The 60948-nt window shown below is 41.8% G+C and overlaps 1 protein-coding gene across 1 annotated transcript; it reads left to right on the forward strand.

Annotated features, from left to right (window-relative positions):
- The first annotated feature begins 51098 nt into the window (after positions 1-51098).
- On the forward strand, positions 51099-53119 carry LOC110898014 (aquaporin TIP1-1). Its single transcript, XM_022144753.2, has 2 exons — positions 51099-51612; positions 52608-53119. The coding sequence occupies exons 1-2, from the start codon at positions 51208-51210 to the stop codon at positions 52977-52979; spliced, it is 777 nt and encodes a 258-aa protein (XP_022000445.1). The 5' UTR covers positions 51099-51207; the 3' UTR covers positions 52980-53119.
- Positions 53120-60948: the final 7829 nt, after the last annotated feature.

Genomic DNA, 60948 nt, shown 5'->3' on the forward strand with positions numbered 1-60948 from the left:
TTTAATAAGAATCTTAGTAAGGTATAACCTAGCTTGAATGCCTTATTAACAGGCCTGGCCATGATGGTAAAACCTGGTTGAAAAGATTCAACTCCCTGTTAACATCTGAAAACATGTTAACATTCCTGGCCAACCGTGATCTGTAGAATCACACAAGCCACCCTTTTTAATAAATTATCTACAGATTATATCTGTATACAAGTCTATTAATGACTTGATACCTACGGGTTATGACTATGTCATATAGTGGCAGTTGTGGTTTATGACTCCCTGCCTAGTAAAGGATTATTTGTTTAATTATACAATTTATAATCCTATAAAAATCTAAATTTATAATTTAGTAACTGTCCATGTGACTAGGCCTATGGTGCCAATATATATATTTTCATTCCTTGATTGCTAATAAGAGCTTGAATGAAATTTATTAAATTAACTGCTAAGGTTCTTGATACCATGGTTAATAAATCGTCTAGAACGATAATACTGTTAGGTTCTAAATAGACCTTGTCCTTTATTGTAGCTTAAAGCTACAATGGCCAAATCGGAGGAGACCAACAGTCATTCTGGGGAACACTCAGATAATGCAAAGATTCACGTCACCGGTGCAGAGTTGCAAACACTGATAGATAACGCTGTTGCCAAAGCGATGGATAGGCAATTCAGGGAATCTAGTGGTACTCGGAGTAGGACCCGAACAGTAACGCACGTAAAGCCCAAGACTCATTCTGAGGCTCATAGTAAGCCGCCTTCTAAAAAGGATGAGCCGAAGAAGGATGAGGATGATAATCACTCCTCCAACCACAGCAGCATCCCAAAGCAAGAAGTTAAGATAAAGCATGATACGCACAGCAGGTCCTGTACGTACAAGTATTTCGTATCTTGCAAGCCCAGAGATTTCACTGGGGAAAAGGGGGCCGTCGATTGTATGACATGGATTGATGAGATGGATACTGTGGTTGATATCAGCGGGTGTGCTGATAGGGATGTTGTGAAGTACGCGTCCCAGTCGTTCAAGGGTGACGCGTTAGCATGGTGGAAGTCGCTTCTACAAGCTACTGGAAAGACCGCTCTGTATAGCATGTCATGGGAACAGTTTGTGGCCCTGATCAAGGAGAACTTCTGCCCGCAGCATGAGGTTGAAAGAATTGAATCGGACTTTGTATCTCTGGTTATGAAGAATCTCGATTGTCAAGCGTATCTTACTACGTTCAACACCTTATCCCGGTTAGTGCCTTATCTGGTGACCCCGGAGCCGCGTAGGATTGCTCGATTTATTGGGGGTCTGGCACCGGAGATAAAGGCAAGCGTCAAGGCTTCAAGGCCTACTACATTTAGATCAGTAGCTGATCTATCCCTCTCCCTCACTCAAGATGTCGTCAGACTTAGAGCTATGAAGAGCTCAGAGGAAAACAAAAGGAAACGTGAGGATGACACCTCACGAAGATCTGAGAAACGACACAAGGGAAACAACGACCATAGGAAAGGGTCGGGGTTCAAGAAAGGGGATCAGTCGGGTGAGAAACCCAAATGCAAGGTTTGTAAGAGGCATCATTTTGGGAGATGCAGGCAGGAGTCTAAGTCCCAGTCTTTCGAGAAACGTTGTGGGATCTGCAAGTCCACAGATCATAAAGCTGTGGATTGCAAGAAAATGAAGGATGCAACTGTTTTGGTTGCAACGAGAAAGGGCACATTCGGCCAAACTGCCCAAAGAATGCGAAGAAAGCTGATGATGGGAAGAAGACTAATGCGAGAGTCTTCAGAATGGACGCCAAGGAGGCAGTTCTTGACGACAACGTCATTACGGGTACGTTTCTTGTAAATGATGTTTTTGCTAGAGTCTTGTTTGATTCAGGAGCTGATAAGTCGTTTGTAGATGATAAGTTTTGTAAATTGTTGAACCTTCCTGTTAAAACCTTAAGTGTGAAATATGAGGTGGAATTAGCCGATGGAACCATAGAAACCGCCTCGACTGTTCTAGATGGATGTGTTATATCCATTAGGAATCATTCTTTCCCGTTATCCTTGCTTCCCTTTAAGCTAGCTGGATTCGACATAGTGATAGGCATGGATTGGTTGTCGAGTAACCAAGCCCAGATTCTGTGCAACAAAAAGCAAGTAGTAGTTAAGACTCCGTCTGGTGAGTCACTTACTATTCAAGGAGATACCCAGCATGGATTGCCTGAGCAAGTATCCATGCTCAAGGCATCCAGGTGCATGCAGAAAGGATGTGTCATTTATATGGCACAAGTTACCATTGATGAGCCGAAGCCGAAGATTGAGGATATCCCTGTTATCTCGGAATATCCTGAAGTGTTTCCTGAAGAACTACCCGGTTTGCCACCGGATAGGCAAGTAGAGTTTCGGATAGATATCATTCCAGGCGCAGCACCTGTAGCAAGAGCACCATACAGATTGGCACCAACGGAGATGAAGGAGTTGAGGACGCAGTTGGATGACTTGTTAGCTAAAGGTTTTATTAGACCTAGCTCATCTCCTTGGGGAGCGCCAATCTTGTTCGTTAAAAGAAGGATGGGTCGATGCGTCTGTGCATCGATTATCGTGAGCTTAACAAGGTCACTATCAAGAATAGATACCCGTTACCCAGGATCGACGATCTGTTCGATCAGTTGCAGGGAGCAAGCTATTTCTCCAAGATCGACCTGAGGTCAGGTTATCATCAGTTAAAGGTCAAGGATGAAGACGTACACAAGACCGCGTTTAGGACTCGTTATGGACATTACGAGTTCCTAGTGATGCCGTTTGGGCTCACTAACGCACCAGCCGCGTTCATGGATCTCATGAATCGCGTCTGCAAGCCTTATTTAGATAAGTTCGTCATCGTCTTTATTGATGACATCCTTATCTACTCGAAGAGCCAAGCTGACCATGAGAAACACCTTCGTTGTATTCTCAAACTTCTGCATCAAGAGAAGCTTTATGCCAAATTTTCGAAGTGTGAATTTTGGCTTCGAGAAGTCCAATTCCTTGGACATGTAGTAAGCGAGCGTGGTATCCAAGTAGATCCCGCTAAAGTAGAAGCAGTCATGAACTGGCAGGAGCCGAAGACTCCTACCGAGATTCGCAGTTTCCTCGGATTGGCAGGATATTATAGGCGATTTATTGAAAACTTTTCTAGGATTGCTGCGCCCCTAACATCGCTGACTCGTAAGAAGATTAAGTTTGATTGGGGCCCTAAGCAGCAGGAATCCTTCGACATCCTGAAGAAGAAGTTGAGCAATGCGCCAGTGTTGACATTGCCCGATGGTATTGAAGAATTTGTGGTGTATTGTGATGCATCACACACTGGCATGGGCTGTGTACTCATGCAGAAAGGCAAAGTCATTGCCTACGCTTCTCGACAGCTCAAGGTGCATGAGAAGAACTACACCACCCACGATTTGGAATTGGGTGCAGTTGTATTTGCTTTGAAGCTATGGAGACATTACTTGTATGGAACCAAGTGTATAATATATTCAGATCACAAGAGTCTTCAACACTTGTTCAATCAGAAGGAATTGAACATGCGTCAAAGGCGTTGGATGGAAACTCTCAATGATTATGACTGCGAGATAAGATACCATCCAGGCAAGGCAAATGTAGTTGCCGACGCCTTAAGCAGAAAGGAAAGGGTGAAACCGATCAGATCAATGCCAAGCGCATTGAAATAAGAAATAATTTGAATGAAAGGGTGTTAGCTGCACAGAAGGAAGCTGTGCTGGAAGCTAACTATCCTGCAGAAAAGTTAGGAGTAACTGAGGAGCAGTTATCCTACGACAAAGATGGAATGCTACGACTAAACGGACGAATATGGGTTCCAGTTTATGGAGGACTTCGGGATGTTATCCTCCAGGAAGCCCACAGCTCTAAATATTCCGTTCATCCTGGAGCTGATAAGATGTACCAGGATTTGAAAGCAAACTACTGGTGGATTGGTTTGAAAAAGTCAGTAGCTGAGCATGTAGCTAAATGTTTGACTTGTGCGCAAGTCAAGGCTGAGCATCAGAAGCCGTCAGGTTTGCTTCAACAACCTGAAATTCCCAAGTGGAAATGGGAAATGGTGACAATGGATTTCATCACCAAGTTGCCGAAGACGAAAAAGGGAAATGATACCATATGGGTCATAGTAGATAGACTGACTAAGTCAGCTCATTTTCTACCCATCAAGGAGACGTATAGCTCCGATATGTTAGCACAATTATACGTCGATAAGATTGTAGCGCTACATGGTATACCTATATCTATTATCTCCGATAGAGATACCAGATATACGTCGCATTTTTGGAAGAGTTTCCAGCAATCGTTGGGCACTCGTTTGAATTTTAGTACGGCTTATCATCCTCAGACCGATGGTCAGAGTGAGCGTACTATTCAAACTTTGGAAGACATGCTTCGTGCATGTGCGATCGACTTGGGTGGTAGTTGGGATAAGAACCTACCACTGATTGAATTCTCCTACAACAATAGCTACCATTCCAGCATAAAGGCTGCGCCTTTTGAGGCCCTATACGGTAGAAAATGTAGATCGCCCATTTGTTGGGCCGAAGTTGGAGAAGTCCAACTGTCAGGACCAGATATCGTCTTTGAGACGACAGACAAGATCGTTCAGATTCGCGATCGTCTGAAAGCTGCCAGGGATAGGCAGAAAAGTTATGCGGATCCTAAGCGCAAAGATTTTCACTTTGATGTAGGTGAAAAAGTATTGCTTAAAGTATCACCCTGGAAGGGTGTGATGCGATTTGGAAAGAAAGGCAAGCTGAGCCCGAGATACATAGGACCTTTCGAGATTATCGAACGTGTCGGGTCAGTCGCTTATAAGTTAAACTTGCCTGAAGAGCTTAGCGCCATTCATAATGTGTTTCACATCTGTAATTTGAAGAAGTGTTTCGCTGACGAATCACTGGTTATACCGCATACAGATATACACATAGACGGAAGTTTGAAGTTCGTAGAAAAACCTTTGTCGATTGAGGATCGACAGGTAAAGAAGCTTCGAAGGAAGCACGTGCCTATTGTTAAGGTCAAATGGGATGCCCGTAGAGGTCCCGAATACACGTGGGAAGTGGAATCCACGATGCAAGAGAAATACCCTCATTTGTTTCAGTAAATCTCGAGGTCGAGATTTCTTTTAAGGGGGTGAGGATGTAACACCTCGAAAAATTTCGTCCAATAATGTCTTGACACGTGTCATAAGGTTCCGGTATGTGAAAATGAACTTTAGAGGGACTAAAAGTGACAAACAGTGAAAACTATGGAACGTAAGGGTCCAAAGTGTCAACAATGGATAAATAGACTCTATGATAACCCTACATAATCTTTATAACCTTAAACGGATGGTTCATGGATCGTACGACGCGGAAATTGCACAAAAGTGAGGAATTGCAAACTATAGGGGCCAAAAGTGTCAACATGTTTAATTTATACCTCTGAGTGAACTTTTGGCAGACCCGAAGCTTTGAGAAGCTAAAATATACTCACTAGAATATGTGGTTAAAACTTCGTGAAGTTTCGTCAACGTATGAGAAAGTTATGGCCAAAACCGTACTTGAAGGGACTAAAAGCGTCAACGTCGAATTTCAGGCTTTTCGGTTGAGCGCAAAGTTATCCGAGGACATTACCATGTAGGTAAATGTCCTAAGGTTCTTAAAAACCAAGATTTAGGGTTTACGAGTCAAGATGTGCCGAAACATCGCAACAAGTACAGGGACCAAACTGCCAAAATGGAAACTTTGGACTGCAGACAGGCGCCCGCCTGAGGCCTACGCGGGCCGCGACCCAGCGCCCAGCTCCGAATTCGCGAACAGCAGCGATTTGGGTCCGAATTTGAGTGGTAACCAGCTGTTTTCACCTCCTTGCTCCAATAATGCCATGCATGCCTAGGCACAGTAACCTCTCAAACATCATTCAGCTTTAAATCAGATTCATCCATTTCTTGGACATTTTCATAGTAACAAGAAGCTCTCATTGCAAGAACTCTCACAAGCATTCTGGAGCATTCTGGACATCAAGGCCGATCCTAGTGTTACTAAGCATCATAGGACCTTTGTAAGCTTCTAATTCGTCTCTAATTCGTTCTTATTATTAGTAAAAGTCAAACTGATTTGTTCATAACTTTGACTTTCTGATTAAACGAATTTCTCTCAGTCATTTCTCGAATTGAAACCAGATATATATTGGTATTTATGTGGGAAACAAACCCTCTAAAGGGCATTATCTGAATCCCACTATATGCATGCTAATTGTCGAGTCAAACGTATTTCTAAAAAGTCAACAGAAGTGATTTTTGAGAAAAATAGCTTAAATGGTAATATAAATGACATGCAATCTGTTTGATCATCATAGATAGCTTTATAATGAATATAAGAATGTGTTTTACTATGATCAACTCGACAATCTTTAGTATAGATACGAATCGGAACCGAAAGTCTTGTAAAACGACTATTTCGTAGACTATCGATTCGGATTCGTACATGCATGTTTGAAATCTGTATTGGAAAGTATTTTTGACCATTTTTATTTTGGTAAAACTTTCTGGAATTTTTGTTGTTTAAGTCTATACTTAGCCGATTCATTTGCATGTTTCCGATTATGCTTAAAAGTTGACTATTTTGCCCTTTTTGATATAAAACGTGATTTTTGGAAAAGTGAAAGGATAGAAATCTTTATTTCTAATATATAAACTTGCACCGAAAATTTCGGATCAGTTGGTGGTCCAGATTTTGAGTTATGGCCATTAGCGTAAAACTATATTCTAAAGTTACATAAACGGCCCTTTTCGCATATAACCCATTTCAGGCCACGTTTTGATACGAAACTTTTTACCAACTGATGATATATATTATTTTGGGATTTTAGATGATTTTTAATTAATTTTTGGCTGATCGTATCTTAGATCGCTTAGTTAATTCGGCTTATGTCGGTTTTGACCGTTTAAGCCATAAAATGAGTTTTACACATTCTTTGACCCGAAACCTTTTTCCTACTGATTTTATAAGTTAAATAAATTATTTTGAGCCTTCTGGAAATATAAAAATCTCAGCTTTCATATATAAACCCGGAAACGGCTCTAAATCGCATTTTTAGCGTTTTAAGCGCATAGTAAGCGTTATACTCGTTTTAAACATATAAGACTTATACCCACTGATGTGTTTAGCATATTTTCATATAATAACAGTAAGTATAAGTATATGAACTCAGGTTTCCAGTTTTGGCAGTTTTAGCCCTTGTGAAATTACTTAAATACCCCTACGGTGCATAGTTTGGTTTTAAATGATAGATTTGATATATGGGTCATACCCTACTGTTATAACATGTTAAATTAAGTATATTTTCTGTATGAACCAGACCCGAACCTCAGATTTCTAATTTGACTCTTTCATAATCTTTTAATGACCAAAATGCCCTTCTAAGGCATAAATTGAGTTTAAAATTATTCCGGGCAATATAGAACATAACTTACTGATGTTATATCATATTTAAAGCATATTATCTCAGGAAACTTGCATTTGACTCTTTTGGCTACCCGTAACGCCCTTTTTCGCGTTCGGTTCGGTTTACGTAACTAGTTTACGTAAATTGACCGAAACGGGTCAAACGTTGTCATTTTTATCTCAAAATCCAGAATGTATTTAGTATACCCATATTATACAAGTATTCAAACTTGTCGGGTCTAAATCACATTCTATCCGGTCTTTCGCTTAATCGTGCGCTTGAAACCGTATCATTCTTAAAACTAACCGGTCAAAGCTTAGGCTTAAATAAAAGACCCGTTAGGAATCTAATAGGTTAATTATAAACCTTTGTTCCAGATTAGGAGGCCCAGTAAAAGCTACCACACTTACCGTTTGTGTTACATACTTGCTCAGGTAAATACATTTTGACTTATTTTCCCTATACGGGCTTGGGGTACGGTATTTAAAATACCGCTTGATCGGGCGCACAAGTCCTGCGCCTTATGGGTGTACAGTCTTGAATAGCTTGTGCGACTTCGTTTAAACAGTCTTGTCTTACTTTAGGCTTTGGGGGGTTATTGACCGTGTCCCGGATATCCTTGGCATTATCTTACGAGATGGCCACGACCAGAGCACGGGGTGTAGGCGTACACTCGGCGTGTATAACTCTTTAATGTGGTGTGTCATTTAATTCTTAGCCCGGACAGCAGATCCCGGGCCACCAAAGATACGAGTGCATGTAAATCGTTCACAAGTTTATACTGTATAATTATCCCAAGTTAATAAAAATATTTATGCCTTGTGCATTTAAATCAATTTTTAATCATCTTCAAAATGAGTCAGTCGATTTGTATTTACCAGTGTAAACTGACGTATTTTTCCCAAAAGGTTAAGTGCAGGTACTATACGAAAATAGGCTGGCTGTTTTCCTAAGAGCGTCCACTATAGTCTCGCAAGCTCGGACGACAAATATCTGTTGAACTATTTTATCTTATTTGTATTTGATCCGCCTGTGGATCCGTTTCAACTACTGTGATATTTATTATTGCAATTTATTTAAAAGTTGAAATGTATCTATTCTGCTTCCGCTGTGCATTATTATATTGTGTTGATTGTCTATGACGATGCCAACTACGTCACTGTACCCCACACCGGGCCCACCGGTGACACGTGGAAACGGGGGGTGTGACAGGTTGGTATCAGAGCCAACGCTGAGTGAATTAAACACTATCCTAATGTGTTTAATCTCAGTTACACAATTGCACATTCCTCGATTTTCGAGTCTAGACAAAGAACTTAGGAAATGTTCAACATTTCGTTTATTTTATTTTATTTTTATTGTTAGCTTTGTCTTATATATTTTGTTGTACAACTTGTTTAAATTTTGACAGGATCATTATGCCGCCACGGATGAGAGGTCGAGGAGGATTCGCTACATCTCACGACCATGAGGCAGGACCCTCACACAGGCGAGCCCCGTCAGCTATCCACAACACTGCAGCCAATGATCTTCGGGGATCATTCGCCGAGCCGGCTAGACACTCGGTGTCTATGAGCACTTCGCCATCACTACCCCAATCATTTGGGCCCCACTCGGAGAATGGGCCCCATGGTTCTCATGGGTCTTATATACCGCTCCATCAGTCGCCTCACCAATACCCAGCACCAGTTTACCAGGGTCTGTATAACCCTGATGCTTTTGTGGATGAGCCAGTGGGTCATAACCCACTAGGACCGGAGGACCACTTTCCTGGTGATCACGAGATGGAAGTTGATGAAGACACGGACCCTTCACTACCACCGTCAGGTACGCCCAACCATCCCATCGAGATATCGGATGGGTCACCATTTAGGGGATCACCCTACAATGGTGTTGACAGCTTTCAGGAGAGGTTTCGGCAGCACGATTGGTATTACACCCCCAGCCGCCACAACTCTCCGATGCTCCAGTCTCACCATGGATCGCCGGTGCACTCGCAGCACCACTCTCAGCAGCAGCAGCTTCAGCAGCAGCCGCCTCTACAGCAGGACCTATCTGAGGCCCTATGGCGCGACGTGATCACTCCGTCGCCACCGCCACCACCAGTTTTACCTCCTCCGCCTCAGAGGCCAAGGAGGAATGCGCGTATGTCTACGCGCGGAGGGATTCGCATAGGCACCCCTCCACATGTTGGTAGCAGCCGCTACACGCCTCTTCACGAGGAGTCCGAGACGGGAGAGTCTCCGCATCCCGTATCGGAGGTCACTTCAGTACCGATCCCGCCTCTGCCGCCGCAGAACTACGGAGAGCCGATTCCGGCTTACGCGAGCGCAGCCCAGTTTAACCCGTTCGAGCAGGTTTTCCCCCAGGGTTACGATTACACAGGAGACCCTTATTGGCAAGCTGTAAACTACAGCTCGCTCCCACATAGTGGTCCATTTGGAGACACTTGGACTGCTGGGCAGTCTACTTTTGGTACCCTCCGGGTTACCAGCAGCCACAGCCACCGCAGCCGCAGCAGTACCAGCCACCGCCACCGGCGCCTATGATGTCGCCGCCGCAGGTTCAAGAAATCCTGCATGGGATTAACAGCATGCGACGTGAGTTGCAACACGAGATGCGAGCTGATCGCCGATGCAACAGTGGCATGTTCAAGAAGGTGTTTGACTTACTCAAGGGTAAGAGTAAGAAGTATCATTGAATCCTTTGATTGTTAGCTCTTTTACTCATGTCCCTGCGTGGACATTTATTCCTGTATTCTACCCCTGCGTGGGTATATTTCTCTTATTCTACCCCTGCGAGGGTATGTTGTTCTGTTAACCCCTGCGTGGGTTTGTTTTATTTTATTTTAATTGTTGTTGTTAGTTGTTTAGCCCCTGCGCGGGCATGTTATTCATGTTATTGGAATTAAAGTCCCGTTTAGGGCAAAGATGTACTAGTTACCTTATTTGAAATTTGAAATGGTTAATTGGAATTTCTCATTTTATTTATGTGCATGAATTTAATATTTAAATAATGGAAAATATCAATTTTTATTTGATTTGCCATTTATAAGAATCTTAGTAAGGTATAACCTAGCTTGAATGCCTTATTAACAGGCCTGGCCATGATGGTAAAACCTGGTTGAAAGGATTCAACTCCCTGTTAACATCTGAAAACATGTTAACATTCCTGGCTAAGCGTGATCTGAAAAATCACACAAGCCACCCTTTTTAATAAATTATCTACAGATTTTATCTGTATACAAGTCTATTAATGACTTGATACCTACGGGTTATGACTATGTCATATAGTGACAGTTGTGATTTATGACTCTCTGTCTAGTAAAGGATTATTTGTTTAATTATACAATTTATAATCCTATAAAAATCTAAATTTATAATTTAGTAATTGTCCATGTGACTAGGCCTATGGTGCCAATATATATATTTTCATTCCTTGATTGCTAATAAGAGCCTGAATGAAATTTATCAAATTAACTGTTAAGGTTCTTGATACCATGGTTAATAAATCGTCTAGAACGATAATACTGTTAGGTTCTAAATAGACCTTGTCCTTTATTGTAGCTTAAAGCTACAATGGCCAAATCGGAGGAGACCAACAGTCATTCTGGGGAACACTCAGATAATGCAAAAATTCACGTCACCGGTGCTGAGTTGCAAGCACTGATAGATAACGCTGTTGCCAAAGCTATGGATAGGCAATTCAGGGAATCTAGTGGTACTCGGAGTAGGACCCGAACAGTAACGCACGTAAAGCCCAAGACTCATTCGGAGGCTCATAGTAAGCCGCCTTCTAAAAAGGATGAGCCGAAGAAGGATGAGGATGATAATCACTCCTCCAACCACAGCAGCGTCCCAAAGCAAGAGATTAAGCTGAAGCATGATACGTACAGCAAGTCTGTACGTACAAGTACTTCGTATCTTGCAAGCCCAGAGATTTCACTGGGGAAAAGGGAGCCGTCGATTGTATGACGTGGATTGATGAGATGGATACTGTGGTTGATATCAGCGGGTGTGCTGATAGGGATGTTGTGAAGTACGCGTCCCAGTCGTTCAAGGGTGACGCGTTAGCATGGTGGAAGTCGCTTCTACAAGCTACTGGAAAGACCGCTCTGTATAGCATGACATGGGATCAGTTTGTAGCACTGATCAAGGAGAATTTCTGTCCGCAGCATGAGGTCGAAAGAATTGAATCGGATTTTGTGTCTCTAGTTATGAAGAATCTCGATTGTCAAGCGTATCTTACGACGTTCAACACCTTATCCCGGTTAGTGCCTTATCTGGTGACCCCGGAGCCGCGTAGGATTGCTCGATTTATTGGGGGTCTGGCACCGGAGATAAAGGCAAGCGTCAAGGCTTCAAGGCCTACTACATTTAGATCAGTAGCTGATCTATCCCTCTCCCTCACTCAAGATGTTGTCAGATTGAGAGCTTTGAAGAGCTCAGAAGAAAACAAAAGGAAACGTGAGGATGACACCACACGAAGGTCTGAGAAACGACACAGAGGGAGCAACGACCATAGGAAAGGGTCGGGGTTCAAGAAAGGAGATCAGTCGGGTGAAAAACCCAAATGCAAGGTTTGTAGGAGGCATCACTTTGGGAGATGCAGGCAGGAGTCTAAGTCCCAGTCTTTCGAGAAACGTTGTGGGATCTGCAAGTCCACAGATCATAAAGCTGTGGATTGCAAGAAAATGAAGGATGCAACTTGTTTTGGTTGCAACGAGAAAGGGCACATTCGGCCCAAACTGTCCAAAGAATGCGAAGAAGATTGATGATGGAAAGAAGACTAACGCGAGAGTCTTCAGAATGGACGCCAAGGAGGCAGTTCTTGACGACAACGTCATTACAGGTACGTTTCTTGTAAATGATGTTTTTGCTAGAGTCTTGTTTGATTCAGGAGCTGATAAGTCGTTTGTAGATGATAAGTTTTGTAAATTGTTGAACCTTCCTGTTAAAACCTTAAGTGTGAAATATGAGGTGGAATTAGCCGATGGAACCATAGAAACCGCCTCGACTGTTCTAGATGGTATGTTATATCCATTAGGAATCACTCTTTCCCGTTATCCTTGCTTCCCTTTAAGCTAGCTGGATTCGACATAGTGATAGGCATGGATTGGTTGTCGAGTAACCAAGCCCAGATTCTGTGCAACAGAAAGCAGGTGATAGTGAAGACTCCGTCTGGTGAGTCACTTACTATTCAAGGAGATACCCATCATGGATTGCCGGAGCAAGTGTCCATGCTCAAGGCATCCAGGTGCATGCAGAAAGGATGTGTCATTTATATGGCACAAGTTACCATTGATGAGCCGAAGCCGAAGATTGAAGATATCCTGTTATCTCAGAATATCCTGAAGTATTCCCTGAAGAGCTACCTGGTTTGCCACCAGATAGACAAGTAGAGTTTCGGATAGATATCATACCAGGCGCAGCACCTGTAGCAAGAGCACCATACAGATTGGCACCAACGGAGATGAAGGAGTTGAGGACGCAGTTGGATGATTTGTTAGCTAAAGGTTTTATTAGACCTAGCTCGTCTCCTTGGGGAGCGCCAATCTTGTTCGTTAAGAAGAAGGATGGGTCGATGCGTCTGTGCATCGATTACCGTGAGCTTAACAAGGTCACTATCAAGAATAGATATCCGTTACCCAGGATCGACGATCTGTTCGATCAGTTGCAAGGAGCAAGCTATTTCTCCAAGATTGACCTGAGGTCAGGTTATCATCAGTTAAAGGTCAAGGATGAAGACGTGCACAAGACCGCGTTTAGGACTCGTTATGGACATTACGAGTTCCTAGTGATGCCGTTTGGGCTCACTAACGCACCAGCCGCGTTCATGGATCTCATGAATCGCGTCTGCAAGCCTTATTTAGATAAGTTCGTCATCGTCTTTATTGATGACATCCTTATCTACTCGAAGAGCCAAGCTGACCATGAGAAACACCTTCGTGTATTCTCAAACTTCTGTATCAAGAGAAGCTTTATGCCAAATTTTCGAAGTGTGAATTTTGGCTTCGAGAAGTCCAGTTCCTTGGACATGTAGTAAGCGAGCGTGGTATCCAAGTAGATCCCGCTAAAGTAGAAGCAGTCATGAACTGGCAGGAGCCGAAGACTCCTACCGAGATTCGCAGTTTCCTTGGATTGGCAGGATATTATAGGCGATTTATTGAAAACTTTTCTAGGATTGCTGCGCCCCTAACATCGCTGACTCGTAAGAAGATTAAGTTTGATTGGGGCCCTAAGCAGCAGGAATCCTTCGACATCCTGAAGAAGAAGTTGAGCAATGCGCCAGTGTTGACATTGCCCGATGGTATTGAAGAATTTGTGGTGTATTGTGATGCATCACACACTGGCATGGGCTGTGTACTCATGCAGAAAGGCAAAGTCATTGCCTACGCTTCTCGACAGCTCAAGGTGCACGAGAAGAACTACACCACCCACGATTTGGAATTGGGTGCAGTTGTATTTGCTTTGAAGCTATGGAGACATTACTTGTATGGAACCAAGTGTATAATATATTCAGATCACAAGAGTCTTCAACACTTGTTCAATCAGAAGGAATTGAACATGCGTCAAAGGCGTTGGATGGAAACTCTCAATGATTATGACTGCGAGATAAGATACCATCCAGGCAAGGCAAATGTAGTTGCCGACGCCTTAAGCAGAAAGGAAAGGGTGAAACCGATCAGGAATCAATGCCAAGCGCATTGAAATAAGAAATAATTTGAATGAAAGGGTGTTAGCTGCACAGAAGGAAGCTGTGCTGGAAGCTAACTATCCTGCAGAAAAGTTAGGAGTAACTGAGGAGCAGTTATCCTACGACAAAGATGGAATGCTACGACTAAACGGACGAATATGGGTTCCAGTTTATGGAGGACTTCGGGATGTTATCCTCCAGGAAGCCCACAGCTCTAAATATTCCGTTCATCCTGGAGCTGATAAGATGTACCAGGATTTGAAAGCAAACTACTGGTGGATTGGTTTGAAAAAGTCAGTAGCTGAGCATGTAGCTAAATGTTTGACTTGTGCGCAAGTCAAGGCTGAGCATCAGAAGCCGTCAGGTTTGCTTCAACAACCTGAAATTCCCAAGTGGAAATGGGAAATGGTGACAATGGATTTCATCACCAAGTTGCCGAAGACGAAAAAGGGAAATGATACCATATGGGTCATAGTAGATAGACTGACTAAGTCAGCTCATTTTCTACCCATCAAGGAGACGTATAGCTCCGATATGTTAGCACAATTATACGTCGATAAGATTGTAGCGCTACATGGTATACCTATATCTATTATCTCCGATAGAGATACCAGATATACGTCGCATTTTTGGAAGAGTTTCCAGCAATCGTTGGGCACTCGTTTGAATTTTAGTACGGCTTATCATCCTCAGACTGATGGTCAGAGTGAGCGTACTATTCAAACTTTGGAAGACATGCTTCGTGCATGTGCGATCGACTTGGGTGGTAGTTGGGATAAGAACCTACCACTGATTGAATTCTCCTACAACAATAGCTACCATTCCAGCATAAAGGCTGCGCCTTTTGAGGCCCTATACGGTAGAAAATGTAGATCGCCCATTTGTTGGGCCGAAGTTGGAGAAGTCCAACTGTCAGGACCAGATATCGTCTTGAGACGACAGACAAGATCGTTCAGATTCGCGATCGTCTGAAAGCTGCCAGAGATAGGCAGAAAAGTTATGCGGATCCTAAGCGCAAAGATTTTCACTTTGATGTAGGTGAAAAAGTATTGCTTAAAGTATCACCCTGGAAGGGTGTGATGCGATTTGGAAAGAAAGGCAAGCTGAGCCCGAGATACATAGGACCTTTCGAGATTATCGAACGTGTCGGGTCAGTCGCTTATAAGTTAAACTTGCCTGAAGAGCTTAGCGCCATTCATAATGTGTTTCACATCTGTAATTTGAAAAAGTGTTTCGCTGACGAATCACTGGTTATACCGCATACAGATATACACATAGACGAAAGTTTGAAGTTCGTAGAAAAACCTTTGTCGATTGAGGATCGACAGGTAAAGAAGCTTCGAAGGAAGCACGTGCCTATTGTTAAGGTCAAATGGGATGCCCGTAGAGGTCCCGAATACACGTGGGAAGTGGAATCCACGATGCAAGAGAAATACCCTCATTTGTTTCAGTAAATCTCGAGGTCGAGATTTCTTTTAAGGGGGTGAGGATGTAACACCTCGAAAAATTTCGTCCAATAATGTCTTGACACGTGTCATAAGGTTCCGGTATGTGAAAATGAACTTTAGAGGGACTAAAAGTGACAAACAGTGAAAAACTATGGAACGTAAGGGTCCAAAGTGTCAACAATGGATAAATAGACTCTATGATAACCCTACATAATGTTTATAACCTTAAACGGATGGTTCATGGATCATACGACGCGGAAATTGCACAAAAGTGAGGAATTACAAACTATAGGGGCCAAAAGTGTCAACATGTTGAATTTATACCTCTGAGTGAACTTTTGGAAGACCCGAAGCTTTGAGAAGCTAAAATATACTCACTAGAATATGTGGTTAAAATTTCGTGAAGTTTCGTCAACATATGAGAAAGTTATGGCCAAAACCGTACTTGAAGGACTAAAGCGTCAACGTCGAATTTCGTGGCTTTTCGGTTGAGCGCAAAGTTATCCGAGGACATTACCATGTTGGTAAAGTCCTAAGGTTCCTTAAAACCAAGATTCGAGGGTTTACGAGTCAAGATTCGTGGCCAAATCATCGCAACTAAAGTACAGGGACCGAAACTGCACAAATGGGCAAACTTTGGGACTGCAGACCCCAGGCGCCCGCCTGAGGTCCTACGCGGGCCGCGACCCAGCGCCCAGCTCCGGATTTCGCGAACAGCAGCGATTTGGGTCCGATTTTGAATGGTAACCAGCTGTTTTTCACCTCCTTAAGCTCCAATGAGATGCCATGCATGCCTAGGCCACAGTAACCTCCTTACAACATCAAATTCAGCTTTAAATCAGATTGTTCATCCATTTCTTGGACATTTTCATTGTAACAAGAAGCTCATTTGCAAGAACCTCTCAAGCATTTCTGGAGCATTCTGGACATCAAGGCCGATTTACTAGTGTCACTAACATCCATAGGACCTTTGGTAAGCTTCTAATTCGATCTCTAGATCCGTTCTTGCATTTATTATTGCTAAAAGTCAAACTGATTTGTTCATAAACTTTGACTTTCTGATTAAACGAATTTTACTCAGTCATTTCTCGAATTGAAACCAGATATAGTTTGGTATTATGTGGGAAACAAACCCTCTAAAGGGTATTATCTGAATCCCACTATATGCATGCTAATTGTCGAGTCAAACGTGATTCTAAAAAGTCAACAGAAGTGATTTTTGAGAAAAATAGCTTAAATGGTAATATAAATGACATGCAATCTGTTTGATCATCATAGATAGCTTTATAATGAATATAAGAATGTGTTTTACCACGATCAACTCGACAATCTTTAGTATAGATACGAATCGGAACCGAAAGTCTTGTAAAACGACTATTTCGTAGACTATCGATTCGGATTCGTACATGCATGTTTGAAATCTGTATTGGAAAGTATTTTTGACCATTTTTATTTTGGTAAAACTTTCTGGAATTTTTGTTGTTTAAGTCTATACTTAGCCGATTCATTGCATGTTTCCGATTATGCTTAAAAGTTGACTATTTTGCCCTTTTTTGATATAAAACGTGATTTTTGGAAAAGTGAAAGGATAGAAATCTTTATTTCTAATATATAAACTTGCACCGAAAATTTCGGATCAGTTGGTGGTCCAGATTTTGAGTTATGGCCATTAGCGTAAAACTATATTCTAAAGTTACATAAACGGCCCTTTTCGCGTATAACCCATTTCTGGCCACGTTTTGATACGAAACTTTTTACCAACTGATGATATATAATATTTTGGGATTTTAGATGATTTTTAATTAATTTTTGGCTGATCGGATCTTAGATCGCTTAGTTATTTCGGCTTATGTCGGTTTTGACCGTTTAAGCCATAAAATGAGTTTTATACATCCTTTGGACCCGAAACCTTTTCCTACTGATTTTATATGTTAAATAAATTATTTTGAGCCTTCTGGAAATATAAAAATCTCAGCTTTCATATATAAACCCGGAAACGGCTCTAAATCGCATTTTTAGCGTTTTAAGCGCATAGTAAGCGTTATACTCGTTTTTAAACATATAAGACTTATACCTACTGATGTGTTTAGCATATTTTCATATAATAACAGTAAGTATAAGTATATGAACTCAGGTTTCCAGTTTTGGCAGTTTTAGCCCTTGTGAAATTACTAAAATACCCCTACGGTGCATAGTTTGGTTTTAAATGATAGATTTGATATATGGGTCATACCCTACTGTTATAACATGTTAAATTAAGTATATTTCTGTATGAACCAGACCCGAACCTCAGACTTTCTAATTTTACTCTTTTATAATCTTTTAATGACCAAAATGCCCTTCTAAGGCATAAATTGAGTTTAAACTTATTCCGGGCAATATAGAACATAACTTACTGATGTTATATCATATTTAAAGCATATTATCTCAGGAAACTTGCATTTGATTCTTTTGGCTACCCGTAACGCCCTTTTTGCGTTCGGTTCGGTTTACGTAACTAGTTTGCGTAAATTGACCGAAACGGGTCAAACGTTGTCATTTTTATCTCAAAATCCAGAATGTATTTAGTATACCCATATTATACAAGTATTCAAACTTGTCGGGTCTAAATCACATTCTATCCGGTCTTTCGCTTAATCGTGCGCTTGAACCGTATCATTCTTAAAACTAACCGGTCAAAGCTTAGGCTTAAATAAAAGACCCGTTAGGAATCTAATAGGTTAATTATAAACCTTTGTTCCAGATTAGGAGGCCCAGTAAAAGCTACCACTCTTACCGTTTGTGTTACATACTTGCTCAGGTAAATACATTTTGACTTATTTTCCCTATACGGGCTTGGGGTACGGTATTTAAAATACCGCTTGATCGGGCGCACAAGTCCTGCACCTTATAGGTGTACAGTCTTGAATAGCTTGTGCGACTCGTTTAAACAGTCTTGTCTTACTTTAGGCTTTGGGGGGTTATTGACCGTGTCCCGGATATCCTTGGCATTATCTTACGAGATGGCCACGACCAGAGCACGGGGTGTAGGCGTACACTCGGCGTGTATAACTCTTTAATGTGGTGTGTCATTTAATCTTTAGCCCGGACAGCAGATCCCGGGCCACCAAAGATACGAGTGCATGTAAATCGTTCACAAGTTTATATTGTATAATTATCCCAAGTTAATAAAAATATTTATGCCTTGTGCATTTAAATCAATTTTCAATCATTTTCAAAATGAGTCAGTCGATTTGTATTTACCAGTGTAAACTGACGTATTTTTCCCAAAAGGTTAAGTGCAGGTACTATACGAAATAGGCTGGCTGTTTTCCTAAGAGCGTCCACTATAGTCTCGCAAGCTCGGACGACAAAATATCTGTTGAACAATTTTATCTTATTTTATTGATCCGCCTGTGGATCCGTTTCAACTACTGTGATATTTATTATTGCACTTTTTTAAAAGTTGAAATGTATCTATTCTGCTTCCGCTGTGCATTATTATATTGTGTTGATTGTCTATGACGATGCCAACTACGTCACTGTACCCCACACCGGGCCCACCGGTGACACGTGGAAATCGGGGGTGTGACAGGTTGGTATCAGAGCCAACGCTGAGTGAATTAAACACTAGCCTTTTGTGTTTGATCTCAGTTACACAATTGCACATTCCTCGATTTTCGAGTCTAGTCAAAGAACTTAGGAAATGTTCAACATTTCGTTTATTTAACTTTATTTTTTTTTTTGCTTTGTCTTATATTTTGTTGTGCAACTTGTTTAATTTTTGACAGGTTCATCATGCCGCCACGTATGCGAGGACGAGGAGGATTCGCCACATCGCACGATCATGAGGCAGGACCCTCACACAGGCGAGCTCCATCAGCTTCACACAACACCGCAGCCAACGATCTTTGGAGATCATTTGCCGAGCAGCCAGGCACTCGGTATCTGCGAGCACTTCGCCATCACTACCCCAATCATTTGGGCCCCACTCGGAAAATGGGCCCCATGGTTCCCATGGATCTTATATACCTCTTCATCAGTCACCTCACCACTACCCAGCACCAGCTTATCAGGGCCTATACAACCCTAACGCTTTCTTGGATGAGCCAGTGGGTCATAACCCACTAGGACCGGAGGACCACTTTCCTGGTGATCACGAGATGGAAGTTGATGGAGACACGGACCCTTCACTGGCACCGTCAGGTACGCCCAACCATCCCATCGAGATATCGGATGGGTCACCATTTAGGGGATCACCCTATAATGGTGTTGATAGCTTTCAGGAGAGGTTTCGGCAGCACGATTGGTATTACACCCCAGCCGCCACAACTCTCCGATGCTCCAGTCTCACCATGGATCGCCGGTGCACTCGCAGCACCACTCTCAGCAGCAGCAGCTTCAGCAGCAGCCGCCTCTACAGCAGGACCTATTTGAGGCCCTCTGGCGCGACGTGATCACTCCGTCGCCACCGCCGCCACCAGTTTTACCTCCTCCGCCTCAGAGGCCAAGGAGGAATGCGCGTATGTCTACGCGCGGAGGGATTCGCATAGGCACCCCTCCACACGTTGGTAGCAGCCGCTACACGCCTCTTCACGAGGAGTCCGAGACGGGAGAGTCTCCGCATCCCGTATCGGAGGTCACTTCAGTACCGATCCCGCCTCTGCCGCCGCAGAACTATGGAGAGCCGATTCCGGCTTACGCGAGCGCAGCCCAGTTTAACCCGTTCGAGCAGGTTTTCCCCCAGGGTTACGATTACACAGGAGACCCTTATTGGCAAGCTGTAAACTACAGCTCGCTCCCACCTAGTGGTCCATTTGGAGACACTTGGACTGCTGGGCAGTCTACTTTTGGTTACCCTCCGGGTTACCAGCAGCCACAGCCACCACAGCCGCAGCAGTACCAGCCACCGCCACCGGCGCCTATGATGTCGCCGCCGCAGGTTCAAGAAATCCTGCATGGGATTAACAGCATGCGACGTGAGTTGCAACACGAGATGCGAGCTGATCGCCGACGCAACAGTGGTATGTTCAAGAAGGTGTTTGACTTGCTCAAGGGTAAGAGTAAGAAGGATCATTGAATCCTTTGATTGTTATCTCATTACTCATGTCCCTGCGTGGACATCTATTTCCTTATTCTACCCCTGTGTGGGTATGTTGTTCTGTTAACCCCTGCGTGGGTTTGTTTTATTTTAATTATTGTTGTTAGTTGTTTAGCCCCTGCGCGGGCATGTTATTCATGTTATTTGAATTAAAGTCCCGTTTAGGGCAAAGATGTACTAGTACCTTATTTAAAATTTGAAATGGTTAATTTGAATTTCTCATTTTATTTATGTGCATGAATTTAATAATTAAAATAATGGAAAATATCAATTTTATTTGATTTACCATTTTAATAAGAATCTTAGTAAGGTATAACCTAGCTTGAATGCCTTATTAACAGGCCTGGCCATGATGGTAAAACCTGGTTGAAAAGATTCAACTCCCTGTTAACATCTGAAAACATGTTAACATTCCTGGCCAACCGTGATCTGTAGAATCACACAAGCCACCCTTTTAATAAATTATCTACAGATTATATCTGTATACAAGTCTATTAATGACTTGATACCTACGGGTTATGACTATGTCATATAGTGGCAGTTGTGGTTTATGACTCCCTGCCTAGTAAAGGATTATTTGTTTAATTATACAATTTATAATCCTATAAAAATCTAAATTTATAATTTAGTAACTGTCCATGTGACTAGGCCTATGGTGCCAATATATATATTTTCATTCCTTGATTGCTAATAAGAGCTTGAATGAAATTTATTAAATTAACTGCTAAGGTTCTTGATACCATGGTTAATAAATCGTCTAGAACGATAATACTGTTAGGTTCTAAATAGACCTTGTCCTTTATTGTAGCTTAAAGCTACAATGGCCAAATCGGAGGAGACCAACAGTCATTCTGGGGAACACTCAGATAATGCAAAGATTCACGTCACCGGTGCAGAGTTGCAAACACTGATAGATAACGCTGTTGCCAAAGCGATGGATAGGCAATTCAGGGAATCTAGTGGTACTCGGAGTAGGACCCGAACAGTAACGCACGTAAAGCCCAAGACTCATTCTGAGGCTCATAGTAAGCCGCCTTCTAAAAAGGATGAGCCGAAGAAGGATGAGGATGATAATCACTCCTCCAACCACAGCAGCATCCCAAAGCAAGAAGTTAAGATAAAGCATGATACGCACAGCAGGTCCTGTACGTACAAGTATTTCGTATCTTGCAAGCCCAGAGATTTCACTGGGGAAAAGGGGGCCGTCGATTGTATGACATGGATTGATGAGATGGATACTGTGGTTGATATCAGCGGGTGTGCTGATAGGGATGTTGTGAAGTACGCGTCCCAGTCGTTCAAGGGTGACGCGTTAGCATGGTGGAAGTCGCTTCTACAAGCTACTGGAAAGACCGCTCTGTATAGCATGTCATGGGAACAGTTTGTGGCCCTGATCAAGGAGAACTTCTGCCCGCAGCATGAGGTTGAAAGAATTGAATCGGACTTTGTATCTCTGGTTATGAAGAATCTCGATTGTCAAGCGTATCTTACTACGTTCAACACCTTATCCCGGTTAGTGCCTTATCTGGTGACCCCGGAGCCGCGTAGGATTGCTCGATTTATTGGGGGTCTGGCACCGGAGATAAAGGCAAGCGTCAAGGCTTCAAGGCCTACTACATTTAGATCAGTAGCTGATCTATCCCTCTCCCTCACTCAAGATGTCGTCAGACTTAGAGCTATGAAGAGCTCGGAGGAAAACAAAAGGAAACGTGAGGATGACACCTCACGAAGATCTGAGAAACGACACAAGGGAAACAACGACCATAGGAAAGGGTCGGGGTTCAAGAAAGGGGATCAGTCGGGTGAGAAACCCAAATGCAAGGTTTGTAAGAGGCATCATTTTGGGAGATGCAGGCAGGAGTCTAAGTCCCAGTCTTTCGAGAAACGTTGTGGGATCTGCAAGTCCACAGATCATAAAGCTGTGGATTGCAAGAAAATGAAGGATGCAACCTGTTTTGGTTGCAACGAGAAAGGGCACATTCGGCCAAACTGCCCAAAGAATGCGAAGAAAGCTGATGATGGGAAGAAGACTAATGCGAGAGTCTTCCGAATGGACGCCAAGGAGGCAGTTCTTGACGACAACGCCATTACGGGTACGTTTCTTGTAAATGATGTTTTTGCTAGAGTCTTGTTTGATTCAGGAGCTGATAAGTCGTTTGTAGATGATAAGTTTTGTAAATTGTTGAACCTTCCTGTTAAAACCTTAAGTGTGAAATATGAGGTGGAATTAGCCGATGGAACTATAGAAACCGCCTCGACTGTTCTAGATGGATGTGTTATATCCATTAGGAATCATTCTTTCCCGTTATCCTTGCTTCCCTTTAAGCTAGCCGGATTCGACATAGTGATAGGCATGGATTGGTTGTCGAGTAACCAAGCCCAGATTCTGTGCAACAAAAAGCAAGTAGTAGTTAAGACTCCGTCTGGTGAGTCACTTACTATTCAAGGAGATACCCAGCATGGATTGCCTGAGCAAGTATCCATGCTCAAGGCATCCAGGTGCATGCAGAAAGGATGTGTCATTTATATGGCACAAGTTACCATTGATGAGCCGAAGCCGAAGATTGAGGATATCCCTGTTATCTCGGAATATCCTGAAGTGTTTCCTGAAGAACTACCCGGTTTGCCACCGGATAGGCAAGTAGAGTTTCGGATAGATATCATTCCAGGCGCAGCACCTGTAGCAAGAGCACCATACAGATTGGCACCAACGGAGATGAAGGAGTTGAGGACACAGTTGGATGACTTGTTAGCTAAAGGTTTTATTAGACCTAGCTCATCTCCTTGGGGAGCACCAATCTTGTTCGTTAAAAAGAAGGATGGGTCGATGCGTCTGTGCATCGATTATCGTGAGCTTAACAAGGTCACTATCAAGAATAGATACCCGTTACCCAGGATCGACGATCTGTTCGATCAGTTGCAGGGAGCAAGCTATTTCTCCAAGATCGACCTGAGGTCAGGTTATCATCAGTTGAAGGTCAAGGATGAAGACGTACACAAGACCGCGTTTAGGACTCGTTATGGACATTACGAGTTCCTAGTGATGCCGTTTGGGCTCACTAACGCACCAGCCGCGTTCATGGATCTCATGAATCGCGTCTGCAAGCCTTATTTAGATAAGTTCGTCATCGTCTTTATTGATGACATTCTTATCTACTCGAAGAGCCAAGCTGACCATGAGAAACACCTTCGCTGTATTCTCAAACTTCTGTATCAAGAAAAGCTTTATGCCAAATTTTCGAAGTGTGAATTTTGGCTTCGAGAAGTCCAATTCCTTGGACATGTAGTAAGCGAGCGTGGTATCCAAGTAGATCCCGCTAAAGTAGAAGCAGTCATGAACTGGCAGGAGCCGAAGACTCCCACCGAGATTCGCAGTTTCCTTGGATTGGCAGGATATTATAGGCGATTTATTGAAAACTTTTCTAGGATTGCTGCGCCCCTAACTTCATTGACCCGTAAGAAGATTAAGTTTGATTGGGGCCCTAAGCAGCAGGAATCCTTCGATATCTTGAAGAAGAAGTTGAGCAATGCGCCAGTGTTGACATTGCCTGATGGAATAGAGGAATTTGTGGTGTATTGTGACGCATCACATACGGGCATGGGTTGCGTACTCATGCAGAAAGGCAAAGTCATTGCCTACGCTTCTCGACAGCTAAAGGTGCACGAGAAGAACTACACCACCCACGATTTGGAATTGGGTGCAGTTGTATTTGCTTTAAAGCTATGGAGACATTACTTGTACGGAACCAAGTGCATAATATATTCGGATCACAAGAGTCTTCAACACTTGTTCAATCAGAAGGAATTGAACATGCGTCAAAGACGTTGGATGGAAACTCTAAATGATTATGACTGCGAGATAAGATACCATCCAGGTAAGGCAAATGTAGTTGCCGACGCCTTAAGCAGAAAGGAAAGGGTGAAACCAATCAGGATCAATGCCAAGCGCATTGAAATAAGAAATAATTTGAATGAAAGGGTGTTAGCTGCACAGAAGGAAGCTGTGCTGGAAGCTAACTATCCTGCAGAAAAGTTGGGAGTAACTGAGGAGCAGTTATCCTACGACAAAGATGGAATGCTACGACTAAACGGACGAATATGGGTTCCAGTTTATGGAGGACTTCGGGATGTTATCCTCCAGGAAGCCCACAGCTCTAAATATTCCGTTCATCCTGGAGCTGATAAGATGTACCAGGATTTGAAAGCAAACTACTGGTGGATTGGTTTCAAAAAGTCAGTAGCTGAGCATGTAGCTAAATGCTTGACTTGTGCGCAAGTCAAGGCTGAGCATCAGAAGCCGTCAGGTTTGCTGCAACAACCTGAAATTCCCAAGTGGAAATGGGAAATGGTGACAATGGATTTCATCACCAAGTTGCCGAAGACGAAAAAGGGAAATGATACCATATGGGTCATAGTAGATAGACTGACTAAGTCAGCTCATTTTCTACCCATCAAGGAGACGTATAGCTCCGATATGTTAGCTCAATTATACGTCGATAAGATTGTAGCGCTACATGGTATACCTATATCTATTATCTCCGATAGAGATACCAGATATACGTCGCATTTTTGGAAGAGTTTCTAGCAATCGTTGGGCACTCGTTTGAATTTTAGTACGGCTTATCATCCTCAGACTGATGGTCAGAGTGAGCGTACTATTCAGACTTTGGAAGACATGCTTCGTGCATGTGCGATCGACTTGGGTGGTAGTTGGGATAAGAACCTACCACTGATTGAATTCTCCTACAACAATAGCTACCATTCCAGCATCAAGGCTGCGCCTTTTGAGGCCCTATACGGTAGAAAATGTAGATCGCCCATTTGTTGGGCCGAAGTTGGAGAAGTCCAACTGTCAGGACCAGATATCGTCTTTGAGACGACAGACAAGATCGTTCAGATTCGCGATCGTCTGAAAGCTGCCAGAGATAGGCAGAAAAGTTATGCGGATCCTAAGCGCAAAGATTTTCACTTTGATGTAGGTGAAAAAGTATTGCTTAAAGTGTCACCCTGGAAGGGTGTGATGCGATTTGGAAATAAAGGCAAGCTGAGCCCGAGATACATGGGACCTTTCGAGATTATCGAACGTGTCGGGTCAGTCGCTTATAAGTTAAACTTGCCTGAAGAGCTTAGCGCCATTCATAATGTGTTTCACATCTGTAATTTGAAAAAGTGTTTCTCTGACGAATCACTGGTTATACCGCATACAGATATACACATAGACGAAAGTTTGAAGTTCGTAGAAAAACCTTTGTTGATTGAGGATCGACAGGTAAAGAAGCTTCGAAGGAAGCACGTGCCTATTGTTAAGGTCAAATGGGATGCCCGTAGAGGTCCCGAATACACGTGGGAAGTGGAATCCACGATGCAAGAGAAATACCCTCATTTGTTTCAGTAAATCTCGAGGTCGAGATTTCTTTTAAGGGGGTGAGGATGTAACACCTCGAAAAATTTCGTCCAATAATGTCTTGACACGTGTCATAAGGTTCCGGTATGTGAAAATGAACTTTAGAGGGACTAAAAGTGACAAACAATGAAAACTATGGAACGTAAGGGTCCAAAGTGTCAACAATGGATAAATAGACTCTATGATAACCCTACATAATGTTTATAACCTTAAACGGATGGTTCATGGATCATACGACGCGGAAATTGCACAAAAGTGAGGAATTACAAACTATAGGGGCCAAAAGTGTCAACATGTTGAATTTATACCTCTGAGTGAACTTTTGGAAGACCCGAAGCTTTGAGAAGCTAAAATATACTCACTAGAATATGTGGTTAAAATTTCGTGAAGTTTCGTCAACATATGAGAAAGTTATGGCCAAAACCGTACTTGAAGGACTAAAAGCGTCAACGTCGAATTTCGTGGCTTTTCGGTTGAGCGCAAAGTTATCCGAGGACATTACCATGTTGGTAAAAGTCCTAAGGTTCCTAAAAACCAGATTCGAGAGTTTACGAGTCAAGATTCGTGGCCAAATCATCGCAACTAAAGTACAGGGACCGAAACTGCCACAAATGGGCAAACTTTGGGACTGCAGACCCCAGGCGCCCGCCTGAGGTCCTACGCGGGCCGCGACCCAGCGCCCAGCTCCGGATTTCGCGAACAGCAGCGATTTGGGTCCGATTTTGAATGGTAACCAGCTGTTTTTCACCTCCTTAAGCTCCAATGAGATGCCATGCATGCCTAGGCCACAGTAACCTCCTTACAAACATCAAAATTCAGCTTTAAATCAGATTGTTCATCCATTTCTTGGACATTTTCATAGTAACCAAGAAGCTCATTTGCAAGAACTCTCTCTCAAGCATTTCTGGAGCATTCCTGGACATCAAGGCCGATTACTAGTGTCATCTAAGCTTCCATAGGACCTTTGTAAGCTTCTAATTCGATCTCTAGTTCGTTCTTACATCAAATATTAGTAAAAGTCAAACTATTTGTTCATAAACTTTGACTTTCTGATTAAACGAATTTCTCTCAGTCATTTCTCGAATTGAAACCAGATATAGGTTGGTAATTACGTGGGAAACAAACCCTCAAAAGGGTATTATCTGAATCCCACTATATGCATGCTAATTGTCGAGTCAAACGTGATTCTAAAAAGTCAACAGAAGTGATTTTTGAGAAAAATAGCTTAAATGGTAATATAAATGACATGCAATCTGTTTGATCATCATAGATAGCTTTATAATGAAAATAAGAATGTGTTTTACCACGATCAACTCGACAATCTTTAGTATAAATACGAATCGGAACCGAAAGTCCTATAAAACGACTATTTCGTAGACTATCGATTCGGATTCGTACATGCATGTTTGAAATCTGTATTGGAAAGCATTTTTGACCATTTTTATTTTGGTAAAACTTTCTGGAATTTTTGTTGCTTAAGTCTATACATAGCCGATTCATTAGCATGTTTCCGATTATGCTTAAAAGTTGACTATTTTGCCCTTTTTTTGATATAAAACGTGATTTTTGGAAAAGTGAAAGAGTAGAAATCTTTATTTTTAATATATAAACTTGCACCGAAAATTTCGGATCAGTTGGTGGTCCAGATTTTTAGTTATGGCCATTAGCGTAAAACTATATTATAAAGTTACATAAACGGTCCTTTTCGCGTAGAACCCATTTCTGGCCACGTTTTGATACAAAACTTTTTACCAACTGATGATATATAATATTTTGAGATTTTAGATGATTTTTAATTAATTTTTGGCTGAACGGATCTTAGATCGCTTAGTTATTTCGGTTTATGTCGGTTTTGACCGTTTAAGCCATAAAACGAGTTTTATACATCCTTTTGACCCGAAACCTTTTCCTACTGATTTTATATGTTAAATAAATTATTTTGAGCCTTCTGGAAATATAAAAATCTCAGCTTTCATATATAAACCCGGAAACGGCTCTAAATCGCATTTTTAGCGTTTTAAGCGCATAGTAAGCGTTATACTCGTTTTAAACATATAAGACTTATACCTACTGATGTGTTTAGCATATTTTCATGTAATAACAGTAAATATAAGTATATGAACTCAGATTTCCAGTTTTGGCAGTTTTAGCCCTTGTGAAATTACTAAAATACCCCTACGGTGCATAGTTTGGTTTTAAATGATAGATTTGATATATGGGTAATACCCTACTGTTATAACATGTTAAATTAAGTATATTTACTGTATGAACCAGACCCGAAACTCAGACTTTTAATTTTACTCTTTTATGATCTTTTAAATGACCAAAATGCCCTTCTAAGGCATAAATTGAGTTTAAACTTATTCCGGGCAATATGGAACATAACTTACTGATGTTGTATCATATTTAAAGCATATTATCTCAGGAAACTTGCATTTGATTCTTTTGGCTACCCGTAACGCCCTTTTTGCGTTCGGTTCGGTTTACGGAACTAGTTTGCGTAAATTGACCGAAACGGGTCAAACGGTATCATTTTTATTTCAAAATCCAGAATGTATTTAGTATACCCATATTATACAAGTATACAAACTTGTCGGGTCTAAATCACATTCTATCCGGTCTTTCGCTTAATCGTGCGCTTGAACCGTATCATTCTTAAAACTAACCGGTCAAAGCTTAGGCTTAAATAAAAGACCCGTTAGGAATCTAATAGGTTAATTATAAACCTTTGTTCCAGATTAGGAGGCCCAGTAAAAGCTACCACTCTTACCGTTTGTGTTACATACTTGCTCAGGTAAATACATTTTGACTTATTTTCCCTATACGGGCTTGGGGTACGGTATTTAAAATACCGCTTGATCGGGCGCACAAGTCCTGCACCTTATAGGTGTACAGTCTTGAATAGCTTGTGCGACTCGTTTAAACAGTCTTGTCTTACTTTAGGCTTTGGGGGGTTATTGACCGTGTCCCGGATATCTTTGGCATTATCTTACGAGATGGCCACGACCAGAGCACGGGGTGTAGGCGTACACTCGGCGTGTATAACTCTTTAATGTGGTGTGTCATTTAATCTTTAGCCCGGACAGCAGATCCCGGGCCACCAAAGATACGAGTGCATGTAAATCGTTCACAAGTTTATATTGTATAATTATCCCAAGTTAATAAAAATATTTATGCCTTGTGCATTTAAATCAATTTTCAATCATTTTCAAAATGAGTCAGTCGATTTGTATTTACCAGTGTAAACTGACGTATTTTTCCCAAAAGGTTAAGTGCAGGTACTATACGAAATAGGCTGGCTGTTTTCCTAAGATTGTCCACTATAGTCTCGCAAGCTCGGACGACAAAATATCTGTTGAACAATTTTTATCTTATTTTATTGATCCGCCTGTGGATCCGTTTCAACTACTGTGATATTTATTATTGCACTTTATTTAAAAGTTGAAATGTATCTATTCTACTTCCGCTGTGCATTATTATATTGTGTTGATTGTCTATGACGATGCCAACTACGTCACTGTACCCCACACCGGGCCCACCGGTGACACGTGGAAATCGGGGTGTGACAGTTTTATAGATGATGAGGAAGATCAAGTGTCTTCGCTTCCCTCATCTTGGTTCGGACCTGAGTTGATGTCCTTTTTTCGATATGCAGATTTGTTTTCGGATGATATGGAAATTGACCCAGCAATTGCCGAAGAGAAATTTATTCCTGATTGGGACATCCGGAACAAAGACTCGGTGATGGATACTTTGGTGGCCAGAACTATGCTTTTTAACATAAATACTCCGATTGATCATGCCAGGAGTCGGAAGATGAAGAATCCGGACCTAGGAGCTGCGGTTTTGACTAACCAAGCTCAGTCAAACATCTTTGTGACCGAGCTTTACCGTCGGTGGGTAGAAGCGGAATCAGTCCGGGAGAATCTAGAGAAGGAAGTTCGCTCACTGAAGCGCAAAGCTCAGAGGAGCCCGGAGATGGAAAAGAAAATAACTCGGTTGACCCAAGATCTTCAGACTCAGCAGGAGAAGGTTAATTCTTTGATCGCTCAGAACCAATCGTCTCAAGCAGCCGCTGCTGCCGCTGCGGAAGACAGAGATAAAATTTCTTCGGAGTTTAAGGTGTTCTCTGAATCGATGAAACAAAAGGATGACGAGCATAAGATAGTTTTGGCGAAGATGGAGGAATCTCTTAATAAGGCTCGTCTTGCTTATGAGAGCATGATGGCTGGTACGTCCTCTTTCTGGTTTTGATTGTTTTTTATTTCTCCTATTTTTCTAACACTTTTTCTAGAGCGGGATGCGCTTAAATCAGGGGAAGCTGATTTAAAGGACCGCATTGAGGAGATGGGAGCGGAGAATGTTTCTTTAAAAGCTGAAGTGGACGATCTTCGTGAGACTAAAATCTGGATGCTTTCGGAGGGGGCCAAGCTTCTGGCAAAAAATATTCACAAGGGTAAGGAGATGACTGCCGCAGTGGCTGGAGTTAATAACGCGATGAGTGCGGTGGGCCTTAACTCGGGTCTACACGTTGGTTATGTCCACGCTCTGCAGAAGAAGACCCCTTATAAAGAGGTTCCGTTATTGAATCGCAATGCTACGGAGGAGCTTAAAACGGCGATTGCTTGCTTTGACACTCTTACATTCCCGGTGATAGAGGATATTCCGAAGCTTGGCGATGCACCCCTTTCTGAGATCAAGAAAGTTCTTCGTTTCGCAAGTGATGATTCTCCGAACGAGTAAGGTGGACATGCCCGGCTCCTTGGGGTATGCACCTTGGAAATTTTATATTTTGCTCTGGATGAATGTAATGATGTTTTTACTGATGTTTGAACAATTATCCTTTGTAAATGTTTTTATGACTTCCGGTTTATGCAAATCCGGTAATTTTTGATGTAATCACTTGTTTATACATGCGTCCATGTTTTGTGTTTTACATTTTTCTTTTTTCTTGAACGTTCATTAATAAGGTACAGATCCGATTTGTTTTATTTTGTTAGGATAATTTTTAAGTGAAGGAAAAGTACGAACGAGTCCAGTTCGTCCTCCCCTTTTTAGGGTTAGCATCCCTAGTTCGGCCGAAAACTATGCTCGTTGCAACGTTGTAAAAAATAGAAAATTTTATTATTCTACTTTCTTGTTCGGAGTTATACCTCTCCGATTTGACATAGTAAAAACATCTTATGCAATCCGTGGGTAAAAACCTTCCACGGCTTTTTTGGAATTCATAATTCGTTCGGTGCGGGCATAACCATCCGCATTACATGGAAATAGAAAAAGTGACGGAGGCCGTAGCTTCCGTATTACAATCTTATTTTAAAGTAAAAAAATTTTTCAAAGAAAACACTTCTTTAGGTGAGCTCCGTTCCATGTGCGCGGGACTAGAGTCCCATCCATTTTCTTGAGCGTATATGCACCGTCCTTTCCTGCGGTGTTGATCAGGTAAGGACCTTCCTACTTTGGGGCCATTTTTCCAGTGCCTTCAACTAAACTTGCTTCGTTGCTCCGCATGACGTAGTCTCCGACTTTAAACCGGATCTCCTTCACTTTTGAGTTGTAATGTTTTTCCAACTCTTTTTTATATTTCGCTTCTCGGATTGCCGCAAGTTATCTCCTTTCTTCGGCTAGATCCAGGTTTAAAAGGAGCTCTTGTTCGTTTTCTTCTTGACTTAGTTGCATGCGGGGAGTAGGTATCCCTACTTCAGCGGGAATGACAGCTTCGGTGCCGTATGTTAAGCTGAAAGGAGTTTCTCTATTGCTCATCTTGGGCATTGTTCGGTGAGCCCATAGGACGTGTGGGAGTTCATCCGCCCATGAGACGCCTTCCTTCCCCAAGCGTTTTTTGATGCCTTCCACAATGCTGCGGTTGGCCCTCTCTACTTGGCCGTTGGCCTGGGGATGGGAGACCGAAGCAAAATTTTGCTCAATACGCATTTTTTCGCACCATGCCTTGAACGGTTTCTCTGCAAACTGTTTGCCATTGTCACTGACTATGCATAGCGACATTCCGTATCTGCACACTATATTTTCCCAGACAAATCTCAACACTTGGTCTCCTGTGATCGTCCGGAGGGGTTTGGCTTCGACTCATTTCGTGAAGTAGTCAATAACAACCAACAGGAACCTTGCTCCTTCGGTGGAGACAGGGAAAAGACCCACGATGTCAATTCCCCATTTCTGGAACGGCCAAGCCGATGTTACAGGAACGAGTTTGTTTTTGGCTCGATGACTAGTGGGAGCGTGTCGCTGGCAGTCTTCACATGATTGGAGCTCATTAACCGCGCTTTGATGCATACCCGGCCAGAAATATCCGGCATTCATGACTTTAGCTATGACCATCCTCGGTCCGGCGTGGATGCCGCATATTCCCCAGTGGATTTCTCTTATGACGTAACTAGCTTCCTCCGGTGTTAAGCATTTCAGGAGCGGACCTAAGAAGGTCTTACAGTAAAGTTGCCCATCGTGAATCTGATACTGCAACGCTTTTACCTTTAGCTTCCGGGCCTGGGCTTTGTCTTCTGGGAGCGTCCCTTTTTTCAAATAATCCACGTTCGGAGTCATCCAAGAGTTTTCGAGCGTGGAGACTGACATGATAGACTCCGTTAGCTGGATGGCCGGTGTTTGCAGGGTTTCGACTAGAACTTCTTTTGACAAATGACAAAATGCTACGGACGCAAGCTGTAACAACCCGCACTTTCGTGCGTTGTTACTACTCGATACACTCGTTACGCCTAGCACCGGAGATTCGGATCATAATGTAATCATACCAATTTTATCGCTAAATCGAAGTATAATCGAATAAATACGCATATTCTATCATTAGTACAAACCTATTTTGCATAACACTCACGATGATGTCGAGTAAAGGCCTAAACTACCCTTCTCGATGAGCGTGAGGTGTCAAAATGTGAGTAATCAACGCTAACGAGGGTTATCGGGTGAGTACTATGACTCTAACCGTCATGACGATGATGGCAATATGAGTAAGTGGTGCCCCGATAATCATTGTGGCACATCACATCGAAGAACGCACTCGAAGGCACGCGTAACTCGATCACCGCACTGAGAATCGGATACATAAATACGTATATACGGCCCTTTTGTGATTAATTATAATAAATAAATTAATAATTATATAAATATATAAAAATATGGCTTAAACCGTCGAGATCGCACCAAAAACGGGATCAAAAGGCTTCCGAACGGATCAATTCGATCAGACTAGTCCAATTGGTCAGACCGGCCCAATCAGATAGGCCAGTCCGATCGGATGGGCCAGTCCGATCGACTGGGCCAGCCGATCGACTGGGCCAGCCGATCGACTGGGCTAACCGATCGACTAGGCCAGCCGATCGACTGGGCTAACCGATCGACTAGGCCAGCCGATCGACTGGGCTAACCGATCGACTAGGCCAGCCGATCGACTGGGCTAACCGATCGACTAGACCAGCCGATCGACTGGGCCAGCCGATCGAACGGGCCAGCCGAACCAACTGCTGTTTTGCCTTCCTTTCTCCTCCCTTGCCTATAAATACCCCTCCATTCACTCCCAAACACTTGTGTTGCTGCTCCTAACCGACCAAGACGTTCCAGCCCTCAAATCTCTCGATTTCTTCCGATTCTTGTAAGTTTTCAACCCGAATCTTGTACTTCCTTGATCAAAATGCAATCCTTCATCTTTCTACCTTTCAAATCTCGATTTTTAACCGTGAAATCAACGGATTTGGGGTGTTCTAAGGTGATGTCACCACAAAGTTCTTCAAAGGTGATGTCATCCCATGAAGAACAACTCAGATTCGGATGATTTACGTACGATTCTTCATGAATCTCAACCAAATCAATGTTTTTCTAATCAAAAGGCCACGGATTTGGGTTGTTCGGATAGATTTCATCACAAAGTTCTTATGAACTTCAAGTGTTGACCTTATATCATCAAGAACAACTCAGATCCAGGGCATTTCCTAAGTAAAATCAAGGTTTTTACATCAGATCTAGTGATAAAATGATCGATTTCGAGTTAAACACGGGAAAACCGACAAAAACGACCAGTTCTGATGAACGGGGTGATTCCCGGCCGTTAAAAACAGGTCGGAATTGATGGGATTTCAGTTGCTTAACACCTCATCGTAACGTCTCGACCCAAAACGCCGAAAAACGCTCGAAAAATCATCGAAAACAGCCGAACAGGATGGCCAATCGAACAGCTAGTCGATCGAACAGCTAAGTCGATCGAACAGCTAGTCGATCGAACAGCTGATCGATCGAACAGGCCCATTCGATCGAACAGGCCCATTCGATCGAACAGGCCCATTCGATCGAACAGGCCCATTCGATCGAACAGGCCCATTCGATCGAACAGGCCCAATCGATCGAACAGGCCCATTCGATCGAACAGGCCCATTCGATCGAACAGGCCCATTCGATCGAACAGGCCCAATCGATCGAACAGGCCCATTCGATCGAGTGGCCTGTTCGACTGGGCCAGCCCAATTTCAGCATTTCGTCCAATTTTAACCCAATTTCGCCCGATTTCACGCAAATCGATGCCGTTTCCCGCATAGTAATCTATCACTCACGTAAATTATCTGAAATCAGGATATTCTCCGGCACCGGTTCCGCAAACCTAACCGAAAACGCGCTGTGAGTATACTTGACCCCTTTTATCGAATTTTGGGTGTAACATACGTTCCATAAAAACCAAACTTATCAAACGAATGATTTAATTGGATTATTTTTCACTTGCGAATAACTGTTTGCATAGATATACGTGATGCTAGTACATGTATGCTAGGACTTATACTCGTGACGTCCCACCAAGACTAGTATAGTACTATTTCGCCCGACGGGGTCTAGTTATGCCATCAAGAGTCGAGCATCGAGGACTTAGCTGGTAGTATCAGTTTTGTGAGTATATATGTTGTGTATTACGTTTATGCATGTGGAAATTCGCAGCACTTTTTCTATCACACTATCACACATCAAACCTGTATACTCGCCAATACTTTTGTATTGACAAAGTTTTAACGTATGTTGCAGGTTTAGCCGAAGTTACATCAAATCAAGCTAGGAAGTCTAGAAACGCATCTAAAACCTAGGTTGTCGGATTTGAATTGTTCGAGAGGACAAGAAATCCGTGATAACTTACGTGATTGTATTGTTTGTTAGTATGGGATGACAAATGTAATAAATATTATCGCAATATAGTTGTTATGGATTCTCTTGAGCAATCTGATTCGCCTAGTGCCGCGCCCCGATGATTCCGCCATCGGTTGGGGTGTGACAGATTGGTATCAGAGCCATAACTATAGGGAATTAGGCAAAGTTTGAGACTCGACCTAGTCCGGGTCGATGTCTTAGAAAAATTGACCTAGTCTATAGTCTAAGTACCTACAGGCCGACTCTTACGAACTCGTTAGGGTTTGTTTGGGCCAACTTGCTACTCTCGATCGAATTTGTTGAAAAGTTACAACTATTGTGTGAACACCGCATACTACAGCTTCACACAAAGAGCCTTTCCTAAGGCTAGAAGGTTACTTAGCCTTTCCTAAGGCTGACACAATACACATGTTTTCAAAACTACTCGCATAACAAAACCGAGTGATCTAGTCGAGACCAGGTGTGAAAACCAATAACTCTCGATGGGATCACTCACTCAGCGTATTTTTCTAGCACGAGAACTCTTTGTTGAGCTAGGAGTGACATCCACATCTCGACAAAAGGTCTCCATTTCGAAATTCTGGTGGAACTCTCGGATTTATTCGATGAGCACAACCACAAATGGGAACGAAGTTGTTAAGCCAGGGGTGAAACCCATACCTTAATCAACTGTTCCACTCTATAAAATGGTTTACAAAAGCTCTCACCAAGGACACGACCATAACAACGACTCAGGCTGCGCAAAGACTAGAGAGACGAATGTTAGGAGCTGCATCCCAGTGGAAGCGTGAGTCCTCTAGGTCAACGCGTATGCCCGAACCTGTTGGTTATAGTCGGGTTACTTGGGTAGTCAACGCCTAAACACCCAAGGCATTCCATCTAAATTTTACGTGTATGGTTTACGTCTACGAATTTTCAAATTTAAGCTTTACGAATTACCGATTTCTCGATTTATCGAATTTACGAACCTCGATTTACAAAGCGCACAACCTGCACAGCCATCGCAATCTAAAACAAAGACCGAATGATCGCAACAAAACCAACGTCTAAGTACTCGAATTCGCTTACGCTATTTCTCTTGTCACGTCCTCGCAAATTCTGAATCAATATCTATGGGTAACCTACAACTATATCTATATGTATTAAATACAAAACGAATCAATTATGTGAGAGTTTAGGAATCTAGAATTTTCCTATGTGGCTCCTATGTGTTTAAATTAAATATCAAGTTTTGATCGAATCAAATCGCATCAAAAGTTCAGAAATCATTATGATCGAATCTCATTCCGAATCCTTCTGTCTAGATGCCTTCCAACAACTCGATCTCGAGACGAGTAGCTAGGAGAAGAGCCCAACGACGCGCCGATAAGAGGATTGCCTCAATTGTGACCAAGGAAGTGGTCAAGCTCATTCCTCAAATTGTCGCGCAAGTGCACTCTCAAAGCCACTCTCGAGCCCCGGAAGACGTCAAGACGGAATCTGCATTCCTCTACAAACACTTCAAAGCCTGTGATCCGATGCCTTTCACGGGTGAAGGAGATGTTTCTCAATTACTCCAGTGGTTCGATGCCATCGAGGTTACCCTTCGTCAGAGTGGGTGCCCCGAGGACCTTCAAACTACTTGCGCCACCGGAGTATTTCAATCACGAGCACTCGAGTGGTGGACCGCCGAACGCAACAAACGTGGGATCTCCGCGGCTTACGCCCTCTCATGGGGTGAGCTGAAGGAACTCATGAAGGAAGAATATTGTCCCCCTCACGAAGTCCAGAAGCTAGAGAACGAATTTTGGGAAATCAAGCAAACCGAAGGTGACAATGCGAGCTATACAGCAAGGTTCAAACAGCTTAGCGTAATCTGCCCAAGTCAAGTCAACACTCCAAGGAAAGCTATCACGAAGTACATTCGTGGCTTGCCCGAGTGTGTGGGTGATTTTGTCGAAGCTGCAAAACCTACTACCATCGAAGAAGCCTACCGTTTAGCCGCAGAGCTCAACAGCAAACGAGTCGTAAACGGATCCTTCACCAAGAAGCCTGTCACACGAGCTCATCAAGCAATCATCATCCACTCATCCGACGATTCCTCTGGAGAATCGGTCGATGGATCATCTGACAGCTCCTCGGAGGATTCTTCTAAGGATTGCTCCGACAATGTCTCCGTCAAATCATCAGGCGAATCCGAAGACGACGCCGCATCAACTCAGGAAGCCCAACCGAGCCGCAAACGAAAGACCGTGAGCCCAGACTCTTCAACAACTGGACTGCCGCAACCCGAACCTCTCCGATCAGTCCCAGTTCAGCCACAACGTGCTTACCATGGACCTCATCCCCTGTGTTTCACATGCACGTATCATCACCCGCTAGAAGCAAGATGTCGCTATTGCGCAAATTGCAACTGGTATGGGCATTATACGTCGCAGTGCCGTACAAAACCGTAACCTGGAAGGAAGTCATCAACAACCGCCGTCTCCGCAAGTATCCACAACAACGTTATTTTGATCCTAATGTTGTTGTAATAATGCGACTTAACGCTATCATTTCTGGAACTTATTTCATATATCATCGTGTGTGGATTCTATTTCTCTTACAATCGAGCACTATCTAGACGCTAGCACTATGTACTATATTATGTATTTTATCCCTATAACACTCTTAGAATGAGCTACGGTATACGTGCAAGGGACAACTAATCACGGGTGCACACGGGATTACCTTGGTCAGTGCACGGAGATCGTAGTGAAGTTCTAATGGTGCCATAACGTTTAAAAGCACGGTCAAGGGTCTTGGTCGTGTCAACAAAGTGTGACACCAAAGCACGGGGCATAAGTAGTAGGGGTGACGCGGGGGTACGCTTTACCATACTACCGAAACTTCGTGAAGAAAGTGCCATGTGGAGTTGGACGTTATTAGACCTATTATACTATTATGGTTAATTTGACACTCTACCATCAATCACAAGGCGTAACAAAACTAAACCGCATCACTGCGAGGCTTCTCGTAAGTCCGCGTACACAAATTGCCACATCGATGAACTTAGGTAAGTTCACCCCGAAGAGCAATTGGAGCAACGCGAGACTGGTCGTAAAGTCTAGAACGCAACTCAAACGCAGTTTTGCTGGATCTATCTCGCAATCAAATCAATCGATATATGGCTCGGAATCGCAATCGTATCATGTGTTTGTCTCGAAATCTCTAACACTCGTTATTGTCAATTGTGTGAACCTCTATCAACTGGTGTGGATCGCCTATTGTGGATTCGCTAGACGAGTATCGAGAATCACTCGCCGCCTTCCACTCTTAACGCGCCTCGCACCTAATCCACCAACTCGATACCCTTATCATGGTTCGCTATTACTTATCAATGCACGCATTCTACGTGTCATGTTAGCGCACAAGACCTCGCTTCACGAGACGAAACTAACAAGGTTGAAACATGGTGATGTTTTGACCATATTAGTTGACTTTGTGGAAAAAGGCCGTGTGGGCTAGCCTTAGTACTATTCGTGGTGTAATCAGTTCAATCAATCGTCTATCACTCGCAACGCAACAATCGTCGCTTATCAATCTGTTGAAATCTATTGTCTACCGATGTACGAATGTTACTTGGAAGTCATCGCAGGTGGTGTAATGTTAGGGTGCATGACATTGCTTCACAAGATAAAACTAATATGGAAACATGGTGTTTGTCATATTAGCAAGTCTTGTGGAAACGTGCCATGCGAACTTCGTGTGGAATCAAATCGAAATCTCATTTACCCGAATCAAAATCGTGTCATTCGTTGTCCAACCAAGCATACCATATCAGCGTTTGTATGACCAAACTACTCGCACTCGCTGCCCATGCTTGGTTTGCATCCAACTCACTCCTATCTTAAGGCTCGATCTAGCACCCTATCGCTTGGACCAAGGAAATCGAAATTCTATCTGTGTCGTATCGGCACACGTGACACCGCCGCACGAAACAGAGATAATATGGGTAAAACATGGTGGATACGCCGCTGGTACTTCCTATATATAAGTGTTTTAGTCATATTAACAAACTTTCGTGGGAAAGTGCCACGTGGGGCCCGATGTAAATTGTTTTCGGTATTATTAAAAAAAAAAAAAAAAAAAAAAAAAAAAAAAAACCCAATTTATAAATTTTGTTAAAAACCATTGGACAGGTGAAATTTCCTCATAACATGGAGCAGACATCAAAGCAGGTTAGCTCCATGCCCAATGGAAGATTCATAAGTCCCAATTCTTTTCTTAAAAAAACCTTTGCAATGACCGACAGGAATCTTCCCGAGAACGAGGGTTCGGCAGTCGAGTTCCGCTCGAACCCACGTTGTAGGAAAGTTTTCTTAAAACTTATTTTGCCACCTGATTCTTTTAAAAGGTAAAACTCAAAACCTGTTATCAAATAACAAAGCCCTCCACATAGCGCTGGTGTGGACATCAAAACGGTCGACACCGCGCCATGAGGAGATTTTTTCTTAATTAACTTCGGAAATTAATCGAGTATTGGTAAGTTTAAAACGCTATGGAACTGCTTTTGTGTGTGTTATCACTTTTAACTAATCGAATCGTATCTTCTCTCCGTTTCACTCGCCAAATCGTAATCAATCGCTCGTTATCTAGACGCTAATAAACTCTACTCTCAAACGCATCAACTCTTACGACCCTACTATTGGATTAATTTCGGGACGAAATTTCCTAAAGGAGGGGATACTGTAACAACCCGCACTTTCGTGCGTTGTTACTACTCGATACACTCGTTACGCCTAGCACCGGAGATTCGGATCATAATGTAATCATACCAATTTTATCGCTAAATCGAAGTATAATCGAATAAATACGCATATTCTATCATTAGTACAAACCTATTTTGCATAACACTCACGATGATGTCGAGTAAAGGCCTAAACTACCCTTCTCGATGAGCGTGAGGTGTCAAAATGTGAGTAATCAACGCTAACGAGGGTTATCGGGTGAGTACTATGACTCTAACCGTCATGACGATGATGGCAATATGAGTAAGTGGTGCCCCGATAATCATTGTGGCACATCACATCGAAGAACGCACTCGAAGGCACGCGTAACTCGATCACCGCACTGAGAATCGGATACATAAATACGTATATACGGCCCTTTTGTGATTAATTATAATAAATAAATTAATAATTATATAAATATATAAAAATATGGCTTAAACCGTCGAGATCGCACCAAAAACGGGATCAAAAGGCTTCCGAACGGATCAATTCGATCAGACTAGTCCAATTGGTCAGACCGGCCCAATCAGATAGGCCAGTCCGATCGGATGGGCCAGTCCGATCGACTGGGCCAGCCGATCGACTGGGCCAGCCGATCGACTGGGCTAACCGATCGACTAGGCCAGCCGATCGACTGGGCTAACCGATCGACTAGGCCAGCCGATCGACTGGGCTAACCGATCGACTAGGCCAGCCGATCGACTGGGCTAACCGATCGACTAGACCAGCCGATCGACTGGGCCAGCCGATCGAACGGGCCAGCCGAACCAACTGCTGTTTTGCCTTCCTTTCTCCTCCCTTGCCTATAAATACCCCTCCATTCACTCCCAAACACTTGTGTTGCTGCTCCTAACCGACCAAGACGTTCCAGCCCTCAAATCTCTCGATTTCTTCCGATTCTTGTAAGTTTTCAACCCGAATCTTGTACTTCCTTGATCAAAATGCAATCCTTCATCTTTCTACCTTTCAAATCTCGATTTTTAACCGTGAAATCAACGGATTTGGGGTGTTCTAAGGTGATGTCACCACAAAGTTCTTCAAAGGTGATGTCATCCCATGAAGAACAACTCAGATTCGGATGATTTACGTACGATTCTTCATGAATCTCAACCAAATCAATGTTTTTCTAATCAAAAGGCCACGGATTTGGGTTGTTCGGATAGATTTCATCACAAAGTTCTTATGAACTTCAAGTGTTGACCTTATATCATCAAGAACAACTCAGATCCAGGGCATTTCCTAAGTAAAATCAAGGTTTTTACATCAGATCTAGTGATAAAATGATCGATTTCGAGTTAAACACGGGAAAACCGACAAAAACGACCAGTTCTGATGAACGGGGTGATTCCCGGCCGTTAAAAACAGGTCGGAATTGATGGGATTTCAGTTGCTTAACACCTCATCGTAACGTCTCGACCCAAAACGCCGAAAAACGCTCGAAAAATCATCGAAAACAGCCGAACAGGATGGCCAATCGAACAGCTAGTCGATCGAACAGCTAAGTCGATCGAACAGCTAGTCGATCGAACAGCTGATCGATCGAACAGGCCCATTCGATCGAACAGGCCCATTCGATCGAACAGGCCCATTCGATCGAACAGGCCCATTCGATCGAACAGGCCCATTCGATCGAACAGGCCCAATCGATCGAACAGGCCCATTCGATCGAACAGGCCCATTCGATCGAACAGGCCCATTCGATCGAACAGGCCCAATCGATCGAACAGGCCCATTCGATCGAGTGGCCTGTTCGACTGGGCCAGCCCAATTTCAGCATTTCGTCCAATTTTAACCCAATTTCGCCCGATTTCACGCAAATCGATGCCGTTTCCCGCATAGTAATCTATCACTCACGTAAATTATCTGAAATCAGGATATTCTCCGGCACCGGTTCCGCAAACCTAACCGAAAACGCGCTGTGAGTATACTTGACCCCTTTTATCGAATTTTGGGTGTAACATACGTTCCATAAAAACCAAACTTATCAAACGAATGATTTAATTGGATTATTTTTCACTTGCGAATAACTGTTTGCATAGATATACGTGATGCTAGTACATGTATGCTAGGACTTATACTCGTGACGTCCCACCAAGACTAGTATAGTACTATTTCGCCCGACGGGGTCTAGTTATGCCATCAAGAGTCGAGCATCGAGGACTTAGCTGGTAGTATCAGTTTTGTGAGTATATATGTTGTGTATTACGTTTATGCATGTGGAAATTCGCAGCACTTTTTCTATCACACTATCACACATCAAACCTGTATACTCGCCAATACTTTTGTATTGACAAAGTTTTAACGTATGTTGCAGGTTTAGCCGAAGTTACATCAAATCAAGCTAGGAAGTCTAGAAACGCATCTAAAACCTAGGTTGTCGGATTTGAATTGTTCGAGAGGACAAGAAATCCGTGATAACTTACGTGATTGTATTGTTTGTTAGTATGGGATGACAAATGTAATAAATATTATCGCAATATAGTTGTTATGGATTCTCTTGAGCAATCTGATTCGCCTAGTGCCGCGCCCCGATGATTCCGCCATCGGTTGGGGTGTGACACAAGCTTGCTCAAGGCATCGGCGTTTTTGTTTTTGCTCCGCGGAATGTGTACTATCTTACAAGAGTCAAAAGAGGAGATTAAACTGTTAACTTGCTGAAGGTACCGAACCATGTTACCCTCTCGTGCTTCGTACTCTCCGCTGACTTGATTGGCTACCAACAATGAATCAACATGTGCTAGTACAGAAGTTGCACCGGCTTTGGCCGCGGTTTGGAGACCTGCAAGGAGAGCCCCGTATTCTGCTTCATTGTTTGAAGTTTTAAATTCGAAACACAAGGCGTAAGTATACTCTATCCCTTCCGGATCTATTAGGATTAAACCTGCCCCCGATCCTTCTTTACTGGAGGCCCCATCCGTATATAGGTTCCACACCTTTGGTAGGGCTGATTTTTCCTTGGTGCTTTCTCCGGTTGGGACCTCTGTGAGGAAATCTGCCACTGCCTGGCCTTTCACTGGTCCTCTGGTACGATAGGTGATATCGAAAGCACTGAGTTCTATTGCCCACTTAGTGAGACGTCCGGAGACCTCGGGCTTTCTGAGAATTTGTTGGATCTGAAGATCGGTCTGTACTTCTATATTGAAAGCTTGGAAGTATCTTCGGAGGCGTCTAGAGGCGTGCACCAAAGCGAGTGCTAACTTTTCAATCATTGGGTACCGAGTTTCATAATCCTTCAAGATGCGGCTTACATAATAGACCGGGATTTGTGCTTGATTCTGATGCACTACGAGTACTGCGCTTATTGCGAAGTGGGAGGCGGAAAGATACACCGTAACAGTTTCTTCGGTAATTGGAGCGGTTAAGGTGGGCAAGGATCCGAGACAGACTTTTAACTCCTGAAATGCCGAATCGGCTTCTGGTGTCCACTCTATTTGGCCTTTTCCCGTTCGTTTTTTCAACACATTCATGAAGGGAATAGAGCGGTCTGCAGCTTTTGAAACAAAACGATGAAGAGCGACGGGCTTTCCGTTTAATGACTGAATTTCTTTGACAGTTTTGGGAGCCTGCATGGAGACTACCGCTTTGATTTTATCCGGATCCGCCTTGATTCCGGACTGGGTTATCCATACACCGAGAAACTTTCCTTCTTCTAAACCAAAGGAGCATTTTTTGGGATTGAGTTTAAGATTGATACTCCGAAGCCTAGTGAAGCTTTCGAGTATGTTGTCGATCATGTTATCTTCGGCCTGACTTTTTATGACCAGGTCATCCACATAAATTTCTAAATTTCTTCCGATCTGATCCTTGAATGCCTTATCCATCAGCCTCTGATACGTGGCTCCGGCGTTTTTTAATCCGAACGGCATTTTGGTATAACAAAAAAGCCCTTCGTTGGTTACGAATGTTGTCTTATCTTCGTCTTCTGAAGCCATTTGTATCTGGTGATAGCCTTTGTATGCGTCCAAAAAGCATTTGAGACGAAAGCTGGAAAGCGAATCAATCTTTAGATCAATTTCTGGTAAGGGGTAACAGTCCTTCGGACACGCGTTGTTTAAATCGGAAAAATCTACGCACATTCTCCAGGTTTTATCTTTCTTGGTTACCATCACCGGGTTAGAAACCCAGGTCTGGTAGCGTACTTCCCGGATGATTCCAGCGCTTAACAACTTTCGCACATCCTCGGAGATTGCTTTGTTCCGGGCCGGAGCCATGATTCTTTTTCTTTGAGCTACTGGCTTTACTGAATGCGACACTTTCAGCTTATGTTCCGCCAAACACCGAGGAACTCCGACCATTTCGGAAGTTTGCCAGGAAAATACATCAAGAGAATTAGATAAAAGTTTCCATAACTTCTTTTTGGTGCGTTCAGGAAGTTGGGCTCCGATTGCTATTTTTTTGCTCCGGGAAGTGCGGATGGATAGCCCATTCTTCTGTGAGGAGATTCAGAGGTTTGTCAGTACCTTCGCTTTGTCGTATTTCGGCTATGCAATTTGTCGATTCGGAATGCAGAGTTGCCACTCCGGCTTCGGTGGGGAATTTTAACGATCCGTGAATGGTAGAACTGATGATACCGAAGGCACACATGCCGGGTCTTCCTAGTATTACGTTATGGACCGACCTTGCTTCTACTACCAGATACGTCAAGTTGACTGTCCTGACCAAATTTCCGTCTCCCAACGTTGTTGGTAAGGTAATTTGCCCTATGGGTTGCACCACCTCTCCGGAGAAACTTACCAACGGCATTGAGACTTGGATCAATTTTGTCTTGGTCTGTGGAGCTAGCTGTTGAAAACACTGCTTGTACATGATTTCGGTGGCACTTCCGCTGTCGACATAAATCCTCCGGACCTTGTGTCCTGCTACAATTACAGACGCTATGATTGGTCCATCCTTGACATCTTCCGGATTGATAGGGGGAAAAGCAATGGGTTGCTGCATCCAAGCAGCCATGTGTTGACTGGATCGCTTAACGCCTTGATTGTTTGCTCTTCCGATCATGCAAATCGCCGGTTGATTGTTTGGATTATCTCCCGAATTTCCCGAAGATTTTCCTTCCTTTACTTCTTTTACTAGATGTGACAGCTTTCCGGATCGCACTGCTTTTTCAATTTCTTGCTTCAAGGACCAGCAATCATCTGTGTTGTGACCTCGAGCATGATGGTAGTCGCAATATTTCTTGGAATTCTTATCGCCCGGGTTTCGGAGTTTTGGTGGAGCGGGAAAGTTTGCTCCTTCCGCACTGAGGATTTCACTGGGGGTTTTGGAGAGGTCTGATAAGTTGTAAAACCGTGATCCGGAGCTTCTTCCACGTGGAGGTCTGTCGTTCCTGTTGTAGGGGTGCGATCGTCCCCTGCTCCCAGATGGGATTTTATCAAACACCGACCCACTGTTTTTCTTCCAGGAAGACATCTTGTGATCTGATTCCGGAGCTGGGTTACATGCGTTTTTGCCTCGAGCGAAAGCTCTGGCTCGTTCCATGAGTACTTCCATCGTTTTTGGGAGATTTTCATGCAACTTCTCGACCAGCTGATTGTTACGGACACCGTGACAAAAGCCGGAGATCCGTAGCTGATCAACTACTCCGCTGATCTGCATGCTTTCCCGGTTGAACCGGTCGATGAAACTGTCCAAAGATTCCCCGTCCTTTCTCCGAATGTTATGAACTTCGGTGATTTCTTTGGAGTAGTGCCTTTGCTGACTAAAATTCTGGAGAAATAATCTTCGGAACTCTTCGAAATCGTTGATCTCTCCTTCATTCAATGCATCGAACCATACTCGAGCAGCTCCAGTCAGTGTTTGTGCGAACATGAAACACCATGCTGGCATCGGCCACTGTTCTACTCGTGCGGCTCCGTCGAAATCGAACATGTGATCGTCTGGATCAGTTGTGCCATCATACTTTTTTACTGTAGTTGGCATCTTGAGCTTCGGAGGAAGTTTAGGGTGCGTTATGCGAGCGCTAAACTTTGACTTAGCAGTCATGGAAACTGGATGGTATGGCTTGGTGAGCTCCGGATCATTAATTACATCCATCTGTGCTTCATTTCGTATTGCCATTGCTGGCGTTGGTCCGGACGAACCCTGCACGTACCCAGTGTAAATTTCCGAGGTGACTACTGTGGAGAAAGTAGGAGGGGTGAACATTGTAGGACCCATGGTCCTTGTCGGAGCTTCTTCTTGAAACAACCTGGTTCGTAGACCGAGGATTTGTTCATCTCTAGCCTGCTGTGCTTTCAATCGTCGCAAAAGACTTGCATTTTTGGAGAGAAACTCCGCATCAAACTCGGATGTTTGCGAAGTGGGAATTAGAACAAAAGGCAAAGTTGTTCCCGGCCCTGAGCTTAAAGCAGCTGAGGTTATGGAAACGTTACTTGCTGGTGCTGTAGTTTGCGTACTAACAGTTGTGGATCCCAGATTCACAGAACCTGAGGCCGCCATTTGTCAGTTCTTTGCTCAAGAAATTCACCTGAGTGAAGGACTAAGAGCTTTAAGATCGGATGGCGCCAATTGAAGAACCAAAAAATCGTATCAAGGCCGAAGCCTGTAAACGAGGGTTTGGATCTTGTGGAAAAACTTGGGAAACAGTCCTGCAAAACAGAAAACCGTTAGGCTCGTCGCAGAGATGGGAGGGCCCCTCTGCGACCACCCTCCGACGTGAGGATAAGTATTGGTAGAGAGAGAAATTAGAGAGAGAAAATAAGGACGAAGGTTCAGAAAAGCGTACTTGGCTTTGTACTTGGCGGGGTATTTATAATAGTCAGCTGAGATGACGTCATTCGTCCAGACGCACTTGAATGGAGGTTCGTCTCCGGAGGTGCTTGGTGTGGAACGGACATGTTTCAGATGTCCGTCCCAGTGGAGTCCGGTTCGTCCCAAGGACCATGTCCGGTTTCGGATATGTATCTTCAAACTTAGAAGTCAAGAATCAGAAGGATAGAAACTTGTTTAGTGGCAAAAGTAAACAAATTAATAATGCTAAATTGGAGAAACCGTTGAGTTTGAAGTAGAGCCTCCGGATGCTAGAACTCATGTCCGACACTTGGGGCATATGATCCGGTCCGTTTAGACGTTTCATACAGTGTCCTTTTAAGTTTGATCATTTCTAACTCATTTGATCAATTTCTAACTTTAAGAGTTTCTTAAAATTGGGATTTTTTATTTTCGTTTTTATATTCACTTAGGGTTTATGTTTCTGGGTTTTTAGATTCAAGTTTGACTATTGTTTATGTGGTGATGAAAAGAAGTTTATAAGCTGCTAGAATTAATAGAAAATATTATTTATAAAATGTTTAATTTTAATAAAAGGTGACAAAAATCCACATCATTGCCACTCAGGCAATTTTGACATATTGTCATAAATATACTAACATGGGTACTAACCTACCCGACTGTATCAGTATTTTCGTATTTAAGACGACACCATGATAAGCAAATTAATATATTGTTTTGACTGTTGAGGAATACTTAAAATGCTATTTATTTAGTTTTATAAATAAAAAAGACATTATCATCAAATAATTTCAGTTATTAAACAAACAAGCAATTTTATATTACAAAAGAAATACTAAAATATTTTGTTATGTATATCTTAATGGGCTCAGAACTAAACATTACATTACATTTTCATACAATGGTCAATGCTCAATAGTGACTTAAAAGTAGACCGGCCGGATCTGGCCCACGGCCCACTCTACAGTAATGACATGACCATACCATAGAAGATCCAAATGCCTGATACCATTGAAGGAGCTTGGAACAACAAAATATATATAAGCATTAATTTACAACGTTATACTTTCTATTAGGGATAAACAAATGGTACCGAACCGATACTGGTATTGAATTTCTCGAATCGAAACATTTCCGGTTTCGATTCGGTACCGACTTTTCACGTTTTCGGTACCGGTACGGTACCAAACCATACTGTACCAGCTATATTCGGTATCGGTACCTGTACTCATTTTTTTGGGATTTTCAATACCAAGTTCATCCCTACCTTCTATCAGCTACGATGGACTCAACAAATTCTATAGCGTTCCTATAGATATACTAATAATGCTAATATGCTATAGCCTATAGACACTAGGGGATCTTATCATAGAGTTTGTAAAAATATCATATGGGCCGTATGACTTTCTGAATGATATTATCATTCACTCTTGTGTCCGTGCACTAAATCATACAACTTGTATATGACGTGTAACCATTTTTAAGAATAGATAGAAACATATCGAAGAGAAGAGATCTTTAGAGAATTCTATTTATATTTTTCATCATACTTAATTCATATAAACCCAATAGCCTTCTATAGGCTTACAAAAAGAAACTAACATATTCCACTAACATGCTACTACTAATAATATTATGCATAAAAAGCAAATACACTAATTAGTTGAAGAGAACCATCATTTGTGCATGGCACATAGTACGTGGGTGTTACGTATCACTATGGTTAGATGATACCAACTCATGCAAGGCCCATATGATGTACCAGTCCGACACAACTCGTATGGCCATTTTCACGTTGTTATATGGCTCGTTTGCTAAACCTTAGTGGTATTTGGATAATGTGTCAATGATAATCTTTTTGACACAATCATTTTTACTAGGCCACAATTTTTCGGTCTGGATTTTCATTCGGTTAAGTCATCGATTTTTTTTACACGACTAAAACTTCATGTTTCTTATGCCGGATAGATGAATGGGGTGTGGGGCGCCGACGTGAGTGTGGCCACGGAGATTATACCAAGCAATGTGTGTAGGTCAGTGATTAAAAAAAACCCTATCTTTACACTCACATGACAAGTACACCCTTCAAAGAAATGAATGCGAGTGTCTTTGCTACATCAGTTTTTTTTTCACACTTGACGTCTCATACGCTTTGCATAAAAAAGTAACTCGGTAAAAAACCACAATATATATAAAAACACACTCACACACATCTGTTATATATGTATGTATGTACGTAGGGTTGTAGACTTGTAGCACGTTTGTTTTTAGATCCAAATTGCTAGGTCTGGTATAATATAGTGCTTACTTTCTAATATATAAGACGAATTTACATCGAGATAGTTGGTAAACGGGCAACAAGCTATGCCGCTATCTCTTTTTTAATAACAAAACTAAGTCTTTTAAAAACTACGTCTATAGATCTCGGGGTCATAACATTAGAATCGACTTTTAAACAAAATGATTAGCACTAAAAAATAAAATCCATTATCCATTTAGGATAAAACTGAACCACTTACACAAACGAATCCTAACAATTATCTCCTTTATTGATATAACTGGGGCGACATTGCATGAGATCTCGAAAGATCATGTCGTCTTTAATGTTTTTTTTTGCATATTTTTCTATTAAATTATTATTCTTTCATTTATCAATTAATTTTTTGTAAAATACAAAATCATGTATATGAGTGTGAATACATTATACGATTCCACGGTATGGCGGGAAGGAGTGACAGATTTAACTATCCGGTGACAAAAATGAATGCTTCTGACAATTCAACGTGGCATCTATCCATTATGTACACGTGTCAGCCCCTAGTCAGTTTGGAGGTGAACGTTAATTGTCACACAGTCACACCCTACTAATTACATTAAGGCCCCTCAAGTTGCCAACTTTTGTTATTGTTAGTACTTGTTACAGGTAGAGGTTAGACTAGGGTTGCGAACGAACCAAAAGTTTAACAAATAGTTCGTGAACCGTTCGGTGAGAAGTTCTTTTATTAAACAAACGAACACGAACAAGAAATCTCGTTCGTTTAGTTAAATAAATGAACATGAATAGAGACCACGTTCGTTCATTTTTTTCATGAACGTTCGGTAATGTGTTCGTTTATGTTCAATTGTGTTCGACAGTTCATTAGTAAGAAAACAAACTAAAACTTGAATTTTCAACTAGATACATAGGCATTATAGCCATGGCCGGCCCTGGAGGTGGGCGGGGAGGACCACCGGCCAGGGCCGGATATTTCGAGGGGCACATTTTTTTATAAAAAAACCCGATATGTATATGTAAAATATTTTTTTAATAGGGTACACCCATACAAACACCAACATAGGCCCCCTTACAAAATTACTCTTATGGTTTAGTTTAGTTATTAACCCCTTTGGCATTAGGTTTAAACCTTTAGTGAGCCAAATTTCGTTAATGCTAAGGGCATATTTTTTCGAGCTCGAACAGGATACACGAATTCCCAGGGCCGGCCCTGATTATAGCCTAGTGGCATCTTGAGGTGGGATAAGGCTTTATGACCATTAGGTCCTGAGTTCGATTCTCACAAATGAGAGTTTTTCCAGATTTATTAGGTTTTCTCCTGGATTGATGTATAGATATTATAACCTAGTGGAGATGGATATGATCTGATGGTTCCAGGGCCGGTCCTAGAATTTTGGAGGCCCAAAGCGAATAAAAAATTTAAGGCCCTATTCAATTTTTCTAGACTCGTAATTTCGTTTTGTATCTGACATGAAATATATTAGGAAGAAACTTATAAAACACTTAACCATTATATAAACTAGATGATTTCCCTAATCAAATAATGTTGGTATCTAATACATAAATCAAATTAAGTTGGTTAAAAGAGTTTAACCTAACAAATAACAATTTACATTATGTGTGAAAGAAATTAAAACATGTTAATTATTTTAAGTATAAAATTTTACATGGACATATCATGTTAAAAATTGTGTGGACAACATATTTTAGCTTATTAAATTAAGAGAGGTGATTAAAAAAGATGCATTTATAACCCTTTATTAAAAAAGTGAGTGAGGTGATTAATAATTTTGAAAATGGGTAGGAGATGGGATTCGAACCCACGCCTCTACAAAAATCAAATCTTATTCTTACCACTAGACTATAATTGTATTAATTGTAACAAAAATAACCTTAAATATAATAACACTAATGGGCCGGCCCCGGATGGTTTTCTTCTGGTGGCACGATAATACTGTGGTCCGTCAATGATCCTAATTTGCCGTTTAAAAAAAATACATATGGACCATACTTGTTCTCACACCAAAACTTAATGGGCTTTAAAATAATTAACCGCTCATTTATTATCACATCAACCAATCAAATTCCCCATAACATATAACCGACAACGGGCTGCTCCAGTCACCCACCCTCCACAACCTCAACAATATAAACCACCACTGATCATAAACTGTGACTCAAAACTTAAAAGTTTCAACACCAGTTCTTAGCTTCTTACCACTTAATAATTTCTTCCAACCATGCCCCCAATCCATCGGCAGCTGGTAGACCGTGTGGCCATTGGCCGCTACCAAGAAGAGGTAGCGGACCCTGGCGCCATCAGGGCTTTTGTGGCGGAATTCATTAGTGTGTTAATCTTTGTGTTTGCGGGTCAAGGTTCGGGGTTGGCTTTTGGAAAGCTAACTCATGGTGCGGATACTACACCGTCTGGTCTGGTTGCGGTTGCAATTGCACATGGTTTAGCACTGTTTGTTGGGGTGGCGATTAGTGCTAATATCTCTGGTGGACACGTGAATCCTGCTGTTACTTTTGGTGCCTTTGTTGGTGGTAATATTACGTTGCTACGTGCCATTTTCTATATTATTGCGCAGCTGCTTGGGGCTGTTGTCGCTTGTTTTCTTCTTAGCTTCTCTACTGGTGGTTTGGTAAGTGAGTTGATGATCACTTTTTGTCATCAAAGGTTATAACAATTATAATATCTAACAAAGGTGACTAACTTACGGTTTAATGATAATAAATAAATTGTTTTAAGTAGCGTTTTAATTAGTCGTTGGTTTCGATTGTGAGTGAATTCAAGCTAATTTCAGTTAATAGATCCGGTTATGTTTTGGATCAAGTAAAATATTAGCAATTCTTATAACTTATAAAGAGGAATAAGGGACAACTAATATTTCGTTAGATAAATTAACAAATCTTACATATTATTTAAAATATTTTAAAAAATTAATTTTCGGTTAGGTTCGGTTTGGTTTGGTTTGGTTTACACATGTATAGTTATAATCGAACCATAAAAACAAGATATTAAAAATTTGTAACATAGTCAACGCTATCTTAATCAGTTAAGGGGACCTGGGTGGTTGTGTTTGCGTACGTGATGAGCCCCCATAACGCGTGGAAGAAAACAAAACACCACCGCCACTCGATTGTATCACGCGTCAATTTGATAACGCGTTGAATGTATCATCCGTGAAGAATAGAAGAATGTGAGGGAATTTGAGGGAATGTGAGGGTTTATTGTTGGGTGTTGTGAGTGATGGGCATTTCCACTAAAATCCATCACTAGTGATGGAATAAAACTCGATGACGTAACGGAACTTGATTAAAAGTTGTGAGTGAGTGATGAGTGATGACTACCCCTATTATATTCATAAGGAAAACGTGTATGTACTATCTAGAAAAAAATTTGACTGATATTTGATACAATAATTGGAGGTAGGTATGCTTAACTTATTCAACATTTAAAAAATTACATACAGAAATATAGTTATTTCAATTTTTTTACACCTAAATACTATTTAACATATGTTTGTAGAGGCAAACAACACTATATTATTAGACCATTAGGTTATAGATACGTAAATTTCAGTTACTAGATTTATTTATAATCGGTTGGAATTAACATTTTCGTAATAAAATGCAGGCCATCACCGGATGCTCCTTGAGCGCCGGACTATCAGTATGGAGCGCCTTTGTCTTTGAGATTGTCATGACATTCGGGCTGGTCTACACCGTGTACGCGACCGCCATTGACCCGAAAAAGGGTGAAGTCGGCACAATTGCACCGTTGGCTATTGGTTTGATCGTAGGAGCCAACATTCTAGTCGGCGGGCCGTTTACCGGTGCAGCAATGAATCCAGCTGTGGCATTTGGGCCCTCTTTGGTTGGCTGGGACTGGGGTAACCACTGGATTTATTGGGCTGGGCCCCTCATTGGTGGTGGGCTCGCTGGTGCCATCTATGAGCTTGTGTTCATTAACCGCTCTCATGAGTCGTTACCTGGGTCAGACTTTTAAGATTTGTGAAAAGACTTTTCTGCCCTTGTTAGTCTTGAATAATTGTTGTACTTAGTGAATTGTGAGTTGGTGTGTATGCTTGTTTTGTATTCGAATATTCATATCTAATTTGAATATTAGTGTTGTTTTTATTTAAAATAGAGTAAATTGCCAAAATCGTCCCTGAGTTTTGGACATGTTTGTCAGTTTCATCCAAAACAACTTTTTTTGCACTATATTGCCTTTTACTTTTGAAATTTTTTGTTATTTTCATCCAAACGTCTAACTTTTTTTGCCAAAATCGTCCCTGATATTTAGGATTTTTTACCATTTTCATCCAAATATCTGACAAAAAAAAGCAAATTAGACATTTGGATGAAAATGGCAAAAAATCTCAAAAGTAAAGAGCCTATGGTACAAAAAAATTATTTTGGATGAAACTGGCAAACATATACAAACCTCAGGGATGATTTTTTTGGTAATTTTTTAGTTTAAAAATGGCGACAGTTTGTTATAAATAAATTTTTGGCGTCTTTACAAATAGTTTCAAATTAAAACTTTTAGCAAACAAAAAGTTATATACCAAGAAATATTGATGATTTAAAATGACAACACAACTTGGTCCTCTTTTGTTGGCCCACCCCTAATGTCATTACATATGGCCCATTTGTTTTTACTACATATGTCAGGTTAATAATTATGTGTTTGAATATATGTATAAGATACGGGTCAAAGATATGACCCTGATATAATGTACCTTTCACTTTGATGACAAGAAGGACAAGAGTTTGCAAAGAAAGTTTGTCAATTTATAATTTGACCATTCAACTTAAAGAAATGACAATACTAGTAAATATGTAGTTGATATTATATGAAAATTTTGTTTTAATCACTAGAAGTGTTCATTTTATGGTTATAAACTTATAGTAACCTAGTTACATTTATCCATGATTTACTAAACATCTTCTTGAATTTGCTACATGTGGCAATACAACGATAAATGAGTAAAAGATACAAATTTGATGAGCAACCCAATTAGCTTAGGTTACTATTATGATATTTTACCAACTTATAAAATATTCTAGACCTGTTAGAGTCGTTGGTTTAGAGAAAATAGTTTTTATAGATGTAGAAACTTAATGAGGTTGCAAAAATGCCATGTGATGATTAGAAAACGTAAACAAAGATGCACATTGACCAATTTTGTTGGTGGAAACTTAATGAGGTTGCAAAAATGCCCTGTGATGACTAGAAAACGTAAAGAAAGATGCACATTGACCAATTTTGTTGGTAGAAACTTAACGAGGTTGCAAAAATGCACCGTGGTGATTAGAAAACATGAAGAGAGATGCATATTGACCAATTTTGCTGAGGAATCGATGTGATTGCTTTTACGTGTTATATTATATATACATTTGTATAATCAAGTTTAAGGATTTTTTATTGTAATGATGATTTATACCTATTTAAAGAAGATAATAAAAAAACTTTGAGTTGAAGATATCATTGTTTTTTAAGTTGTGGTGTATCTCTAACCTATGTCTTTAATTATTTTTGATGAATAAATAACTTATTCACAACTAATATTTTGTTAAGAAAATAAAAATATTTAAAAAGGGTTAACAAATATATATTCACCCTTGTATTCTCTTAGAAAACAAATGCACTAAGAATTATCAACTCTTAAATACCTAATTACATTGTAAAGAAGATACCATAAGTCAAATAGAGGTGATGTTTGATTTTTTAAGGGAAAATTTGGATTACTGCCAGACCACGGAGTATCATCGTGCCACCAGCGGAACCATCCGATCATATCCATCTCCACTAGGCATAATGCATATACATCAATTCAGAAGGAAACCCAATAAATATGGGAAAACCTCCTCGTGGAAATCGAACCCAAGACCTATTGGTCCCAAAGTCCTATCTCACCACCAAAATACTAGTAGGCTATAAAGCCGTGGGCGGTGATGTTTGATCATAGTGTTTCATAATGCTTGATATATTTAATATGCATGGTTGTCCATGTGTTTCATATCTTGGCATTAACTATTGTTGGACCTCATTTCATTAAATGTATCACATGTGACTTGGATATCTTTATAATCGTAAACACTCTTGTTTAAATTTGTAGACAATCATCAAAATAATCTTTGTACTTGTGGGTTTCTAGCTTCTGGCTAGAGCCCGGTTTGTTTTTAACAAAATCTATCTTTTCGTTCAAAAAAAATATCATGCATTAACGCATGTAAAAAACGGTACGGAAATCATACGAGTTTTATGCATATTTACAGGTTTAATCTTTCGCTCAACTAAAATTTTGCAGTGGCTCTGTGTGGTCTAGTAGTTTTATGGTGTGTTGAAAAGATGCTCATCTCTATATGGTTCAGAGTTCAAATCTGATGATAGACAATTATATAGATTTAGAAGTACGAATAAAGACCTATGACCTAGTAGTATGATGTCTTCTATTTATCCAAGAGGTGAAAGGTTTAAATCCTAGAAGATACACGTATATGTGTGGTTATGTGACACTGACATGACACCTTAACCATGACATGTTAAAACTACTAAAATGGAAGTTAACATTGTTGGATCAGTTCTGTTTAAGCATGAAGGAAAACAAATAAATCATACCTGTCACAGCAGATAGTGCAGAGGAGAATCCTGTGAGAGAGTTCGACATGCCTGTCATCTTGATTTGGTTCCTCCTTAGGATGCTAACTGATGATGGTGCTAAGAAAACCGAAAAGGGATATCGGCTTTGGAGAGGAGGCCGAAACTAATGATGTTATGATCTAATGGGGTGTGAATTGTGAAACTGAGTAACCCTTAAACCTCCACATAACTCTCCTTATATAAGCACACAGGAGGAAACCTAATTAGTTACTAAGGGTAATATGGTCCATCAACAATTACCAACTAATTAAATAATAGGTTCTAATATATTTTGATCTCTATAATATAAATGATTAAGATGGCTATAGATTAAATATTAAACATAATATATTTAATCTTACATTCTCCCACTTAGCCGAGTAATCATTTACTATGAGTATTAGCTAAGCCTGATCAGGAGTTAACACTCATTTTAGCCTTAAACAAGTACTATAGCAGAGAAATACAGCCGTTGAATCATTATGCGACTCAGGACCCCCATTAATCATACTATAGCCTTAATTTAAAACCTAGTCGTTATGATCAAAATACGCGTAAGCCCTTTGTTTGATTTGTAACTTTTTATTTGTCTATATGCCATTATACCGGTTGAACATATTCTAATAGACATACAAAATCAAACTTGAGGAAATTTCATTAATCATAAAACATAAGCTAGTACAATATGCTCAAATAAGGTCTTTACATAATCCCATATTCCGAACATGTTCTTCGTAAACCTTAGGAGGGAGACCTTTAGTCATCGGATCCGCAAGCATATCCTTAGTACTAATATACTCGATACAAAGATTATTTTCCTCAACACGTTCACGTACAAATAGATATTTCGTATCGAGATATAAACCAGCTCCAGTCGAACTGTTACTGTTCGAGAAACTAACGGCAGCTGAATTATCACAGTAAAGCTTCAATGGTCTAGAAATGGAATTAACGATTTTGAGTCCAGTGACCAGGTTTCTAATCAACATTCCATGACAGGTTGCGTTATAGACAGCAATGTACTCTGCCATCATTGTGGAAGTTGTGGTCAACTGTTGTTTATGACTCTTCCAAGAGATAGGGCCGCCTGCTAACATAAAGATATAGCCCGAAGTGGATTTCTTGTCATCTTTGCATTTGGCAAAGTCAGAATCAGAATAGCCCACCACTTCTAAATGATCACTTCTTCTATAAGTCAGCTTATAGTCTTTCGTCCCTTGCAGATATCGAAGTACCTTCTTAGCTGCTTTCCAGTGATCTAGGCCAGGATTAGTCTGATAACGGCCTAGCATTCCAGCAATATAAGCGATATCTGGACGAGTACAGACTTGAGCATACATCAAGCTCCCGACTACTGACGCATAAGGTATCTGGCTCATTTGCTCCTTCTCAACCTCTGTTGTCGGACACTGGAATGAACCGAAAACATCTCCTTTAACTACTGGAGCGACGGAGGGTTTGCACTGTTGCATGTTGTATCGTGTAAGGACACGATCTATGTAGGCCCTTTGGGACAATCCTAAAATCCCTTTGTGTCTATCTCGGTGAATTTCGATGCCAATGACGTAAGAAGCATCTCCGAGATCCTTCATGTCGAAGTTATGCGAGAGTAACCGCTTCGACTCATGCAACATGTCTAAACTATTACTTGCCAATAAAATGTCGTCAACGTAAAGGACAAGTATAGTAAAGTTGCTCCCACTCATCTTGAGGTAGATGCATTGATCCACTTGATTCTTCATAAAACCTTGCTTTTTCATGACTTCATCAAACTTGAGGTACCACTGACGTGATGCTTGTTTTAACCCGTAAATGGATTTCTTCAGCTTACAGACTAGATGCTCCTGACCTTCAGGCTCAAAGCCTTCAGGTTGCTTCATGTAAACATCTTCGTCCAAATCTCCGTTAAGGAAAGCAGTTTTAACGTCCATCTGATGCAGCTCTAAATCAAAATGAGCTACTAGGGCCATGACGATCCTTAATGAATCTTTACGAGAGACAGGGGAAAACGTCTCTTGATAATCAATTCCCTCTTTCTGAGTGTAGCCCTTTGCAACCAATCTCGCTTTGTAGCGTTCAACGTTACCATTCGGATCCAGTTTTGTTTTGAACACCCATTTGCATCCTACGGGTTTGACTCCGTTGGGTAATTCTACCAAATCCCAAACGTCATTTTTCTTCATGGAATCAAGCTCATCAATCATTGCTTTATTCCATTCGGAAGACTGATCACTGCTAATGGCTTCATTGTAAGAGATAGGATCATTGAGCTTTCCGGGATCCATTTCAGTCAGGTAGGTAACATAATCATCCCAATTAGGAGGCCTTCTTTGCCTGGATGACCTCCTGAGTAGATTATCGGGTTCAGCGTTGTCTTGGTTTTGAGCGTTTGATGTGCCTTCGTCATGAGGTATAATGGGTTCTGATTGTAGAGGTGAATTTGGAGTTGGTGCAGTAGCTTCAGGTGCAATAATTGCATTGGGTACAAGAGGAGTAATCGGAGTAATGGTAAGCGACGAGTCTCTCCCCCCCGCGTCTTGTACTTCTTGCAATTCTTCGTAAGGGTTGGTACTGCTCCCACTGACCTTGAAATCCTCCAGGAACGCAGCACGCTTGGTGTAACAACCCGCACCTTCGTGCGTTGTTACTACTCGATACACTCGTTACGCCTAGCACCGGAGATTCGGATCATAATGTAACTATATCAATTATATCGCTAAATCGAAGTACAATCGAATAATTACGCATATTCTATCGCTATTACAAACCTATTTCGCATAACACTCACGATGATGTCGAATATGGGCCTAAACTACCCTTCTCGATGAGCGTGAGGTGTCAAAATGTGAGTAATCAACGCTAACGAGGGTTATCGGGTGAGTACTATGACTCTAACCGTCATGACGATGATGGCAATATGGGTAAGTGGTGCCCCGATAATCATTGTGGCACATCACATCGTAGAACGCACTCAAAGGCACGCGTAACTCGATCACCGCACTGAGAATTGGATACATAAATACGTATATACGGCCCTTTTGTGATTAATAATAATAAATAATTTAATAATTATATAAATATATGAAAATATGGCTCAAACCGTCGAAATCGCACCAAAAACGGGATCAAAAGGCTTCCGAACGGATCAATTCGATCAGACTAGTCCAATTGGTCAGACCGGCCCAATCAGATAGGCCAGTCCGATCGAATGGGCCAGTCCGATCGGATGGACCAGCCGATCGGATAGGCCAGCCGATCGACTGGACCAGCCGATCGACTGGGCCAACCGATCGACTGGGCCAGCCGATCGACTGGGCCAGCCGATCGACTGGGCCAGCCGAACCAACTGCAGTTTTGCCTTCCTTTCTCCTTCCTTGCCTATAAATACCCCTCCATTCACTCCCAAACACTTGTGTTGCTGCTCCTAACCGAACAAGACGTTCCAGCCCTCAAATCTCTCGATTTCTTCCGAATCTTGTAAGTTTTCAACCCGAATCTTGTACTTTCTTGATCCAAATGCAATCCTTCATCTTTCTATCTTTCGAATCTCGATTTTTAACCGTGAAATCAACGGATTTGGGGTGTTCTAAGGTGATGTCACCACAAAGTTCTTCAAAGGTGATGTCATCCCATGAAGAACAACTCAGATTCGGATGATTTACGTACGATTCTTCATGAATCTCAACCAAATCAATGTTTTTCTAATCAAAAGGCCACGGATTTGGGTTGTTCGGATAGATTTCATCACAAAGTTCTTATGGACTTCAAGTGTTGACCTTATATCATCAAGAACAACTCAGATCCAGGGCATTTCCTAAGTAAAATCAAGGTTTTTACATCAGATCTAGTGATAAAATGATCGATTTCGAGTTAAACACGGAAAAACCGACAAAAACGACCAGTTCCGACGAACGGGGTGATTCCCGGCCGTTAAAACAGGTCGGAATTGACGGGATTTCAGTTGCTTTACACCTCATCGTAACGTCCTAACCCAAAACGCTGAAAAACGCTCGAAAAATCATCGAAAACAGCCGAACAGGATTGGCCAATCGAGCAGCTAGTCGATCGAACAGCTAGTCGATCGAACAGCTAGTCGATCGAACAGCTGGTCGATCGAACAGCTGGTCGATCGAACAGCTGGTCGATCGAACAGCTGGTCGATCGAACAGCTGGTCGATCGGACAGCTGGTCGATCGAACAGCTGGTCGATCGAACAGCTGGTCGATTGAACAGCTGGTCGATCGAACAGCTGGTCGATCGAACAGCTGGTCGATCGATCAGGCTGTCCGATCGATCAGGCCCATTCGATCGATCATGCCATCCGACCAACCAAGCCCATCCGACCGACCAGGCCCACTCGATCGAGTGGCCTGTTCGACTGGGCCAGCCCAATTACAATTTTCAGCCCAATTTCACCATTTTGTCCGATTTCAACCCAATTTTTGCCAAATCGATACCGTTTAACGCATAGTAACCTATCACTCACATAAATTGTCTGAAATCAGGATATTCTCCAGCACCGGTTCCGCTAACCTAACCGAATACGCGCTGTGAGTATACTTGACCCCTTTTATCGAATTTTGGGTGTAACATACGTTCCATAAAAACCAAACTTATCAAACGAATGATTCAATTGGACTATTTATCACTTGCGAATAACTGTTTGCATAGATATACGTGATGCTAGTTACATGTATGCTAGAACTTATACTCGTGACGTCCCACCAAGACTAGTATAGTACTATTTCGCCCGACGGGGTCTAGTTATGCCATCAAGAGTCGAGCATCGAGGACTTAGCTGGTAGTATCAGTTTTGTGAGTATATATGTTGTGTATTACGTTTATGCATGTGGAAATTCGCAGCACTTTTAATCTATCATACTACACATATCAAACCTGTATACTCGCCAATACTTTTGTATTGACAAAGTTTTAACGTATGTTGCAGGTTTAGCCGAAGTTTACATCAAATCAAGCTAGGAAGTCTAGAAACTCATCTAAAATCTAGGTTGTCGGATTTGAATTGTTCGAGAGGACAAGAAATCTGTGATGACTTACGTGATTGTATTGTTTGTTAGTATGGGATGACAAATGTAATAAATATTATCGCAATATAGTTGTTATGGATTCTCTTGAGCAATCTGATTCGCCTAGTGCCGCGCCCCGATGATTCCGCCATCGGTTGGGGTGTGACAGATTGGTATCAGAGCCATAACTATAGGGAATTAGGCAAAGTTTGAGACTCGACCTAGTCCGGGTCGATGTCTTATGAAAGTGACCTAGTCTATAGTCTAAGTACCAACAGGCCGACTCTTACGAACTCGTTAGG

The sequence above is a fragment of the Helianthus annuus genome, chromosome 13 (assembly GCF_002127325.2).
Source record: "Helianthus annuus cultivar XRQ/B chromosome 13, HanXRQr2.0-SUNRISE, whole genome shotgun sequence".
Classification (NCBI taxonomy): Eukaryota; Viridiplantae; Streptophyta; class Magnoliopsida; order Asterales; family Asteraceae; genus Helianthus; species Helianthus annuus.

Coding starts and splice junctions, on each gene's coding strand:
- LOC110898014 (XM_022144753.2), top strand. CDS start 51,208: ATGCCCCCAATCCATCGGCAGCTGGTAGACCGTGTGGCCATTGGCCGC. Junction 51,613..52,607: donor GCTTCTCTACTGGTGGTTTG/GTAAGTGAGTTG, acceptor AATAAAATGCAG/GCCATCACCGGATGCTCCTT.